Source organism: Gossypium raimondii, chromosome 8 (assembly GCF_025698545.1).
Source record: "Gossypium raimondii isolate GPD5lz chromosome 8, ASM2569854v1, whole genome shotgun sequence".
NCBI lineage: Eukaryota > Viridiplantae > Streptophyta > Magnoliopsida > Malvales > Malvaceae > Gossypium > Gossypium raimondii.
The window spans coordinates 27,736,733-27,808,821 of NC_068572.1; the positions used below are offsets into that span (position 1 = coordinate 27,736,733).

Consider the following 72,089-nt stretch of genomic DNA (forward strand, 5'->3'; position numbering starts at 1 on the left):
TCATCCATGAGTTTTCTAATGTAGCAACTTAGATCTTAGGGTGTCGCGACATTCTACACAATTTAAGGTTACTTGGTTTCATCAATTTTTAATCCCTTAGCTACTCTAACTCTACTCCAACGGAAAAATTTAACCAAATAAAAATATCAAAATGAAAAATATAAATAATATACACTTTTAATAAAGTTTAATAAAAATTTAAGTCTTGCTTCTAGAATCATCCGACATGCCTTTTGAATCCTTCTTTGACTTTAAATTTAAAGCTTGACCACAATGATCATCCAAAATACTCCCACACATGGATTTATCCTTCCATTTGTCCTTCCCTCAAAAGTAAATTGTTTACCTGCACATATGAAAGATTGTTAATACTTCTGATCAAGGTCATTAGTAATGCCGAAATATATTGGTTTAACTGCATGGGAAACATTTACTGGATATATGAAATTCCCCACAACTACGGATGGATTTGAACACTTAAACGGTTCCACATCTCCATTGATTTTCATTATTAATTCCCATTTTTCAACATCGATGGTAGATTTGGATGTGCCTAAAAATGGTATTCCCAGCAGAATTGGAATTTCCAAATCCTCTTCAAAGTTCAGGATAATAAAATCGATTGGGAAAATAAACTGCCTCACTTTGACTAATACCTCTTCTAAGACACCTTTAGGGTGTACCAAGGACCTATCAGCCAACTGTAGTGTCACAGAGGTATCTTTTAACTCTCTTAACCCTAGTTTACCCTAAACTGATATGGGTTTTGGATTTATGCTGGCTCCTAAGTCACTTAAGGCCTTTCAAAAATTAAAGTCCCATATCTCTATAAGAATAGTAAAATTCCTTGGATCTTTAAGTTTATAAGGGATTTTCCTAGTGGTCATTGTACTCCATTCAGCATTGACGTTTATTTTTGCCTTTTACTTATCTTTTTACGCGTAAACATTATTTCCTTTAAAATTTTGGCATATTTAGGCATTTTGTTAATTAACTCAAGTAAATGCAGGTTAAAATTTAAGTACTTAAAAAATATTTAGAAACATTACAAATTATTCATCCTCTTCCTTTTTATCTTCAAGCCTTGATGAAAATGGAATCTTCTCACCATTAGGTTGGTTACCTTACTTCGGTTCATTGTAAGCCACTTCAACCTTGTCTATTTGATCATCATCAACACTTTCTTGATCAGCACTGAGAGTATCCTCCTTCCCATTTTCAATCATTAAGGGGGGTTGGAATGCTCAGGTTTTCCAATACTATACCCGATCAAAGAGTGATGCCGGTTATATGTTCTTTACCTTCCCTCTTAGGATTATTTTCTATCACACCCTAAGTTTTCTTGTCTGCGTTTTGGTTGGTTGAGAAAGTGAGGTTGGTGATGAATCATGTACGAGCTAGTCAAATTCACGAGAATTGACTTATTTTATCTAGCGAAGTTTCTCTTGTGGAATGTTCATTAGGTTCTGCCATTTTACGAATTTTCATTCCACAATTGTTGAGCTTTTTCGTTGTGAACCTACCATCGGCATGTCAATTGTGGTGCATAGGTTTGTTGTTTTCGAATTCACAATCAGTAAGACACGTGAAGGAAATGTGTTAAGACCTATGTAAGAAACGTGCCATTCTGCATGAGACCTGTAGAGCCTCATTAATGGTGTATAATTATTGGAATTATGTTTAATTAGTGGAATCGTGTGTGCATGTAAAATGATTAGATAACTTGTTATAGTCGAATTATGGGCTAATTCCTATATAAATAAGATGACAGCTTAATAGAGAATGACTCTATTTTCCATTCCTCTATTTATCCTTATTCTTTCAAAAGAAACCTAGTGTGTTCTTGACTGTGTGAAGAAGGTTCCAGTTTTCAGCTTGATTAGTAATTGACTTTCTCATGCTAACTGTTGGTAAATTCTTGAGTCCTTCTTTAATTTAATATTAGGGATTGATAAGGTTGTAGGAACCATTTATATAGTGTTCTACTGGTGGTCGGAAGGAAGGAAACTTCCTTCTAGTTAATGTTTGCATGTTTTTAGTCATTGTTTTTACATTAAAGATCAATTGTCTCTGTACTTAATGGAGTGTTTAATTTTATTTATCTAAAGAAATGGGAGAAGGCCTTGGTGCAAAAGGGAAAGAACACGTAGAATAGGAAAAGCTTTTCTTGGTAATCTCTGGTGAGTTCCTTGTGTTCCTGTTAAATCTCAGCTAATTTCATGATATTGTTGTCTTCCAAGTAAGTAAGTTTATTTAAAATCACCTGTGCATGTCTATGTTAACAAAACTAACATGATAAAAATAGTATATGCATGAATGATTGTAAATGGATACTCTTCCTTGGCACACAAGCTTCTTATCCAGATTGGTGGAAGGTGGGAAATGGTGGAAACTGTTGAGATGTGATGGGAGAAATGTATGGAAATTATGATATGATATGAGATTTACCTCAGGTAGGGCATATAAATGCGAACCACGATTGGTGAATGCCCTGGCATGCCAATGCCACCATTTTATATTTTTCCTAAGGTGCTGCTATTGAATCCTGAAGCAGAAGATGAAGAACCTACTATTGCTCCCATGCATAACCAAGAACCAGAGAAAGATAAAGCCAGGAAAGAATTTGTCCATGTTGAATCTGATGATGATAGACTGGATACCACTCAAACTACTACACCTGCAACACAATCCAAGGCCCCTATGACTGCCCAGGAATACGCCGTTCATCAACTGATTGATGAAATTACAAAGTCACCGACAATGATAAGGAAGAGCTTCCCATCAACCATCTTAAGAGAAAAAGATTTAAGAAGGCTGCTGGTAAAATCGTTCAAGCTGATAGTGATGTCCACGATAGGTCGCAATGTTACAAACAAGCTGCAAGGAAATCTACACAAACCAAGTAAAGTAACATTCTTCCTATCCAAGCTTTGATTTTGATAATTTTCATTCATTTTAGTTCATATATGTACTTGCTTTCATGTTGTTTTTATTCATTTAATTCTTTCATGTTCATGCATTGAGGACAATGCATCCCTTAGGTTTAGGGGTGGTTGTGCATATAGACTGCATTGTTAATTGTTCATACAGTCATTTTGCCATAACATATAATTGCTATTCAATTTCCTGATTATGTGAGTATATGGTTATCAATGATGTTCACTGAGGATAATAACTCTGTATGTCATGGTAACATAATATGAATACTCCAATGTTTGAATATGTTGAGTAGGTCAGTAATATTTTGTTTGCTCCATTATATTGTTGACCAGAAAAATGAGTTCAGATATGAGTGTTTGTCTAAAAAAAATCATATATTGTAGGGACACTCCATTGAATTTTTAAGCTAAATTGCTAAGAAGGTAAGTGTTTCCTCTGTCCATCTTTGTAATTAAAAGCTTTTGTTTCATAAGTGATTTATATTCAAATTATGACATGATATAATACATGGCAGTCTAGTGTATGCTCTATTGAGGTTGTCAAGTATAAAAGCATGTGACAATATGAATTCCTTAGAAAAATTTTGTGTTGGAAATTGAATAAGTGTCTAAAAAAACTTAGTTTAGGAGAGAGATAACCTAGGTTTATTCAGAAGAAATCTGTTATAGTTTTCATTGCTAAAATATTTAGGAATTTTTACCTTTAGGAAACATTTTCTGCACATCATTTACTAAACAGGTTACAAGAACTGTAAGCAATTTTTCTTTGTTTCAGTAGAAGATTGCTGAGAATATAGGTACACAGTATGCTCATTATGACTTGGTAGTATAATTGGTGACTAATTGTTTTGGCAATTCCTTGCATTCATGCATATTCATATATTATTTTCTTGAGGATAAGCAATAATTCAGATTTCAGGGTGTGATAACTCTTGAAAAGAGTTATATTTTAGGCCTCTAGATGTAATTAATTATTTGAAATTAAGTAAATACATCTACATTTTTAGGATAATTTTAGAGTATTGCATAACAAAGCTTGGATTGCGCTATATTGGTCATCATTTATTATTTTAGTTACTTGGGGAAGGAAAAGTTGCGGTTGTGGTTGGACACAGCTACAGGTAGATAAAGAGGATGAAGAGAATGCAAAAGAAAATAAGGGAAGTGAAACATTGTCATGGAAAATGGTGAGATTGATTGCCAACACAATTACCATGGTAATTCTAGGAAGATGACTCAGCACTCTATCCACGTCACTTTCAGCTAGCTGGACGTGTACCAGAAAAACCACCCTAAAAAAGAGAAAAGCAAATGTGTGGTTAGAGGGGAAGATCCATCCAATAAAAGAATGAGAGAGAAGAAGAAAAGAGAGGAGAATTAGCGTGAGAAAGAAACGGGTGATAGTAATTTTCTCTCTGCAAAGGAGAACTCCATTGGAGAATTCCAAAGAAACAAAAGGTAGCACCTTAGAAGAGAGCAGAATACAGATGTGAGGAAGAGGAAGAGAAATCTATCTTGGATTCACGAGCAATCGGAAAAACCAAGAGGAGCTGGAGTCTGGAAATAACTTCCTGCAGTTTTGCTTTTATTTTCTAGATTGAAATTTTTGTGATTCAAAATTATTTGAGAAATGTTTACGAATGATTCTATTTTGATGTTTTCTTTTCCACCCATGAACTAAATCTTTTCTGGATTGGAGTTATTTGGGTGAATCTTTTATCATCTTTAATGCCAAGGATTTGAGGTTGTCTATATCACTGTTACATTCGATTTATACCTATTTCAAATACATGCATGCAAGCTCTAGACATAGTTGAATGTATGTTGTGTTCTTAGGTATATCTAATTCTGAAAAGGTTAAGAATACTAGATCTTGAATCGTTTGATGCAAGCGAATACTCGACAGAATATTCGTAGCACTCTAGACATAGATGATACGAGTTGTATAGAGAGGAGCGTGATTGCAGTTATCAATCCTAAGTTCTGTAGACGTACATGAACTTAGATTTTTAGCTTAAGATCTAGCTATCGAAAGAGGCGAGTTACAGTAGCGAATCTTTGGGTAGTAGATTAGACAATATTTTGCCACGATATTATTTTTATATGAACATTTCACCTGAATAATTCCAACCCAATTCGTTCAACAATAGAAATACTCTTGATATTCTCTGTGAATTGCCACATCATTTTATTTGCCATATCAATTCTTCGTCTTTATCATTTAATTCTAATAATTCATTATTCAAGTTTCTTATTGATGTGACCCGGCCTTGTTGATGAATTCGAGTCGTATTGTTGCCCGATCGTTAAAACAGGGAAGAATCGTTTGAGTTTGAATTGAAGTCGGATTTAGGCTAAATAGGGCTTATGGGTGTCAATGGATAGGTTTATGAAAGAAGGTTAATTAATGTATAAGGTTTGGCTATGAAAGAATAGAAAACTTGGTGTTTGAATTTAAAACGGTAACTTGAGAACAAGAATGAACCAACTCTTTGTTAAGGGTTGACCCGAGACTTATAGGTTCTAAAGTTGATTTTGAAAACTAAAATGGAAACCTCGACCCACTATCTAGATCAGATAGGAACCTTGGTATAATTTGGGTTGAACGCCACACGTAAACGTGATAAGTTCGATTGAACAAAAACGGTTGATGCCACTAACTACTTAGATAAGTCAACGAAGTTTTTGGACGAAATTTAAGAGAAGAATCCTCTCTAAATTTTGACAGAAAGTCGATAAAGTTTCAAAAAGTCCTCTACAAAGTAAAAATTCAGCTATTTATAATAATCTCCTAAGCTAGCCGAATGGTCTCTTACAATCCTTAAAGAGTAAGCAAATGAACCACTTAAATGTGCAAAATAGATTCGGCTGAACTTGATAAGCTTCTAGAACTCTCATTGCACCTTGGCCACTTTGATTGATGCATGAAGGAGTTAGATTCGGCCAATGTACATAAATGAGCTCATTTAAGTTGTATCTTTTGCTAAAAAGTGACCAGCCATTAAGAGGGATTCGAATGGCCAAATGAAGTGTGAACACTCGGTTTCAAAGAGTCATTATGTGTGAACATTCCAAACCGAAAAGCCAAGAGTGTGAACTTCATGTGTCAACGGCATTATGCTGGTTCTTGAATCATTTAAAATCAGCTGAACATTCTTCATGCATGTAACGCCACATTCATTGAACCTATGGTTCATGCACCTTGCGTAAATGCTTCCATCCACATTTGGCCAACCTACACAACATGAACAAATGGATTTAGTTAATCATTATTCAGCTGAATCATATTAAAAACATAATTTAGACAACATTAATCCATATAATTATAACAAGACATAATTAATTAAACTAAGTCTAATTAATTCGGTTTGGACAAGACACATTAAAACATGTATTAAGACATATTTATAAGCTGTAGAAAATTAATTTGACTTAATAACATGTAAGAAAAACACAATTAACATGCATAATTAAATTGTCCAGATTTGAGACCAATTAAATAGAAAAAATTAATTGAGTTGTAATAAACTAATTAAATGACTCAAATGATTATTTCAGCTACTATAATAAGGTCTTAATAATAATATGGAGCTGGATCATAAGTGACTTGAGCTGAAATTGAGCTGAGAACGAGCTAAATGAAGCTCCACAAAATAAAAATTGAGCTACGTCCAGCTTGAAAACACGATGAGCCTCGGTTGTAGGCTGAAACAATGGCCATTCCCAAGGGCGGCTCGTATCACTTATTCACTTTGAAATTATTTCTTAATATTTCAGTATAATTAACAAGATTATAATAACGTACTCAATTTCTTACTAGTTTCCGATCCCTATGGAGACAATACTTACTTATCACTTTATTACTTGAATGATGTGTACACTTGCACAATTGCACTAGTTATTTTACACACAACAAGTTTTTGGGGTGTTACATACAAATTCTAAAATGAACGAAAATGCTTCCAACAATTGAACTTGCCACTGGCGGGTTCAAGAGCGAAAGAGCTCACCAAATGCGGAATAGGAATCGACAAGATGGTGAAATATGTCAGAAAAATTTGTAAGGGACTACGCCAAATGAAACCAGCCAAATCTTTATGAATTTGACTAGCTCACATGTGAGTCATCGCCTATCTCACTTAGTCAACCATAAAAAATGTGAATTAAAAATTTTAGGGTGTGACATTTTTTCTAACACGTAGTGTGTAAATAATACTTGGGAGGAAAAGGGTTCAGTTAAACTAGACAGATCACATCTCATCATAAAAAAGGTCTGGATTATGGATTGTGAGCACAAATGATGGACTTAGAGTGGCATGTACATAGAGGTAAACAATTTATTGAAATTGAAAGATAGTGTTATAGGTGCATTGATGTCTTGAAACCAAGTGGAAATGTTTGAGGTAAATCTGGGTAATTGTTTTTAATGAACTTGTGATATTTTAATTGATAATTTGGGATATTTTAAGGTTAAAATATGATTTGGATTGATTGGGAAAGATTTAAGGATGGTTAGACATGTTTTTAAGGTGTTTATGGCTTGATTTTGGTCCCCTGCACCCTTGTATCTATACTAGGTGAAATTGTGTCAGTGCAAGTCCTCTAAAAAGCACAAATGAATAGTTCCAAGGAAGATGTACCAATACATGGGGAGATGTATCGGTACAAGTGCCTTATTTCCCCTATTTCTACTCATTCTATTTCGAACAAGCCCCAAACAACCTTCGATTGCAACCAAACTTTAAAGGAAGCTTAGAAATGGTTCAAAATACCTCAAAATATTCTAATAAAGCTCAAATGAAGTTTTTGATATTTTTTTATAAAGTTTAGTTAAGTTAGTGAAAGGACTGCCCAAATGTGGCATTCTTTGCTCGGGTTATCTATTTGACTCAAGTAAGTGGTGTTACATTTGATATAACAAAATTTAAGATAAATTTTATTGTATTATATTTTCTAAGTCATTTGGTGAAAATATGGTTGAAAATTTTATCAAACATTTTCAAATCAATTTTAAAGTTTGAAAAGTGTTCTTAAGAATATTTTCTAAATGTTTCTAGGCCAAGTGGGGTACTTAGGCCAAAGGGTGCAATACCATTTAGGTAGTATGCCTAGTTTCGTAGGGGTATCAGACCCCTACTGAAAGGTACATCACACTTCTCAAGTGGTACAACACCTTTCCGTCTAGGTACAACACCCTTCTCAAGAGGTACAACACTTTTACTCAAAAAGTACAACACCTTTCCAACTGGGGTGCAATACATATGGCTCAACAGTCAAATTTTGAAGAAAGGTACCAAACCCAAAGCTAGGTATCGATACCTCTTCTTCTTCAAATGCTTTTAAGCTCAAAATTAATGCTTCCAACAACTAGAATTCATCCCCCAATGGCCATAAACGTCTATAAACTCATTCCTTGGTAGAAATACAAGTTAATGACACATTAAGACACAAGAGATGAGCATCCAAGAATAGAAATCAAGAGAAAAGCTCAAATTCTTTATTTCTTCATTTTCTTTTGTACATATCTCTTATGTGTTTATTGTTAGATCTTTTTATCATTCTCATTTTCATTCTTTGAGGAATCTTAACACTTGTAAACACACATCTTTGGAGAGGTCTTCATTGTTTACATATTTTCTTTATATTGTGAAAGATACTTAAGGTTTTCAAGGTATAAAACCTTAAGTAATTTGTAAAGGGTTTTAGTTAAGCCTCATAAAAACTAAAAGGTTTAAGTTAAGCCATAAAAATTAGGGGGAAAGTTCTAACTTAGCCTTATAAAAATGATAGGGATTGTAATGGTTATACATTTTCCTTGAAAGGCAACAATTCAGGTATAATGAATTGGGAAATCATTGGTTGAGGTATACCAAGGTAATGGTGGTAGGAAGTTCAAGCTGGACCATTAAAAATCGAATTGTCTAAGCTTTTCTTCTCCTTTCTCATTATTGAGAAAAGTTTGCAAAGAATTTTAAAATACCAATGCACCCCCCTTTTGGTATTTTTGGGCCTAACAGGAGTGTTGTAGAATGTTTGGTGATAGTCTAGTTGTCATCAACAATCCCCCCTCAATCACGTAAAGCCTCTTTCTATGGATAAAATGTAGGTCAGCCATATTGTCAAATATCAAGATGTAGAAATAACCATTTGTTAATGAGACCCACACAGTATCTCGTAAGTCTTAGATTCTATGAATTTGGCATTGAAATAAACTTAGAGAGAGCTGCATGAAATCATGAATGTGGAAATAAGATAATGGTGCCATTATGCTCCATTTAAGGCAAGATCCTCCTAATTAAATTGTACCATGGGACCTCTTCTATTTCCAACACTATTAAGTGGGTGCAATTTTGCTTCCATTGTATATTGCATGTGAGACTCCTCATCAGATGTTTCATGATCTTTTCAACTTTCTAACTGTTGGAAAAAATTCGGTTTGAAAACGGATTTCTTACATAAAGGAAAATTAAAATTTTGACAACTGACCCGGTTTGTGACATTTATAAAAATAAACCCTAGACCGAAATCATACTTATGTTTCAGATAGACGAATCCTTTTCATTCCTGGCTTTCAACCAAACAATCTTCTCCATTATACTTGTACCACAGACTACTTCGAGTGTAGGCTCGAACTAATTGAATCAAAACACATAATTAGAAATTCTTTTCTTTTATGTGGAAAGAAGAATTCTCTTCTGAAATAAAAATCGACAAAATCATTATTCTGGAAAATATATTTAATTATAACAGAATAAAAGGCTCTATTTTCTGAAAGAATAACGATATCTTAAAGTTGTGTGTATAGCTCTACCGATGTCATCTATTTATAGGAAAATAAAGTAGAACCCTTGTTGAATTGTAGAAGTTTATTTTAACTAGAAAAACAACTTCCTACTTAGAGTAGGAGTAGGGTGGAAGACATCCCCTAGTATTTCTACTACAGTTGTCACCTCTTCATATTCCATGAGGGGATTTTTGTCTTGTCTCACATCGGGTCCAATTATGAGTACTTTCTAGACCTTTAGATCCAGTACTTTATAATCTGATCCAACCCGATTATGTTTTTCTATTTCCCAAAATAAACTTCAATATTTATATTCAATTAGATAATTTTCTCATCCCAATTTGACCCTCGATAAAATTATGATGATTTTACCCCTGGTAAAATTTTTGAGAAAATATATTTAATATTTCACCATTCAACTTGTTCACTATGATTGAATGGTTTATTTTCATTTTCGGGCTTTAAAATAGCTCAAAAACATAAACTCATTCTTCCTATCATTTCTGAGTAATCCATGTTCATTTGCAAATGAATCATTTCTCATTTTCATTTCTATTTCTATTTTGAGAAAACCACATTAATTTCCAAATAATGTCAATTTCTTCATTTCGGAGAAAACGATAATCATTTCAGAATGTTTTCCATTTCTCTATTTCTATTCATTATGTTCATTTCAATTCAAACACACAATTCATTTCTGATTTCAACGAGCAAATGGAGAGACCGATTAGACATATGCAATTGAGTATCAAATGATTTATAATTAAGTTCCAGGTTTTCGCCTATTAATTATAAACTCATTTTGTTACGAAGTCATTCCAATATAGTATCTTGACTGAGCTCTCCTGAACGACATACCATTTCGAAAGCAACTCGATTAGTGCTCATCCAATGACCTTGTCATAAATATGTTACCCTCATAGGATATGCTTAATCTCTTTGAAATAATATTCATTCTTCCAGTATGATCCTATTTTATCTCATGGTAACCATTACATCTTTCTTCATGAAAACTCAATTACCATCAAATAGGAATTCAATCATTCATCACAAAGACAAATGACTTGTGGCCACGTTTACTTTTCATCTATCATGTAATGTTAATGAGAGGATATCATTTAACTATGTTTTGGGCTATGAATTTCATTTTTGTGAATGAATTTACATACTGCAGAAGTCGTACACCTAACGCACCAACTTTCGGTTCCTTATCTATTCGAACTTAGGCTTTACTTACATCAAAGTGTACGAGTCACGCATACTTAGTCCGTCATCCATTTAGGATTTATGTACGCCACAAGTGAATAAACCAAAATGATTTATGATCTATTCTTCTTGGGTCCAGTCCGATGTATTGTTAGTCAACTCAGCTACATCTATGTCTCTATCTTCTGAGAGTCATCCACTCCGATGCCCAAGATTAAGCATCTCCCCAATTGGACTTAATAGATGACATATTAGTCTTTTAATCAAATGGAAGCAAATGTTGCTCACTAGTTGTCTTTCTGTATTATGATTCGACCATGTAATATCACTTAGTATTAGTTAAACATTAGACAACTAGTGAGCAACATTTGCTTCCATTTTTCTTTGCGTGCAAAAACAATGTAAGAAAAATATACAACATATTAATATAATTCATGAATAATTTTATTAACCAATCTGTTCAAAAAATTACAAGTGTACTTAAATGAAAATACTACACTTAGGGTACTAGATCCAACACTAACCAGCTACAATCATGAATAGGGTTTTTAGGCATTTTTGGATTAGAAATGAGCTTGGACTTGAACTAGAAGAGATTTAGAGAAGTTGAAGATGGTGGTCTGTATGCAAGAGAAAGAGATGCAATACACTTTCAATCAGATAAAGAAAAGGGATTGGAACCCTTACGGTTCTTAGTAAATAAAAGAGAAGACATGGGACCCTGAAACAAAAGGTCAAAAGAAAACGAATCAACAATGAACAAAATAGCTCTAGAGATATACTAGATCAACAATCTTGGGAATAAGAAATGTTGAAATGGGATTAGCCTTAAACACACTTTCTAAAATAAAAAAACAATACCTAAAAGTCCTAATCAATAAAAGAAGGAAAGCAAAATGAAAACACACAATTAACATATCCAACAAAAGCAAAACCCCTAATGCAATGAGTAAAACAGGGAAATGAAATAAAGAGAAAAAAAATGTTTTAATAAGGTAGCTAAACGAAATCAAGGAGACAAATCTTAGGAAGGGATAAGAAAGAAAAGGAAAATGATAGTAAAAGGATAAGATCATGATGATAGAGAGGAAAAATCACTAGTCAAAAGGATTAGATAAAGCTCAATGATAATCTCAAAGGAAAGAACTTTCGTGAGAAAAAATTGCTCCTCAAAGTGTTACAATAAATTATTTACTTTGTAGTCTCTCAAAATGCAGTATAATATCTATTTTATTAACATTTATTAGTTTGTATTAATTTGTATCGATGGTATCATATATAAGGATGATAATTTGGATTATGATTCGAATATCCTCTAAATTTTAAAGATTTGAATATATTGTGAATTCGGATATACCGAATATTCGATTTGAATCTACTAGTTACAAAATAAATTATACTAATAATGTTTGAACCCAAGACTTCATACATATATATATATATATATATTCATGCTTTAACCATCCATGCTTGCCTTAAATATTTTATTATAATTTACACAAATTAATAAATCGTAGAAAACATAATAAAATATTTTTCTAAAATTAAATATAATAATTAATAAAAAATAATATAATATTTTTATTAGAAAAGATATCTTCTTTTAGCATATTATTTTCTTAAATCTCATTTAGCTTCTTTTGAGCTATATTCTTTTGTATCCGTAAACCTAATTGAACAATGAGATAGGATCATCGAAACCCTAAAATTGTGTTCATCCATTTTATTATTTGATCAACTCAATTAATTAAATTAGTTTAAACAAAAAGAATTAATATTTATATAATTAAAATAAATATTATAATATGAATTTGTTTTATAATGTAGGATATAACTATATTTAATACATGTTATCTTAAAAAAATAGTATACATACATGTTTAACTATATACAATTAAGTAAATTACGAATGCATAATAACTATTATGCAAGTATAATATTATAATGTGCATTCTTTTGTTAATGATACATAACCTAAACCTTAAATGTGAAGTTAAATTTTCATAGATTATAATACGTACAATTAAGATAGATTATTAATGATATGTATCCCTATATACAACTATGTTATTATAATGTACATTTTATATTAATGATATGTAAGCTTAAACCCTAAACGTGTAACTAACTTTATGGTAGATTATAATATATACAATTAACTTTATGTAATAAAAGGTATATTATTAATGATATGTAACTTTATATAGAATTATGATATTATAATTTATATTTTATATTAATGATACTAATCTTAAACCTCAGGTTAAGTAATTAAGTTATTTCGGATTGTTATGAAACTTTAAATCTATTTGAAATTTTTATGTTTAATTTGCTAGATATATTTAAATTGACGTGAAATTGTTATGTTTAATTTGGTTGAATTGTTATTCAACTATTTTTGTTAATTTACATTTTTATTAAATATAAATATTTTTTCTTAAAATTGATTTTGTTTAATTTTATATTATTTCGTGAAATATCCTACATATAATTGGATTTTTTTTGCATAATGTTAGGAAATTTTAATTTGTTCGAAATTTTAATTCTTATGTTTAAGTTATTATGTATATTTAAATTGTTATGAAATTATTATGTTTAATTTGTTTAGGTTGTCATTTAACTACTTTTGTTAGTTTACATTTATTTATTATTAATTATAAATAAATTTCATTTAAAATAAATTTTTGTTTGATTTTGTATTAATTTGTTTATTTGGATTCAGATTTTTACAATTTAGATATCCAACATATGATTTAAAATGTTAAATTTAAACTTTTTATGAATTCGTATTTGACGAATAATTCAATTTAGATAGTAATACTTGAAATAATTTGTGGATTTGAATTTTTAAATAGGTTTACAAATCTAGATTTGAATAATCTAAAAATTAAAGATATTTAACACTTTGTCATTCCTAATCGTATCATATTGTAATTAACAAATTTTTATTTTTAAAAAAATTAATCAAGCCTAATAAATTTTACAATTTTTAAAAATTGTACATTAAATGAGTCTATTCAACTTTATTAAATAATTTACTATAGTTTTTAATATTTTTATTTGAAATCTTGTATATTGGAAAAAATAATGAAAGAGTTAAGTACATGTTATGAATATCTTACTAAGTGGATGCCCATCATGATCAAGATAAAGTTTTAATGTACTTTAAATTCTAATAGTTATTAGAATTAGATCTTTACTTCTTTTATACTTCTTATGCCTATAAATAGAGACTTTGAAGAAGTATTGTAATCACCCCTTTTGATCAATAAAGTACATCTTCTATTGCTTTTATATTTTCTTTATTCTTTATTCTCTCCATCTCACTTAATTTTATAACACGTTATCAGCATGATCTTGCTCAAAGTGATAGTTCCTTTTATTGACGATCAAATTTATCCTTCGTGATTTTCAATATCTTTGATGGCAAGATGCAAAGTTTTTACAGGAAGTTTCTTTTATTTAATGTTTCATATCTGATTATTATTTTTCATTCTTCTCTCATTATACGTTATCATTGTTTTGATTAACTTATTTTACTTTTTTTTCTTAAGGATGGTGAAAGATTTGATACCATTATCTATATGAAATCGAGAAGTAAGATTCACTCTCAAAGTTTGCTTTTTGATATTTTCTTGGGGATGATTTCTTTTCTTTATTACAAAGGATGTTTATAATCACTACTTCTCATCCATGGTAACGTAAGTCAATCTAATCAACTTCTTTTGAAATTTTTTGATTTCTATTAAAAGTTCAATTTATATAATTCACTATCCGTATCTCTATGAATTTATAAAACCCTTCACGCATTTAGTTATTGGGATTTTTATGTGGAGATAATTTTTTCATTTTAATAGAATTGATTGGTTTAATTTTGATTTTAATTAAGATATATAATTATTGTGGAATGTGAGTAAAAATACTTACTTGTCATGAATTTTAGGATATTCACCTATTCGTGATAATTTCATATCATTGTAAAATTTGATATGAAATTATGTCATAAGAGGTAGAGGTTAGAAAATGTTTATGTTTAAACTTTTATAGTCAAAAAGTTATTTTAATTTGACATTATAATATTTTGTATTTTGTTGTGGTATGATATATAAAATATATATTATCGACCACAATGATTTATTAGTGACATGAATTTATTATTTTTATGTTTAATATATGTTTTATTTATACCTATTCATTTTATTTTTATATGAATAAATAAAATTTTATTTAAAATAAATTAATCATTCATTAAGGTTATATAATAAAATGATTATATGCTCTCGGAGAGCTAATATTGCATGAAACTGTAAAAGCTCCTTAAGACCTAATATTTTACCTCCTTATGATGTAAAATTTTGTAAAATATAATATTATTTTTAGATCAAGAAGATATAAGTTGAATAAAACCTTCATGTGTTTTACATTAAAACCATATATAATAATAACATGAGATACCCATGTATTTGTATTATATATATTCCCGAAAGAATATATTATACTATTTGATTGAAATATCTAATGTGCTCCTATAGTAGTAATATTGTGAAAATGACTTTAATAGTCTTTTGAATGATCTCATACCTTCTAACGACTAAGAAAAATAATAAGTTACTAATGAAAATTATGAAATTCTTCCCACTAATTTTGCTTCATTCCCAAGTGAATGTAGCGGTACATAACAATTACAAAAAATGAAATATTGAGATCATGATTGTTTTTGTAATTGAGGATGTGATTGGAGACTAATCATGACAACATGAATAGATAAATTTTGATTTAAAATCCACACATGTTTTGCAATGGTGATTATGAAATAAAGAATCAATGGAGGCGTTTAGAAGTTTGTCCTAACCAATTTATTGCATTCCCTAAATTGAATGCAAATATAAATAAAATAAAAAATATAATCATGGACCACTAAAAGTAGGAACATAGTAATAAATAAGAGAGCAATTAGAGTTCTCAAGATAACTCTTCAAAGGGTAAAGATAACTTATGTTATCAATGTGATATGAAATATTATTGGCCACATATGTAGCATATGCCCAAATATTTTGTTTCATTAATATTCTTTGAGGAATGATATGAAAATGTAGTAATAAATTCTATCATTAAAGATAGAAAATATTTATCTTATTTCATACTAAAACAAACAAATATTATTCCAATATTTGATAGTACAAAATTAGTCAAAAGCTCTAGAAGAGCTAATATATTAATATCTTGTTATGGTTAATCCATTGGTTTTAAAAGATATTTATAATGGATCTTATATTGAGATTGTGAATGAGGAAAATATTATATTTCATATGAATCACTATTGTTATAAATATCTATTTTGAATGGATGAAAAGAGAGGATTTGGTTATTAATTTATATTTATTTTATAATCTTTGTGATCTTCTTTTGTCATCATCCCCATTAAGGGTTAGAAGCAAAATATTTGTCTATGAAAGATCTATTTATGAGCAATGAAATATGACAATTCTATCTAAAACTCGTTATGGTTGGATGCACTGAAGTTGTAATTTTTTAGATATTTGAAGATTTTGGCATATTCCCTAAACGAATATTGCATATAATTATTTGGACATTATATTTATTTGGTTGAGTTAGTGACATTATAATATTCACATTGATTTAGACATTTTCAGTAGTAAATGTCACAATAGCACTTATATGTGGATACAAAGTAAAAAGAATGATAATAAAATTATTAATTTGTTACAATTTAGTACAATTGAAACACATGTTAAAGTAAACCATAAGTTTACTAATACAAATGCATTTACTACTTGGCGTGACCAGTTAGACCATCCTGGATCATATATGATACGAAAATTAATTAAGAATTCATATGGACATTCATTAAAGAACTAGAAGATTCTTTAATTTCAAAGAATTCTCATATGTTGCTTGTTCTCAATGAAAACTGATTATTAGAAACTCATTAGCTAAAGTTGGGATTTAATGTCTTGCATTTCTGAAACAAATATGGGCCCATTCATCCACCATGTGGATGGTTTTGATATTATATGATTTTGGTAGATGCATCTACAAAATAATCACATATGTGTTATTAATTTGCAACATGTCGTTAGCAAGATTGCTTGTTTAAATAATTAATTTTAGATCATGCAATTATGACAATTCATCTTTCTAATACTGATAAGTTTATATCTTAATCTTTTATTGATTGAGTTTGAAAAACTTTTGTAAAAGTTTGCGCATAATGGTTTAGAGAAATTATTGATTGAACCCCTCCGATTAATGTCTAAACCATTACTTATGAGAACTAAACTTCCTATTTCAACATGAGATTATGTTGATTTACGTGTTGTACGCATCAAGCCAATAAGTTATAAATACTCCACATTACAATTGGTTTTTGATCAAGAGCTAAATATTTCTCATCTTTGAATTTTTGTATGTGCGTATATGCTCCAATTGCTCCACCACAACGCACAAAGATGAGTGAATCATCAATGAAAGTTGAGAATATATATTAATTACAAGTTTCTTTGTATTATTAGATGTTTTGAATGTATTGGAGATTCAATTATGACATTATTTGTGATTATAATTTTGATTCGACAGTTTTTCTGACATTAGGGGGAGAGAAATAATAATTTGTAATGAGTTAGGGGGAGAGTAATTTGAACCAAAAGTTCAACAATGGTAACTCATTACAAGTTAACTATCAGATGTATTTACAACATTAATGAGAATAATCAAATCAATATTTTAATTTGAACCAAAAGTCCCAGTAGGACAATCAATTAGAATAAATAATAATTTGATCGGTTCCAAAGATGAAAATTCTTCTAGATAGTCATATAATGAAGGTGGATGCTCTAGAAGAGACCCAAGACATAACTAATAAGTAAAACTCTAGAAGAGATTTAGGTATCTCAAACTAAATTTTAAAATAATGAAAATAAGATATCTCGATAAGGTATGTCAATTCGAGAAAATGTGGAATCAAATAATAAAAGTGGTCGATAATGATTTTGCATGTAATATTATTATTGAAATAATGAAATAAAAGGAGGATCTTAAATAAATCTATTGAGAAATATAGATATGGAATAAATTGATCAAAATAGAAAAAATCAACTCAAGTACAATTAAATTTGTGGAGGTTTTGAACCAGTAGTCCAAATATCTAAAGGTATAAAGCCAGTGAGGGTGCAAATGAAGTAGTTTTGTAAAAGCGGAATAAAAATATGAATTTTTTGCTAAGTACTCGATATTGATTATGAAAAATATAATATCCTTTTGTAGTAAATGCAATAACCTTTAGACATTATTTTGACAATTCATAAAAGATTTAACTTATGCCTAATGGTTATTGTTACAACCTTTATAAATCACTATATAGTAAAGTTTATATTAAAATCCTTGAAGGATTTAGAATGCTAGAAGCATATTGAAATTCTAGGAAATTATTCATCTATATTGGTAAATTTGACTCGCTTAATAGTAGTTGAAAGAGGTTTATAAAATGATTCAAAATATCTATTTGTAGTTTTATAGAATGATCATGTTTAAAGTTTGCTATGATTATTATTGAAACTCCGAAGAGATCAAAATATATTTCCTAAAATTTTCCTTCACTCATGATTTTCAAAAAATGGTGATATAAATGTTTAGTAATACATTCAAATAGTTATTTGAAAAACTAGTAATCAAGATTTAAACATATAATATGAGAAAGTATATAATGTTTTCATGAAGGAGAGTAAATACGCTATGTACCCTTTTTCCTTAACTGAGGTTTTATCCATTGGATTTTCGTGATAAAGTTTTTAATGAGGTAGCATATTATGCCTATTATAAATTGTGTACTCTTTTTCCTTCATGAGATTTTTATTCCACAAGTTTTTTCTATTAAAATTTTAACAATATATATTATCTATCAATAGACATTCAAAAGTTTTGATCAATAAAGTACATCCTCTATTAGTTTCATATTTTATTGTGAAAATACTAGTCAAAGTAAAATCTCTACAATCTGGTATGGAGGGGAAATTCTGGAATTCCAACCACACAAATCGGCCGTTTTGACTAATTGACCAACGTTCCGTACAGTGCCACGTGTCGAAACTGGCACGTGCTATCCACACTTCTTCGCCTTCAGATTTCCTCCTCTCAGACTCAGTCCTTCATTTCTCGTGCAAAACCCAAAAGGAAAAGCAGCAGGAGGAAGGAGGAGGCTAACCCTAAAATCACTGCATTTTTTAAAAGGGTACCTACCTTCTTTCTTTTTTTAGTTCTCGATTATTCCTCATCACATAAAAATAAAAATTTGTTCGTGATTTCGTTTTCTGCTTCCTGGAAAATTCTTAAAGAAACGAAAATAGTGTGGAAATTTCGTATTTCCTTTATATCCGATTTATTTAAAACCTTTGATTGGTTTCAGCAGTCTTGATGAATCTGAAGATATTTTTTGTTTGGTTCTGGTTTTCAGGTTCCAACTTTCTGAAATCTGTTTCTGTCTGAGTTGAGTCAGCGAATAGATGACGACTTCTATTTTCACAAATCATAAGGCTACACCTATACGCCATGTAATTGCATGCTCCCTCTTTAATCCTTTATATTTAACCTGCATTATCTGAAACGCTTTCCTGTCATCAATTTTTTTTCATTGAATTATTGTCAGTATATAAATAGATTATTTTTAACACTGAATTCTTATTGATTTGCCATGTAAATCCTATCCACAATTATTCCCCAATTCTTTCATGTCTTTGTTAGGTTTTATTTTTATTTTCAATGATGTGCTTTTTGTATTCTTTGGTTAAGCTTGATATGCCTTCTTCTCAGGCCATCCACTCCGCTGATGTATTTAGCCGGAGGAGGAAGTTTTCGCATCTGCCTTGCAAACTTAATGTGAAGCAGTCAGTGGAAACTGTCCAATTATGGGCAAAAATTAAGAACACTCGCACTACCACGACTACAGCTTTTGCTACTCCAAACGAAAATGATGAAGGTGAAAGAAGCGGTTCGCATGCTTGTTCCGGTGAGCAAGTGTTTGTGCGTTTGGAAAATAATTATAGTTCCAATGATCTGGATGAGGAAGCTGCTGGTTCTCTTCCGGAGTCGGGTTCAGGAGTCTTTCAGATGGCCGAGCACTCGGTAAATCTGGCAAGCCTCCTGGACAAATTGAAGGCTTTACATTTGCATGTATTAGCGTCAGAGCAGTGGAATGCATCTAGGCTGAAATTATGTCACAAGTATGTTGGAAAGTTGAAACTATATTTGTTATGTTTGCCTTCTGTAGTACTGCCAGTGCCATCTTAAATGTTTATCTTATTCACAAGGCTAGTTAATATAAAGAAAGTGGAAAATACTTGAAAGCACTTATTGCAATTGTAGACTACTGTATAAAATCTTATTTTCAGGCATTTTTCTAATTTATGGAGACTTTCTTGTTCCAGCAATTACGTGGAGAGTGCAAAAAACTTAATCCATTATTTGGCTTTGAAATGTCTTGACATTGAGCCACTCAAATACGATCTAGCTTTGATCAGTCTGCTGAATTTGGAGATGGTCAATTCATCTGTCCTTGCAAGTCTTACCACATGCATTGAACTGTTGGAGAACCTACAGTTGAACTCTTCAATAACTGGCAAAGATGTTAGTGCCGGAACTTCCACTCAGGGAAAGCTATATCATCAAACGAATGGGAATTTCACAATAAACACGATGAGAATGAAGGCATGTTTGAACCGAGAGTTATTATTGGGACCACTTCAAGGTAGTAGGTGTACACATATCATGACAACCATTGGAGAAGAAGCTCTTGAGTGTGAAACACTAATAGCTGATCTTATAAAGGCTGGGACCTCAATAATTCGAATAAATTGTGCTCATGGAAGTCCTGAAAGCTGGAGTGAGATAATCAGAAGAGTAAAAAGGAGTTCTCAAATGCTGGAGGCCCCATGTCGAATTCTTATGGATTTAGCTGGTCCAAAACTTCGTACAGATAATCTAAAGCCTGGTCCATGTGTTGTAAAAGTATCCGCCAAGAAAAATGCTACTGGAAAGGTGATTTTTCCTGCACAAGTTTGGCTTTCTCATAAAGGAGCTGGTGCTCCTCCTCCTCATCTTTCTCCTGATGCTGTTCTGTTCATAGATGACGAAAACTTTTTTACTGTAGTTAAAGTAGGTGATACTTTGAGGTTCTTTGATGCTAGAGGTAAGAAAAGGATGCTAAAGATTTCCAGAGTCTTTCATGTTTTTTCTGGTACTGGCTTTATGGCGGAGTGTACTAGAACTGCTTATGTTAGTTCTGGAACAGAATTATATATTAAGAGGAAGAAAGACAGATTACCTGTTGGACAAGTAGTAGATGTCCCTCCTAGAGAGTCGTCTATCAGACTAAGAGTTGGAGATTTACTAATTATTTCACGGGATAGTACATGTGGCGAGGATAATTCCTATGGGCACGCAAGTGGTGCTTATAGAATAACATGTTCATCGGGCTATCTCTTTGATGCAGTCAAACCTGGAGAGCGCATAGCTTTTGATGATGGAAAGATTTGGGGAGTCATAAAGGGAACTACTATTTCAGAGATTGTTGTCTCAATCACTCATGCTGGCCTAAGAGGGACTAAACTTGGATCCCAGAAGTCCATCAACATCCCAGACAGCAATATTAGGTTCAAAGGTGTAACTTCAAAGGATCTAGTGGATCTTGAATTCGTTAAGTCTCATGCAGACATGGTGGGTGTTTCATTTATTAGAGATACTCGTGATATTATAGTGCTTCGCCAAGAACTGGAGGAAAGGAAACTTCAAAACCTGGGGATTGTTTTAAAAATTGAAACAAAAAGTGGGTTTGAAAAGTTGCCCCTCTTGCTTTTGGAAGCAATGAAATCTTCAAATCCTTTAGGGGTTATGATTGCCAGGGGAGATCTTGCTGTGGAGTGCGGGTGGGAAAGATTGGCTGATATACAAGAAGAGATATTATCTTTTTGTAGTGCTGCTCACATACCAGTTATTTGGGCAACTCAGGTCCTCGAATCACTCGTCAAATCCCGAGTTCCTACCAGAGCTGAGATTACTGATGCTGCAAGTGGAAGGAAGTAAGTGATCAATTTGTATTTCCCTATCTATTTCCATATGTTGTCAGTGATATTTATTTAATGCTTGATAATATGTTTGAGCTATGTAAGCACTTTCAGTAGTTAGGCAGCCAGCTTTACATGCATTTTAAGTGCCCTTAAAGCAATTTCATTTATTAACCTCTTCCGACTGTTATACCGGCATAGCATTCCACGAATACATTTCCTTCTGTTCTGTACTCTTCTCCAAATCTGAAAGCCACTTTGATTTCTGATAGCCAATGGATTTCCCTCCACCACACCCATCTTCCCTCTCTTTGTTTCACTTTCTCCATTCTCCTGGTGGAAGGTGTTTAGATGATCAAATGCATGGAACATGGCTTGATTAAAAGCTCCTCTTATTTTTCCAGGGCAAGCTGCGTTATGTTGAACAAAGGGCGACACATTGTAGAAGCTATTTCAACTCTAGATAATATCCTGAACTCGAACTCAAGACAGATGAAAGCTGAAGTTAAGTCACTTGTTCCATCCAGCCATCTTGTTTAGGAAAGTCCGAGTTCTTGCATTTAGTGGAATACTGTTATTGTATAGTTTGCAGCACTATCTGATTTGGAACACCTGAAAGTTCCTTTTTTCTGTCATGGACCTAAAAAGTAGTATATTTTTTTTGGGCTATGTCAATATTCTTAGCATCAGTAACATGCAACCAACTAGAACCTTAAAATTGGTACTGTAGGTTATATCATTTAACGGTCTTATATTATTATATTAATTATCATTTATATTCTAAATACAGCCAGTATCAACACAATGCCGATCACAGTATCTGAAAAACACGTACATGTTTTTAGACAACCTAATGTTTCTCTTCCTCATGGATGGCCATGGTGATGTATCTTAGAAGTTGCATAGTTCCATAATGTTATTGGAAACTAAGAAAAGAATATTTACAAAAATAAGAAAAGAATATATTGATAAAAATTACTTGCGCTTCATCTCTAGGGTTAGCTTGTTTATATATAAGTTTACATAATTTAAATAATAATATCAAATCTAATCCTATCCTAGAATTAATCTTAAGAATCTATAACACTCTTTTAAAGTTAAAAGCATACATATCGATCATATCCAACTTGTTATATAGATATTCAACCTAATCCTCACTCAATGTCTTTGTAAACAAAACAACAAGATGTTTACATGTCTTCAACAAGTTCTTTCATGATAAACTAGATTTGAGCAATGCGTAAAGCAGCTTGATTATTGTACAAAAGCGGGTTTTTACAAAATTATTATAAAAAAATAAAAATAACCAAAATATTATAACTTTTTTATTTACCAAAATATTATAATTTTTTTTTATTTACCAAAATATACCACAAAAAAAAAAAAAAGAAAAAAAACACGACAACAACTGATCAAAGCCAATCACATTAAGCGCACCAAAAGTGCCAAAGAGACTGGCGGCACCAATGATGCCAAAAGACTAAAATGTAACTATCTGCAGTTTCAAGGACCTGACGTGCAAATTTATCATTTTAAATTTTGAAAGTGAATTGCTGCTGCTGTGCGTGCGTGTGGGGCGCACTAAAATTGAAATGTGACTAATTGCCTTCTAAGCCCTCCTTATTTATTATTTTCTTTTTATTCCCCTTCAACTCACTTTTTTATTTAATAAACAAGCCCTCAACCTATTTTTGTAGTTAAATAAGCTCTTAATCTATGATTTTTACTCATAAAAGCCATTTATTTTATTATTAAAGTAAATATATTTTACCTAAAGTAAAGCTATTTAAAAAGTATAAACTAATTCACATTTTATGTATTCTTTTGGTAATTTGATGAGAATAGTTTATTTAAAAATTTACTAAATTTGATGAGAATAGTTTGTAATTATAATTTATTTTTCTACTTGGGTTACATTTATGGGTGATCAGTTTTTATTATTATACGGTTTTCAATAAGGCATGCCCGGTATTTCTATTAATTTTTTAATTAAATCTAATATTAGTTAAGTGATAATTAAGATACTTAGAATTCTAATTAAGTAATAACTCTATTTTAATTTAATAAACTATTCTCATTTAATAATTCTATTTTAATTTAATAAACTATTCTCATTTAATAACTCTATTTTAATTTAAAAAATTAAGTAAACTATTTTAATTTAATTTTTTAAAATTAAAATAGAGTTATTAAATGAGAGAATTCTAATTAAGTAATAACTCTATTTTAATTTAATAAAATATTCTCATTTAATAACTCTATTTTAATTTAATAAACTATTCTCATTTAATAACTCTATTTTAATTTTAAAAAATTAAATTAAAATAGATTTTAAAAAATTAAATTAAAATAGTTTACACAATTTTTAAATTAAAATAGAGTTATTAAATGAGAATAGTTTATTAAAATACCGTACATGCCTTATTGAAAACCGAAGTAATAATAAAACCGATCACCCATAAATGTAACCCGAGTAGAAAAATAAATTATAATTATAAACTATTCTCATCAAATTTAGTAAATTTTTAAATAAACTATTCTCATCAAATTACCAAAATAATACATAAAATGTGAATTAGTTTATACTTTTTAAATAGCTTTACTTTAGGTAAAATATATTTACTTTAATAATAAAATAAATGGCTTTTATGAGTAAAAATCATAGATTAAGAGCTTATTTAACTACAAAAATAGGTTGAGGGCTTGTTTATTAAATAAAAAAGTGAGTTGAAGGGGAATAAAAAGAAAATAATAAATAAGGAGGGCTTAGAAGGTAATTAGCCACATTTCAATTTTAGTGCACCTCACACGCACAGCAGTAGCAATTCACTTTCAAATTTTAAAATGGTAAATTTGCATGTCAGGTCCTTGAAATTACAGATAATTACATTTTAGTCCTTTGGCACCATTGGTGCTACCAATCTCTTTGGCACCTTTGGTGCCGCTAATATGATTGGCCTGATCAGGCTGTTGTCAGGGTTTTTTTTTCTGTTTTTTTTGTATATTTTGGTAAATAAAAAATTTATAATATTTATAAAAAAAATTATAATATTTTGGTTATTTTTTATTTTTTAATAATAATTTTGTAAAAAAACCCTACAAAAGCGTTTTTGGTGATGGATACTCCAATAAAATTTTAGTTAACAAATTTCGTATCCACATAATTTCATACATGGATTGTGTCATAATCCTGTATTTTGATTCAACACTTGATTGGGATGCAACATTTTGCTTCTTTTTCACCAACAAAAACACAAAATCTAGTAGTAGACCTATCTATCTTGGATTCAACCCAATCGACATATGCAAAACATTTAGTAGGAGTATGCCCATGATTGTTGTATAATATGCCACGCTCTAGAGCTTCTTACAAGTAACATAAGATCTGCTCTGACACCACTCAATGTTCGACTGTGGGTGAAGACATAAATTGGCTAAGAATATTCACAAGAAATGCCACATTCACATGAGTTACAGTAAGGTAGTTTAATTTCCCAACTAGCTTATTATATTTTAGGACCATCAAAATGATCATATTCCTCTTTCGTAAGATACACATTGGGAACCATTGGAGTACTATAAGGTTTAGCTGCTAATTTTCCAATTTTTACTAGTAGATGAAGAACATACTTTCTTTTAGACAAAAAAAAATTATCTTCTTGCATCTTGTTACTTCTACCACCCAAAAGTACTTCAACTTACCTAAGTTATTCGTATGAAATCTAGTATGAAAAAAAATCTTGATAGAAGAGATCCTTACAAACATCATTTCATGTAATAATGATATCATCAACATATACTAAAAAAAGAATAGCACCAACTTCAGATCTTTTGTAAAACATCGTATGATCACAATTGCTTTTCTTTAGTCCAAACTGTTGAATTGTCTTACTAACTTTTCGAATTAGGCACGAGGGCTTTGCTTCAACCCCTAAAGGTATTTCTTCAGAACACATACCTTCCCATACTCCCCTTAAGTAAGAACCTAAGTGGCTTCTCCATATAGATTTCTTCTTAAATATCCCCTTGATGAAAGACATTCTTAATATCTAATTGGTGTTAAGACCAATTATGAGAAACAACTTGTGAAAATAATAGAAGAACAGAGGTGAGTTTGGCCACAAGAGAGAAAGTTTCTGAATAATCCACCTCATAATTCTGAGCATATCCTTGTGCAACTAATTTAACTTTAAGCTTAGCCCCTGAGTTAACTAGATTAACCTTAACGGTGAATACCTATTTGCAATTAACAACCTTTTTACCAACAAGTAAATCACTAAACTCCAAGTACCATTCTCATCTAATGCATGTATTTCTCCAACATTACATCATGTCACATCTCGAAATTGGGTTTAGGAGCTTCGAGGGTATTTTTGGAATTATGGCTCGAAATGTGTTAAAAAATTCAAAATGTGGTAACTCAAAAATACCTTCGTCTATGGCTTTTTAAAAATTAAACCAATTTAAGAAAATAATGTGGAAAAGACATTTAATTTTAAAAGGGGGACTGTTTTGTAAAAGGGTGTAAATGTGAAAGAGGCCCAAAGGTAAATATACCAAAGTTTTAAAAATACCCTATTTTCCCCTCCACCTACAGGAAACTCACGACATTCATTCTCCCCTCACCCTATTTGCCATCCCTTGAAATCTCCAAATACCATTCATCAATTTTGATCTCTATTACTCTAATCCTTTGTAGTTTTATCATCTTTCTAACATTAAACCCTCTTTAAAAACTAAGAATTACACTAAAAACACCTTTAATTCCATTATTATTCAACTTGTGGATTTTCTAAGATTTTTCATTAATCGTTTGTTTTTCCCTCAACCAAGATAATGTTTCATTTTCCTAATATTTTTTTATGTAGTTTATCCATTTGAATCAAGTTTTAATCTATTGAATCAAAGATTTTGTGTAGAAGTCAAAATTAGAGTCGTTAATGGCAAAATTTGGGATTTTGGACAAAATTACAGTTTCTACATGATTTTCAATTTATTTTGATGTGATTAAAAATTTTTTAAACTTGCTTTAAAGTTTTGTTGAAAGATTTGAAAGTTTTGTTGAGTTTTTATAAAAATGGGCATGGATGTCGAAATTTTCGGAACCATTAACTTGTGGAATTTTGACTGTCTTAAAGGTTGAGAATTATTCTTGAATGAGTAATTAGGTGTTTAGAATCAGTTTTAAGTGATGGGATTGAATGTGAAATAAGGAATTTGAGTCTCGGCTATGCTAGTCGAAAATTTTAGATCTAAGAGGAACTAGCCTTAGACCTTCATTTTTGTTTGTTTAATTTGTCTTATAGCTACTAATTAATTGTGTATATTGTGTGGTGAATATGTGTGAAGTTTCAGAATCATTGGGATCTTCTTCGAGTAAAGCGAAAGGTAAGGAAAAACTAGTTTAAGCTTTCGAAAAATAGGAGAAAGCGTGAACGGTGAGTGTTTTGGAATCGCTGCTTGTAGACACAATTCATAGTGTTAAACGAGAGCTTAGGAGTAGCCTAAACCCCTATCCTAAGCTCTGAGTGTAAGTTTTCTTACTCCTCACATTTATCTTGCCAAATTGTGACTATGTGTTATGGATTGAGTAAAATGATGTGTTAACGTGACACGTGATATATGCGTATGTTAGCTCTTACGAAATGCATCAGTTATTGGATACATCTTTAGCACCTCATATAAAAATTATCATGGAGGGCAAGACTTCAGATTTTGCTTTTAATTCTGAGGGAGTTTTGTGCTATCGTGGGAGATATTGTGTACCTTCAGATTTAGAGTTGAGACAGTCTATTCTGAGGGAAACGTATAACAGTCCTTACCTATGCATCCCGAAGAAAGTAAGATGTATCGGGATCTTTGTGAGCAGTATTGGTGGCCGGGACTTAAGCGTGATGTGACTGATTTTGAGGCAAGATACTTGACATGCCAACAAGTCAAGGCTGAGCACCAATTTCCTTCTGGTTCGCTCCAACCTATTCAGATTCCTCAGTGGAAATGGGAGTGTGTCACCATGGATTTTGTTAGTGGGCTACCTTTGACGCATTCTAAGAAATACTCCATTAGGGAGATTGTTGACCTGTTAACTAAGTCTGCCCATTTTCTACTAGTGCGTACTGACTACTTGTTACCGAAGTTGGCGAAGTTGTATATCTCTGAAATTGTGAGACTTTATGGGGTACCAATTTCTATCATTTCTAGTCAGGATTCTTGTTTCACGTCTCAATTTTGATATAAACTACATAAGGCACTTGGTACAAGGTTGAAATTTAGTACAACTTTTCATCTGCAGTTTGATAGGCAGTCTGAAAGAGTTATCCAGAGTCTCGAGGATATGTTGAGAGGTTGCGTGATTGATTTTCGAGGTAGTTGGGAGGAACATTTGCCGCTTGCTAAATTCACGTGTAATAATAGCTTCCAGTCAAGTATTTAGATGGCTCATTATGAAGCTCTTTAGAAACACAAGTGTAGGACAGCTCTGTGTTGGACGGAATTTGGGGAGAAGAAAGTGTTAGGACTAGATTTAGTGTAAAAAAAAGAATACTATGAAGATTATCTGGGATCATTTAAGAGTAGTATCGGAGTGACAAAAGTCTTATTTTGACTTGAAGAGGAAAGATATAGAGTTCAATGTTGGTGATCGAGTCTTCCTTAAGGTTTCACCTTGGAAGAAAGACTTGAGTTTTGGCCGCAAGGGGAAATTAAGTCTGAGGTTCATTGGACTCTATCGCATCGTTAAGAAAGTTGGACCAGTGGCATATAAAATAGAGTTACCTCCAAAGTTGGATCATATCCTTGATGTTTTTCACGTGTCCATGTTGATACGTTATCGATCTGACCCTTCTCATATAGTTCTAGTTGAGGAGATTAAAGTTCATTCAGATTTGTTATTTGGTGAGAAACTGATATAGATCTTGATCATGAGGTCAAGTTTTTGCGGAGGAAATAGATTCAACTTGTAAAGGTTTTGTGGAGGAATCATGACTCTAATGAGGCCACTTGGGAGCCAGAAGATTCAATGCTACAACAATATCCTTACCTTTTCCCATCAAGTAAAATTTAAGGACAAAATTTATTTTTAAGGAGGGTAGAGTTGTCACATCACACATTTTTATTATTAGCGGCACAAAAATTGAAACAAGGAAGTGAAGTACTATAGTGGTTTAATGCTCATTAGCTATCCTAGTGGTACTAAGTTCAAGTCCCCTTGATTATGCCTTTTTATTTAATTTTTTTACACAAAAACCCATGTGATTATTAAGCTTGTTGTCCACCTCATAGCTTCCATGAATAGGAGGATTCCTTTCCTCAATTATGGGTTAAACTTACCATAAGTTGAGGGAGCATGATCCCTCTTTTTACTCCATGTCCCACTCTCTTGCCATTTCATCTCAACCTTGCCATAGAAGAGGTTCATTGAACCTAGACCAACTTGACCAACCTCTCCTCTCACTCACCCATCTCTCATTGTCATCCCTTCCACCCCCTCTCTTATTTCTCTTTTTCCTATTCTATTTTCACCTATTTTCTCTTTTTTTTTTTTTTGCAAAACCACCACCCTTTCTCTTTTCATATTTTCTTCCTTCCTCCACCATGACCGAAGCCTTCACCACCGACCACTACATCTCGTAGCCACAGTTCCTCTTCTTCCTCTTTCTCTTCCCCATTGTCGCCCATTGTTGCTGTGACCACCACCACAAGCCATCGTAAATTCTTTTCTCTTCTATCCCTTTTTCCTTTCATCGTAATATTTCACCTTTTTTTTTGAACCTCCACCATTTTTTCTACACCCTTTGCCGTACCGTCGCTTCACATGTCACTGGATCGCCGCCGCCACCAGTGGTTGAGTTTCTCTTCTTTTTCTCCTCATTTCTTTAACATTCTTTTTATTTTGATTAATATTATAACCTCTCTATTTTAATAATTCTTTTAAATCACCCAACTCTACGGTCTCGTATCTATTTTGATCCATTAACCATCTCGAATTGATTGAGTGTGTAAGATTTGATTATTTGATCATCAACTTCTCCTCTTAGTGTTTTCCTCTCTTAGATGAATGGTATAGTGGTCATAGAATTTATTTTTATTTCATGTGTTAAAACTACTCTTTATATTCTTTAAAAGGCTGAATGATAATAATAGGAGAGATCCTTAACTTTCGATCGGAGATCATCAATTCGAATGTCAAAACCATGGGATAAGTGTTATGGTAAGGCTTTTAGTGACCAATTTATTAGTAATAAAACATCTTTGACGAATCCTAACCTATATTCGTTTTTGTGTGTTAGATACGCCTTTCGGGTTTAGATCTAAGTGAAAGCACTATTAGGGGATTATGACATTTTGGATCTACGAAAAAGGTGGGGGTTCAATACCATTTATATTAAATATAATATTGTGATAAACAAAGTATGTTAATATGAAAATTGAGATTAAACGCAAGTACAATGAGTACTTCAAAGGAGGGTTGAAAAACTCATCGAAAAAGATTACCAAGTAAGTAAACCTAACCAAACGATTCTATGAAAGCATGATATATGTTGTGATGGTAACCGTGATTGTGATATATGTGTAAATCTCATCATTATGATATGTGATACATGGCATGTGTGATACTTTTGATGATCTAAAGCATGTGATATTTATATATGTGTTTGTGTACATTTGAGATCCATGATCTACTGTGAAAAACATGTTAAAACATGTTAAAGTGGTTACAAGTGATCAATATGTGATATGTGATTATAACAGCATGTTTACATGCCTAAGTGTAAAAGTGAATAATATGTCTTAAAAAGTGAAATTGCCATATCACATGCTTGGGGTAGGTTTGTGAAAGGTGGAAGTAAGTGCCGGCTTATCTGCAAATTAGTGGTGGCTTGTCCACAAATGGTGTTTCGGATGGACAAGTTCTAAGGAACTCGGTATTGGTCTGTAGTGAAGATGGGTAGGAGATTTTAAAAAATGTGCTTCGTTTTAAAGTATGCATCGACATGTTCATGCATAAGTTTCAGTGTTAGAACTTGTGGTTATTATGATGATTGATAAGTTAAGATTGATATTTTGATTTGTATGTAATTTTATTTGTGTTGATCTCACACTGGCCTTTTTAAAGCTCACCCACTTTACATATGTGTTTCAAATAATCCTTGTGGTTAAGACTTGGATGCGGTCGTCAGTGATGCTCTCAGAAATTGTTTTATAAAAATATAGATATTTTTACACTTGAGACTTTTATGGACTTTATTACTATTTGGGATTTTTATTTTTTGGTAAAGTATAGAACTGTGTCATGGGATTTTTAAACTCTGGACATTTGGATTGAATAAATTGTATTTTTTTAATAAAACTATTTTCCCTAAATTCAATATATCAAATTTGAATTTAGTAGAATCACTAGGTTGATTTCCAAATAATAATGAATGATTTTTTATCAAGTTTTCAAAATTATCTTCATCATTTTTTAAAAAGAAATAATAGCACGTGTTTTCAAAAATGATCTAACGCATTTCAACTAAATGTTTTCACCATATCTATGGCTCCTGTAATTGCTTAGATCAGGTCGTAGTGTCTAGGCCCGATTTGAGGGGTTACATTTAGTAGTATCAGAGTCCGATTCAAAACTCGAACTATAGGTATAGTTTTTTTGAAAAACTTCATGCATTATAAAAAGGTATTTTAGGAACAAACATGTCTCATGTTAAAATTGTTGTAAAAAAAATCTGAGACTCTTGAAGCCTATCCGAGGTAAGTCTTCTTTAGATTTGAAACTATAGATAGGAAATGATAGATAGTGAGATAAGTGTAAAATGAAATAAACTTTGATTAAAAAAATATTCAAGTTATAACATAAAAACTAACCTTTATTGACAGAAAATTCATAAAACATAAAATGTGTACTCGCGGAGTTAGAACTCGGGGAATGAGAGCTCGCGAAGAGCAGGGTTAAGGAACCTGAATCAACTCATCCACATCTTATGTGCAAACTCTTGAGCCAACAGCGGAAAATGTTGAACGTGCACCCACTATTGAGGAGAGTCAACATGAGCCTGCGAACATGCTTCGAATGTTAAAGCGAGTGGTGGGTGCTCAGACTGGGGCCAATAGTCATAGTACTATAGCTAAGAGGCTTCATTCGAGTAGAGTCAAACTATTTAGGGGTGTTGCGCAAATGACCCCTACTGTAGCTAAATACTTGCTAAAGGCTACAAAGAGAAATTTAGATGATATGGAGTGTACCCCAGAGCAGAAGCTTAAGGGGACTGTGTCACTACTACGAGATGAGGCCTATCGCTGGTGGCAGGCCATTGTGAGCGGTACTCAAGCTGGTCGACTGACGTAGGAGTATTTTCTAGATGCCTTCCAGAAGAAATATGTAGGCATGAGGTACGTTGAGGCCAGAAGACTGGAATTTATTGAGCTCAGGCAGGGTAGCATGTCCTTGACTGAATACGAGGTTGAGTTCTAAGGCTTAGCCATTATGCTCTGGGTATGGTTACGACTGAGCAGGATAAGTGTGCCCGATTTGAGTTTGGGCTGAGATCTGAGTTGATGATGCAAGTGGCCTTGCTTCAAGAAAGGGGTTTTAAAGCTTTTGTGGAAAAAACAAAAATCTGTGAGGAAGTCAGAAGCATAGAGCGAGAAAGGAAGGAACAGGCGAGAATTCCTGCAAAGAGAGAATTAGGCCCTAATGTGCAGGCTCCGCGTCCAATTAAGCGAGCCAAAGAAGATCGACCTCGCTAGAACTTCGTTGTAGTGGAAGGCATAATTTAGAACTATGCCACTTGTGGCAAGAGGCATTTAGGTGATACTTGGAAGAGAATGGGTGTATGTCTAAAGTGCGAGTCACTGAATCATAACATCTGAGATTGTCCATAACTTAATAAATAGATGCAAGTAGTGGGGCAAAATCGAGCCCCAAACTAGAGAGCTGGACAGCAGCTCAAAAGACCTCAGGGTTAGAATAGAGGCAGAAATGCTAGGAAGAGGCAGTGAGCACTGGGTCAGGGTGCTAATTGGGGCAGATGCGAGGTAACCAAGACTTCTGTATACGACTAGATACAGATAAGATTGTGATGCAACAGATGTGATAGTAGGTACTTTTACAGTTAATGTTATTCTATACTTTGCATTAATTGATATAGGTTCTACCCTATCGTATGTGTCTTGTGTGATGGCTGATAAGCTGGGAATTCGGGTAGTGGAGACTGTAAGTGATATAACTATCCTTAGTCCCTTAGGGAAATCTATGCATGTGAACAAGATATATAGGAGATGTCCGTTGCAAGTCCAAGGTGAGGTATTTCCTACTAATCTAATGGAATTGCCTTTTGGAGAATTTGATCTCATATTGGGCATGGATTGGTTAACTGAGCATCGGGTTAGTCTTGATTGTATACGACAAGGGTTACCTTGAAGACTCCAAATGGAAATGAAATAATTATGATCGAGGAGCATTGGAACTACTTATAAAATGTGATATCTACCTTAGTAGCTGATAATTTGATTCGTAAAGGATGTGAGGCCTATCTAGTGTATATCTTGGATACGAAGGTGGATGGTGCAGTGTTGGAGAATATTCGTGTAGTGAAAGAGTTTCTAGACGTATTTCCAGAAGAGTTTCCTGGTTTACCTCCAAAATGTGAGGTCAAGTTTGGAACTGAGTTGTTTCTTGGGACAGCACCGGTATCTATTACACCTTATCGCATGACACCTAAAGAGCTTAAAGAGCTCAAAGTGAAGTTGCAAGATTTACTTGATCGTGGCTTTATAAGGCTAAGTGTATCACCGTGGGGAGCTCCAGTGCTATTTGAGAAGAAGAAGGATAGGTTGATGAGGCTTTGTATCAAATACCGTAAGTTGAACAAACTGTCTGTGAAGAATAAATACCCTTTGTCGAGGATCGATGACCTTTTTGATCAATTTAGGGGTGCCACAATTTTCTCCAAGATTGATTTGAGGTCAGGTTACTATCAGTTGCAAGTGAGAGAGGTTGATATACCTAAAACTACTTTCAGAACTCGGTATAGGCACTATGAAATTCTAGTGATGCCCTTTGAACTTACAAATACTCCCGCTGCTTTCATGAATCTCATGAACAAATTCTTTCAGCCTTATCTCGATCAGCTTGTTGTTGTCTTAATTGATGACGTTATGATATACTCCAAGTCTGAGTTGGAGTATGATGAACACTTAAGGTTAGTTCTTCAAACCTTATGGAGAAAAAGTTGTATGTAAAGCTAACTAAGTGTGAGTTTTGGCTCCGAGAAGTGATGTTTTTGGGACATGTGGTATCTGCTGAAGGTATCCATGTTGACCCCAAGAAGATCGAGGCTGTTCTGTATTGGAAGCAGCGTAAGAATGTTAGTGATATTCAGAGTTTCTCGGAGTTGTTAGGTATAATCGGAGGTTCGTTGAAAGATTTTTGTTGATTGCGGCATTGATGATAAAGCTATTGAGAAATAGTGTGCCGCTACCCTTTAGTTTCACCTATGGGCCTCCACCCTTGTTCACTATTAAGGGTTTCCTCCTTTGGCTTTTTGTAAGATTTTTCCCTAGGGTAAATCCAACAACCCAAGATATCTTCTCCTCTTTTTTAGATTTTCTTTTTGGTTTAAAATCCCTTCCTTTAGGGTAGGTGGTTATCAGCCCTTGATCTCATGATCTATTTTCTTTTTTTTTTAGACAGATTTTCTGGTACAAGTAGAGTTGGGCTAAAACTATTATGTGTTTAGTGTTGACTCAGTATTCCTGGAATTGCCACGACATTCGTGTTGGAAAACTGTCCAACCTTTTGCCACGATAAACCTTCATTCCTTTATTTCTTTCTCCTCATCCTACACCTGCCAATTACAACCAAACAAATTCTTCCTGTAAACAAGTAAAAGTAACATATAATAACATTTAAGCACAGTCCAATCTTCTTAATGTAATGCAATGAAAATTACGAATGGAATATCCTAAAATGCAATTAAATTTACTTATGTACAGGCAATATAACTCTTTTCAAGAGTTATCACAACCCTAAACCTGAGTTATTGCTTGTCCTCAAGCAAGATATGCATGAATGCATGAATGTAAGAATTGTCATAGCAACATAATCATCTTTGCATTGTGAGACCCTTAAGAGAGCATTTTGTACTTCAGTTCTCAGCAATCTTCTATGTCTAAAAATTTGATTAAGTTTCATAAGCTTATTTAGCAAAGGCAGTGCAAAAAGTATTGCCTTAAAAGAAAGAAAAACCTTACGTATTCATGCAATTTTCACTATAGCAAGTACCTCTTAATTTACTTAGTTCATCTTTTAACTAACTCAGTTTTCCTTTTTTTTATTCTCTAGCCTTACACATACTCAAACACATACATATCTATTTATTATGCCTATTTTTTACAAGGGTATTTAGCTGGTCATATGATTCTTTGACTCGACAGTTACAATGGAGCATACACTAAATTGTCAAATACTCAACCATGTCACAACTTGAATACTAACTCATGAAGCTAAGGTTTTTAGCTGAAAAGATGGATGGTGGAAACAACTACCCCCTTAGCTACTCAGCCTATTACTATAGTGGAGTGCCTCTATACTACTTATTATTGTTGTTGTTATTGTTTTACACACTCTTACTCAAACTTGTTTTTCTAATAAACAACACAATGGAGCAAACAAAATGTTGCTGACCTACTCAGCAGTTCCAATCATTGGAGTATTTATGGCATTTTTTAGATTTTTTCCCTTGAATTCTCTTAAACATTGCCACTTTATTCATTGTTAATTATCGGCATTGTAATGAATTTAGCTTCAAGGATCTTTAAGTTTATCAAAAGAAACTTATTATAGATCAAATGTAATTGGAATTAGGACATCCTAATTTTAGGGATCAATTTACAAGAAAACTATCCTCAGCTAACGTCACCTAATACACTGTCACAACTTTCTAAGTTTGTAGAAGAATTAAGTTCCTCATTGAACATCACAGACAAAAATATACTCATCATAGTCTAAAATTTTCTTTTTTGACAGTTATGTGTACTATGGCAAAATGAATGGAAAATGAACAAAAATACTAAAACACGCATGCTCAACTAAATATATAATGCAGTCTAGATGCACAATACGTCCCCAAACCTAAGGATGTATTGTCCTCAATGCATGTATAAGTATGAATAATGAATAAAGGGAGAAAAACTTCCTGAGCTTGGAACTGAATGGTAGTACTTTAATTACGGCTAGTGGTCTTTCATGCACTCATCTTATAACGCATCGGCCTTTTAAGTAAATTGAGTGGTACATCCCCCTCTTCATTATCAAATCTAGTGAGTTCATCAATAATCCGATCGACCTCACGATCTTGTTCAATCATCGGTTCAGTAGAATGAGGTGGAACAATCGCAGTGCTGTCCACTGGTGGTGCAACTCAGGGATTTGATTCCTTTTCATCCTTACTATCAGTCTCAATTGTGATAGACTCTGCTTTCTCTAGTTCTTCCTCTGGTTCTTTGGGTGCATTCTTTTTATTGTCAAGATTTGTCTCAACGGGCTCTGTGTTACAAACCCCTTCCCCACCTATAGTTTACTAAACAAATGAAATGAAGTAACTAAAAGAATTTTAAATCGAAAAAATGAAATAAAAATGAAAAGAACTTTCAAGATGTTGAAGTTAAACATCTCGAATATCAATGGACTATTTGTCTCACTCTACATGACACCCTAGTAGTGTTTCAAGCGTTGTCCATTAACTTTAAATATGTCCCCCATTTTCATGTCCTTGACATCAACAACTCCATGCGGATATACATGAGCTACCAAGCATTGTTAATCAAAATTGAAAGTTCTATTTTGCTCGAGCAAATAGCACAAGGGTCTCTGCTCAAATGAATCTTTAGCACTATCAGAATTGCTGTGGAAAAATCTCGTGACCTCTTCCTCCATTGTTGCTCCTACCAAGTCAATCGCATCGCATTCTTCATTCTCATCAACACATTTCGGCGCATTAAATACATTGAATATGACCTACTGATCATTTATCCTCACGGTTAGTTCACCTTTCTGCGCATCGAATAAAGTTCTACCTGTAGCAAGAAAAGGTCTTCCAAGAATAATTGATACATCTTTGTCAGTTTTACATTCTAAAACATGGGATAGTGAAAATCCTTGGGTCCTTCAACTTTGGAGGTAATTTATTCATCAACAGTGTTGTACACCTTTCAGTGTGAAAAATAGTTTCAAATTCTCCCAATTTGCGCTTCTTTGACAGTATATCCTTCATAAATTTCATGTAATTGGGCATTTGCTCCAAAGCTTCTACTAGCGGTAAATTTGTATGGAGTTGCTTCAAAACCTCCAAAAATCTTTTGATCTAAATATCCTACTTGGAATTGTGAAATATTGAGGAAAAGGTAAAGGTGGTCACCCTTTCAGGTTTCTGATATAATTTTTTTTCCGTGGCATTCCTATTGACAACATTATCTTATTCTACTGCAACATTCTGTTGTTTACTTTTTCAAGTATAATGTGCTTTCCAGATGGCTCTGGGATCTTTACATGGTTGAGTCTCACCTCCTTTCCTGTGGTATCTTGAACAACATCATCCAACTGAGTCCCACTTCTGAGAGTGATAGTTTTGCACTGCTCATTCCCTTGTGTTCTCAAAATCTCGGTATCGCTTGGCAATGCTCCTTATGGGCTTGAATTTAAAGCATTTGCTATTTGTCCCATTTGATTCTCAAGATCTCATAGGGATGCAGCTTGACTCTCAATTACGACATCATTCTTGGTCATAAATTCTTTCAGCAAGTCTTCAATAGATGGTGATGATGATGATGACTGACCCTTTTGGACATTTTGCCTCGGCATAAGTTGATTATAACCAGGTGGTGCACTGATGTCATTCTTTCTTGCAGCATTGTTAAAATTCCTCGTACTGTGATTATTCCAACCAAATTTTGGATGTTGCTTTCACCCTAGATTATGGATGTTGGAATAGGGATTATTATTCCAATTGAAATTACCCATGCAACACACAGATGCTGGATTTGATGGGTATTCAACAAACACATGGTCTTCACCGCAATAAACACACGATTCCTCAACTACAGTTGGCCTCTTCATTGTTTTGATCATATTAGTTAAAGATGATACCTGGTCATTCGATAAAGTGATTGCATCAAGTTCCATGGTACCAGCAGCTTTCTTACCCGTCCAAACTCTTGTGGTAGGATATTCATAATCATTGTTGGCAATCTTTTCTAAAATCCTATATGATTCATTATAAGATTTATCCAACAAAGTACCAATGGTGGAGTCATCAACTACCATCCTCATATGCGCATTCATTCCATTATAAAATATCTCCATTTGAGTCTAGTGTTGGAATCCATGCATCGGACATTTCTGAAGTAATTCTTTAAATTGTTTCCAAGCTTCATATAGTGTTTCATCCTCTGATTGCCGAAAGGATGTGATGTCATTTCTAAGCTTGGCATTCATGTTTGGTGGATTGTACCGTAGCAAAAACCTTTGGAAAAGATCATTCCATGATGCCACTATTCCTAACGGCAAAACATTCAGTCATCCTCTCGTACAATCTTTTAAAGAATATGGAAACAGTTTAAGTCGCAGAGCATCTTCAAGAACACCCTATTGTCTAAATGAGTCACAAACCTCTAGAAAAAGTCTTAAATGCAGTCTTGGATCTTCAATGGGCAGTCCACCAAACTATCCTACATTTTGTAACATCTGAAACATTACAGGTTTCAACTCAAATTGCTGAGCTTATATTTGCGGTCTGACTATCCCTAGATTCAATTCGTCAAAAATTGGAACAACATGCTCTGAAATTGGTCTATCGCAATCATCCATCACCTTATGAATAGGAAGATTAGCATCCTGACTATTCAGATTATCATTGAGACTAGGATCATTCCCGTTTCTAGCAATTTTTCGTAGTTCTTTCTGCCTTTTTCGTAAACTTCTCTCAATCTCTAGGTTAAAAGGATACTCTTTGTTAGCAGGATTGCCTCTTCTTACGCACTGATGGCAAACTTGTAGAAATTAAATATAACTAAGTGAAATAAACTAATGGAATTAAGTAAAATAACCAAACCAAATTACCCCAAATTTTCGATCCCCGGCAATAACGCCAAAAACTTGTTGCGTGTGAATATGATTGCGAATTGTGTAAGTATACACGTCAGATCAAGTAATAAAATGATAAGTGAGATCGTCTCCACAAGGATCAGATTACGTATACAAATGATCAAGTTATTATAATAAAGTTAGATTAATGTTATAGAAAAATAATGATAAGAATGCAGTGGTAAACAAAAGGAATATTAATGTGAACAAAATGTGTAATTGATGAATAATTGAAAATGCCATGGCAATGCAAAAGTAAAAATGCAATGGTAATTATGAAAATGATTATATGAAAAATATGTATCTGAACAAATATACAACTAAGGATACGATGGCAAAGATACTACGACAAGGGATAAGGGATATACGATGTTGATATGAAAGGTTGGAATTTCTAAGGATCTACCCATACTGTCAGAAATGCCTCGACAAAATCGTAATCAACCTACTGCTGAGAAGAGTTCTAAAGTGGTCTGCTTCTTTCGAGAGCAAAAACCTCAAGTTACCTTGCCCGTGTCTATAGACCTTTAATACGGTACCTTGCACTATTTCTTTCTATATGAATGCTGCTCTATGTCTAGATTCTACTACAAGTATCTATCGAGTACTTACTCATATCATTCAATTTTAGTCTAACTAATCCAACCTTTTTAGAATTAAATTAGTTTATGGGCATACTGCACAATCGTCTATGTCTAGGGATTGTACTCATACAATTTAGAAATAAAAACAATTGAATGAAATAATAAATTAACTCAGATCTATGCTCCAACCATTAAAGAAAATAAAGGTTTCATCATGTAATCCCAACCCTATGAGATTTAGCTCATGGGTTGGCAAATAAAATTAAAAAACAAAATATCATTCAACATTATTTTCATTAAATCAATTCATGAAGAAATAGTTAAGAAATAACATAAGAACGATAGGAAGACAACTTTTGTGTGTCCAGTTTACACTCCAATGACACAGTGTCCTATGGTGGCTGAGAGGGACTACCTTCGTCATCCTCTTTTTGTCTCTACTCAACCACTACCCTCTAGTTTCGCCTATGGATCTCCACCCTTGTTCACCATTAAGGGTTTCCTCCTTTGGCGTTTTATAAGATTTTTTCCTAGGGTAAATCCAACAACCCAAGATATCTTCTCCTCTTTTTTAGATTTTATTTTTGGTTTAAAATCCCTTCCTTTAGGGTAGGTGGTTATCAGCCCATGATCTCATGATTTTTTTTCTTATTTTTTAGGTAGATCTTTTGGTACAAGTAGAGTTGGGCTAAAACTGTTATGCGGTGAGTGTTGACTCGGTCTTCTGGGAATTTCCATGGCATTCGTATTGGCAAACTGTCAAACATTTTTCCAATGAAAACCTTTATTCCTTTATTTCTTTCTTCGAGTCCTGCACCTACCAATTACTACCCAACAAATCCTTCCTGCAAACAAGTAAAAGTAACATATAATAACATTTAAGCATAGTCTAATCTTCTTAATGTAATGCAATGAAAATTACGAATGGAATGTCGTAAAATGCAACTAAATTTACTTAAGTACAGATAATTAGCTAGGTCTAAAGGCATGAAATTTAACTCTTTTCAAGAGTTATCAATTGAACGATTAAGTACCATCCGGGTAAAGCTAATGACATGGTCGCGCATTGAGTAGAAAAGCAATGAGTGAGTTAAAAGCAATGTTTGCAACGCTGAGTTTGTTTGAAGATGGAGGTTTACTTGCGAAATTACAAGTACGACCTACTCTGTTGGAAGAGATTAAGTTAAAATAGTTATTGGATACATCTTTAGCACCTCATGTAAAACTTATCAGGAGGGCAAGACTTTAAATTTTTCTTTTAATTCTGAGGGAGTTTTGTGCTATCGTGGGAGATATTGTGTACCTTCAGATTTAGAGTTGAGATAGTCTATTTTGAGGGAAACGCATAGCAGGCCTTATGCTATGCATCCTGGAGGGAATCTGATGTTTCGGGATTTTTGTGAGCAGTATTGGTGGCTAGGACTTAAGCATGATGTGACTAATTTTTTGGCAAGATGCTTGACATGCCAACAAGTCAAGCCCGAGAACCAATTTCCTTCTGATTTGCTCCAACCTATTCAGGTTCATCAGTGGAAATGGAAGCGTGTCACCATGGACTTTGTTAGTGGGCATTAGTGGGCAACCTTTGACACCTTCTAAGAAAGACTCAATCTGGGTGATTGTTGACTAATTGACTAAGTCTGCCCATTTTCTACCAGTGCGTACCAACTATTCATTACCGAAGTTGACGAAGTTGTATATCTCTGAACTTATGAGACTTCAAGGGGTACCAGCTTTTATCATTTCTAATCAGGATCCTTGTTTCACGTCTCGATTTTTTAAAAACTACATGAAGTATTTGGTATGAGGTTGAACTTCAGTACAACTTTTCATCTGCAGTCTGATGAGCAGTCTGAAAGAGTTATCCAGATTCTCGAGGATATGTCGAGAGGTTACGTGATTTATTTTTGAGGCAATTCGGCGGAACATCTGCCACTTGCTAAATTCGCGTATAATAATAGCTTCTAGTCGAGCATTCAAATGGCTCCTTATGAAGATCTTTATAGACGCAAGTGTAGGACACCACTGTATTGATCAAAATTGGGGGAGAAGAAAGTGTTAGGATCGAATTTAGTTCAAGAAACAGATAATATTGTGAAGATTATCCAAGATAGTTTAATAGCAATATCAAATCGATATAAGTCTTATTCTGACTTGAAGAGGAAGGATATAGAGTTCAGTGTTGGTGATCGAGTTTTCCTTAAGGTTTCGCCTTGCAAAATAGCGTTAAGGTTTGGTTGCAAGCGAAAATTGAGTCCAAGGTTCATTGGACCCTATTGCATCGTTAAGAGAGTTGGACCAGTGGCATATCAGCTAGAGTTACCTCCAGAGTTGGATTGTATCCACGACGTTTTTCACGTGTCCATGTTGAGACGATACGGATCTAACCCTTCTCATATAATTTCGATTGAGGAGATTGAGGTTCGTTCAAATTTGTCATTTTATGAGGAACTGGTACAAATTCTTGATCTCGAGGTCAAGGTTTTGCAGAGGAAGCAGTTTCCACTCGTGAAGGTTTTTTGGAGGAATCACGGCTCTAATGAGGCCATTTGGGAGCTGGAAGATTCAATGTGACAACAATATCCTCACCTTTTCCCATTAGGTAAATTTTGAGGATGAAATTTTTTTAAGGGGGGTAGAGTTGTCACATCCTACATTTTTATTAGTAGTGGCACAAAAATTGAAACAAGGAAGTGAAGTAGTGTAGTGGTTTAATGCTCCTTAGCTATCCTAGTGGTCCTAAGTTCAAGCCCCCTTGTTCACTCCTTTTTATTTAATTTTTTACACAAAAACCCATGTGATTATTAAGCTTGATGTCCACCCCATAGCTTCCATGAATAGGAGGATTCATTTCCTCCATTATGGGTCAAACTTACCATAAGTTGAGGGAGCATGATCCCCATTTTTAGTCCATGTCTCCATCTCTTGCCATTTCATCTCACCCTTGCCATAGAAGAGGTTCATTGAACCTATACCAAGTTGACCAACATTTCCTCTCACTCACCCACCTCTCATTGCCGTCCCCTCCCCCTCTCTCGTATTTCTCTATTTTTCCTCTTCTATTCTCACCTATTTTCTCGCCTTTTGCAAAACCATCACCCTTTCTATTTTTATTTTTGCTTTCTTCCTCCACTAATATCGAACCCTTCACCACCGACCACCGTACCTCGTAGCAACCGTTCTTCCTCCACCTCCTTCTCTTTCCCATCGTAGCTCATCGCCGCCATGAACACCACCACAAGCCACCATAGATTCTTTTCTCCTCCATCCCTCTTCATTTCATCACAATATTTCACCTTTGTTTTGTCGAACCTCCACCATTTTTTTTACTACACCCTTTGTCAGACCACCACTTCACTTGTCACCGGACCACCACAGCCACTACCACCGCTGTCGTTGCAGGTGGTTGAGTTTCTCTTTTTTACCATTCTTTTCATTTTGATTAATCTTATACCCTCTTTGTTTTAATAATTCTTTTAGATCACCCAGCTCTTCGATATCGTGTCTATATCAATCCACTGACCATCCCGAATTGATTGAATGTGTAAGAGTGGGTTATTTGATCATCAACTTCCCCTCTTAGTGTTTTCCTCTCTTAGACGAATGGTATAATGGTCATAGAAGTTATTTTTATTTCAGGTGTTAACACTACTCTTTATATTCTTTGAAGTGTCGAACGATAATAATAGGAGAGATCCTTAACTTTGGATCGTAGATCATCAATTGACTGTGAAAATCGTGGGGTAAGTGTTGTGTTAAGATTTTTAGTGACTTATTTATTATTAATAAAATACCTTTAACGGATCCTAACCAATATACGTTATTGTGTGTAAGATACATCTTTCAGGTTTAGATCCAACTAAAATTACTACTAGGGATTGTGGCATTTTGGATCTACGAAGAAGGTGTGTGTTCAATACCATTTAGATTAAATATAATGTTGCGATAAATAAAGTATGTTAATATGAAAATTGAGATTAAATGCAAGTACAATGAGTACTTCAAAGTAGGGTTGAAAAACTCATCGAAAAGGACTACCAAGTAAGTAAACCTAACCAAACAATTCTATGAAAGTATGATATATGTTGTGATGGTAGCTGTGATTGTGATATATGTGCAAATCTCATCCTTATGATATGTGATACATGGCATGTTTGATACCTTTGATGATCTAAAGCATGTGATATTTATATATGTGTATGTGTAAATTTGAGATCCATGATCTAATGTGAAAAGCATGTTAAAACATGTTAAAGTGATTATAAGTGATCAATATGTGATATGTGATTATAAGAGCATGTTTACATGCCTAAGTGTAAAAGTGAATAATATGTGTTAAAAGGTGAAATTGCCATATCACATGCTTGGGGTGGGTTTATGAAATGTGGAAGTAACTGACAGTTTATCTGCAAATCAGTGTTGGCTTGTCCACAAATAGTGTTTCAGATGGACGAGTTCTAGGGAGCTCGGTATTGGTGTGTTACGGAGATGGGTAGGAGATTGTAAAAAATGTGCATCGTTTTAAAGTATGCATCAACATGTTCATGCATAAGTTTCAGTGTTAGAACTTGTGGTTATTGTGATGATTGATAAGTTAAGATTGATATTTTGATTTGTATGTAATTTTATTTGTGTTGATCTCACATTGGGCCTTTTAAAGCTCACCCACTTTACTTATGTGTTTTAGATAATCCTCATGGTTAAGACTCAAATGCGATCGTCGGTGATGCTCTCGGAAATAGTTTTACATAAATATGGATTTTTATTACACTTGGGACTTTTATGGACTTTATTACTATTTGGGATTTTATTTTATGTTAGACTATAGAACTGTGTCATTGTATTTTTAAACTCTGAACATTTAGACATTTTGCTTGGATTGAATAAACTGGATTTTTTTCCAAATAAAACTGTTTTCACAAAATTCAATATATCAAATATGAATTTAAAAGAATCTCTAAGCTAATTTCCAAATGATAATGAAGGATTTTTTTATCAAGTTTCCAAACTTATCCTCATTGTTTTTAAAAGAAATAATAGCACGTGTTTTCAAAAATGAATGAATGCGCTTCAACTAAATGTTTTTGCTATATCTATGGCCATGTAATTGCTTAGATTGGGCCGTAACATCTAGGCCCGGTTTGAGGGGTTAAACTTCTTACCCCTTCCACTATGCTTTTATCTTTTTCTTTATTTATGTTTTGTTTCATAATTTAGTTAATTAATTTAAAATTTTATAACACATATATACATACTTTTTTTCACCTATTGTCCACTTGTGAATTGAGAAGGTATAATTGCCTTCTGAATCCTTGCATCTTCTTTCTAATTAAAATTCTCTAACAATTAAACTTTTATCGGCTTTACGATTTAGTCCCTATACCTTAATGAGTCACTAATTTGGTAAAATTGTCTAACCAAAATTCAATTAATCTATAGTATAACTTCCATAAATATTTAATAAAATATTCACAAGTTCAGTTTAAGAAGATGAGGTCCCAAAATTGCATTTTTTTGATACCACTAACTTTTGGGCCGTTACAATTCTCTCCTCGTTAAGAAATTTCGTCTCCAAAATTCACTTGAAAAGAGATGAGGATACTAGGATTTCAACATTTCTTCTGGTTTCCAAGTTGCTTCCTCCACACTATGATTGCAAAAAAAAATTTCACAAGTGGGACATATTTATTTCTTAGCTCTTTCACTTCACGAACTAAAATTTTAACTAGTTTTTCCTCAAAAGACCAAACAGGCTAAATTTCTAATTCTTCCATCAGAATAATCTGAGATGGATAAGATCGATATCTCTCAAGCATCGACACATGAAATACATCATGTATTCGATATGCCACTGGTCTGACCCTTTTTATAATCTTATAAGATCCGATAAATCTAAGGCTCAACTTTCCTTTATTCCCGAATAGCAGAACTTTCATCCATGGAGAAACTTTCAGAAATACTTTATCGCCCACCAAGTGCTCAATATCTTTGCATTTCATATCTGCGTACGATTTTTGCCTATCAAATTGTAACACCTTAAAATAGAGCCTAGGATTTTTATGGGTAATTTAGGAATTTTAGCCTTAGAGTGTTCGAAATTTTGTGACAAGGTTTATCGATAATTTTTTTACTATGGTTTTAAGGAAATTAAATCAATTTCTAAAAATGAGTTTTAAATATCTTTAATTTTGAAAATAGGACTAATTTGTAAAAGATTCAAAACTTGGAGTTTTTAATAGGCAATGCAATTAGAATCTATTTTCAAATCCAACCTAAAACCCCCATTTTATAGCTCTATTTTCACGTTAGTCTTCTCCATCTTCATGCTTTAGTCGTCCCTTACTCCCAAAACTCCTCTCTTCCACTTTTTGTTCTTCAAACCTTAATTTAATTGATTTCCATCATTCCCAAAGCATTAAATCTTTATAAACCTTCTAGAAAACAACTTAAAAATCCATAGATTTCATCATCTTCTTCGCGTGAGGATTTTTTAGGTTTTTGACAAAAGTCTATTTTTCTTTCAACTAAGGTAACCATTCATTTTTCTATTAGTTTTAATGTTATTTAGTCTTTAAAACTATTTTTTATCCATTAAATTGCATATGTTGAATAAAATTCAAAATTGGCTCGTTAATGGTGAATTTTGAGATTTTGAGTAAAACATGGTTTTAAAGTATTTTTCAATTAGTTTTGACATGATTAAGAGGTTTTAAGATTATTTTGAAGTTTTAATAAAGATTTCTTGAGTTTTAATGAATTTTTGGAAAATAACCAAAAATATGTTGAAAAAGTCAGCACCATGAATTGAGTAGTTTTGTATAGTTTAAAGGTTTAGAATAAGTCGTAGGTGAATTATAAGATGAATGGAAGTTGCTTTAGGCGAAAATAGTGAGTATTGAATGAGATATTCGAATTTTAAGTTTTCTATGTTGAAGGTTTAAGTCAAAAGAGATCCTAGCTTAGGCTTGTGCTTTTGGATTGTTTGATGTGAGTCTTTGGCTGAATATTGATTGTGTTGTTTTGTGATTTACTTTGTTGAAGTGTTGGAATCGATAGGAGCTTCTTCAAGCAAGGCAAAAGGCAAGGAAAAGCTAGTTTAAGCTTTCAGCTTTTCGGCAAAAGCATAATCGGTGAGTGTTTAGAAATGTTGCTAGTAGACACGATTCATAGTGTTAATTGGGAGCTCAAGAATAGGCTAAATCCCTATCCTAAGTTCCGAGTGTAAGTTTTCTATTTCCCTTGTTTTATTCTTGGTAAATTATGTGATTATGAGAATATTTATGGATTGATTATTATGATGTGATATTGTGATATGAGACATGTGTGATGACTATTGTGAATTGTATTGTGTTGTGGACATATTAAATATGCTGAACAATAGTGATGATGTTATGTTAGCAATATAAATGTGCAGTGAAAGTGTGCAAAAATTGGTAAGTATGTATGTGTTGAATTATGGAATGTAATGCTAATGTAACAGATTATGTATGTGATAAACTGATTTTAATGCACTTATATGTGGATAGATACGTGATGGCTCAATGAACATTATTATGGCACTTTAAGTGAAATTAAATGTGAATTTGATAAACAGAGATGATGTGCATTAAATAAGTAATTAAAAATGTGTAATTATGAATATTTTGGCCTTGTGTTCTCTTTAAACCGTTGGATATAATTGGCATGCCATAGGATTGTGAGTACTCACATATATGTGTTTTGTGATTTGGGCGTTGAGGCCCTGGGACATGTTGGAGAGATAAGGTAATGTGAGCTAAGCTCCATTCAACGGGACATGTTTGGTGTGTTGGAGAGTGTTAGCTCTATGCTTCACTTTTGGGATATGTTCGACTCTATGAGCCATTTGGTGTGTTGGAGATCTGTGTATCCAATGTGTGGTGATAGATCCCACTTTTATGTTTCATATCCTCAAGTGTCAAATTATCTTAAAATGTATATATGTGTAATGTGGTGTATGCCTAAATGAGTATGTGGTTACTATACAAATTATCGTTTAAATGTGATCTTATTTATAACAATTCACCCAGAATAATTCCAACCCAAAGAAAATTAGTTCATGGGTTGAACATTAGAATTCATAACCAAAAAAAAAAGAGAAAGTTTAGATTTTAAAAATAAAAACTATTTTTTTAGTCATTTTAAAGGAAATTTTAAATTTTAAACAAAGTTTTGATTGTTTTTTTTTACCTATTTCAAAATAAAAGCTTTGATCTTTAAGAAAAATAATGTTTTTATAAAGGAGAAAGTTTAGATTTTAAAATAAAAATTTAGTTTTAGTCATTTTAAAGGAAAAGTTGGAATTTTTAAAACAAAGTTTTGATCTTTTCAACTATTTCAAAATAAAGCTTTAATTTTTAAGAAAAGTAGTCATTTTTTTTAAAGAAAACTTTGATTTTGCAAATAAAAATAAAAAAATTTCTGACCACCGTATGCAACGCCTCCACCACTAGAGGCCGGAGAGCCGTTGGGCTCTCCAGTGGTGGAGCCATGGCCAACATAGAAGAAGGAAGAGAAAGACGAAGAGGTTTTTTTTTTAAAAGAAATGAGGTTAAAATGAAAGAATGAATAGATTTTTTTTTCATTTATAGGTGCCAAAAATGGGTAATTTATTCTCACCCACTTACTTTTTAAATTTACAAAAAAAACCCTTTTTTGTAGCACCGCCCTCACTCTATGGCCTATTTACACCCGTAATCCTTTTGTTTATTCAACCATTCACTTTAATCCGAAATTTATAACTTAAAAGTAAATTAATTGCTACATCAGTCCTCTATTTTCCATATTTTTTATATTTTAGTCTCAAAATCAAGTTATGCCATTTTGTTTCCATCTTTAATAAATTATTTATACTTATATCTTCCCTTTCATTTGCATTTATACCTTGTATATTTAATGTCAATTAAGCACTTTATTTTAATGTTTTATATTTATTCACACTTGTAAAATTTTATTTATTCTTATTTCGTCTTTATTTATTTTCGTGTCTATTTATATTTATGTTTTTTTACACATTCCCTTACATACATTTTAATATTATTTATTTATGTTACTTTGATTCTTTTATTATATTATGAATAAGGTGTATTATTGTTATTATTATCATCATCATGTCAATGTCTTATTTATTTCATTTATTTAAGTTTTCTTCTTATTATTGCCCTTTTGAAAGAGTTTTAACTTTCCATTAACTTTAGCCAATTTAATTAATTTTCCTATTTTATTACTATTCATTTTAAAAGAGAAAACTTTAGGTCATTTTTCCATCCTATAAATATTGACATGAAGTTAGTTGAGTAGGTGTTACATTTTAATGAAACCATAAGGTTTTCACATTTGAATTTAGGTTAGTCTTTAAGATTTTGTTTACCATTTACCTTAGAAAAATTATAAATAATATGTAGGGTTTTTTAAGGGTTTAAACTAATTTTAAATATCGATAGGATTCCTCCTTAGAATCTTAAATTAATATGTAAAGATTCTTTAGGAATTTGTTTAAGATTAAAACTAAAGATTTTGTAGGTGAATTGTAAATCATGAGTAGGTCTTTCTAAGTATTTTATTTTATTTTAGAAACCTTTTAAGAAAACTAATAAATTTTATTTAAGATATATTATTTTAGGATTTTAACGAATTTAAACATTAGATCAAGAAATTTAAAGTAAGATAAATCATAAACCCGGCATAGGATACTTTAGTAAGATCTTGATAGGTTCAATGTTATTAATTAGATCTTTTAAAATAATAATAATAAAATATTGAATAAGTTGTAGATAGATTTTAATATTTCTCTTAATTTATTGGTAATTTCTAGGTTTTTTAGAATTCTAAAATAGAATTAATTTTAGGAATTGAAGGTATTTTACTAGAATTATTTAAGTATCCTTTAGGATTCCTTTAAAATTAAAAATCTCTAATTTAAGTTTTAAAATTATATAAGTTTAGTGAAAACATCTTAATCGAGTTACAAGTAAACCGGAGAAATTTTCTTTAGAGTTTTAATTTAAGATTTCCTTAAGATTTTAGCCTAGATTAAGACATTAATATGCTTAAATAAAAAAAAACCTAGCTCCTAAGACCCCGTAGGACTATCCCCGGATAGGCGTTGTGGGGGTGTTATAACCTTCCCCACATGTAATTGAACTCCTGAACCCGAAATTTGGTGATGAGATCGAGTCTAGACTTTTAGGATTTTTCGTAGTATTAATTCTAGACTTTTAGACGATAGGTGGCTAACCAACCTAGCCCTAATTGGTTAGTGACGACTCTACATTAATTTAGGCCCTCCGTGTTTAGCTTTGCTTACTAGGCCCCCGTACTCTTATGTAGGCAACATTATGACAGTACTGGGGACTCCACTAGGGACGTTAGTGAGTCGATTTACTTAGGTTTGAGAGCTAGGTTTTTTAGCATTTGTGCATATTAGATTTATTTATTCGTGCATTAATTTATTTACTTGTCTAATGTCATTTTAAATTGTTGAATATGTGTTAAATATTGATTTATTTCTCCATTTCATTTACTTATCATATTTTGATATGTATGCCAATGTGTTTGTTTATTCTTTTATCGATGAAATTGATTAATGTGTATGTCGACTCTACCATCGGGGGCGACTATAATTTTCATTCATGATTGTATCTTGCTTTCAATCCTATGCCCGGGCCCATCCCGTTCAGGAGGAGTGGCCTTAGAAAACATATGGCAATCATGGAACGGGGCTAAGAAAACGTGCTTCTGGGACAAGTATGGCAATGTAGCATAGCTTCTGTTCGTTAAACCAAATGATGCCCTATTGAAGGCCATGGTACATTTTTGGGACCCACTAATAGGTGTTTTAAGTTCAATGAAGTGGATATGGTATCGACTATCGAGGATATATTCGCTATGACTTTAGATATTCGCTCAAGATATATTGGACGCGGAACGTCGATTTCTGGGAACCCTTAGCCAATCTGATGGGATTACCTGTAGATACGGTGAAAGCAAGATTAAAAGATAAAAATGGCGCCTGCATTTCCTGGTCTGACATTAAGGATGCTATGGGAAAGGCCAGCGGTGATAAACATTTGGCACTGTTTGCATTGTCGTATACGGGTTGATTGTGTTCCCAAAAGCTCTGGGATATGTGAGTGTGGAGCTAGCTAATTTTTTATTTCAGATTGAAAAAGGGGGTTAATCCTACTCCAACAATCTTAGCTGAAACCATCATTTCACTCAATTCCATCAGAAAGAAAGGAGACGGACGTTTCTTAGAATGCACACAGTTGTTGTTTGTATGGATGAAAAGCCATTTTAGGTGCCTCTATAAGCATTTTTGTCAGGTGTTTGTTCCTTCGACCAGGCCTATAGAGGAATTTCTGAAAAGCAAGTGGCCTCCAAATCAATCGATTGAGGAGTGAGTTCAAAACCTTAGTACATTGACATACCAAAAAATAGAATGGAGGGCTCCATGGATGATTCGGAGCATGGTACTCATCGGGTGCGGTGGTCATTTGTAGGTTCCCTTAATTCACATATGAGGAGCCATTAGTTATTCTTCATTGATGGTACTGATGGTTCTAAGTCAATACGGGTATGATCAATGCATATCTGCTACAGCTGGTTTAAACAAGGTGGAAGCTTTGGTTCAGGAACCGGGATTTTGGGAGAAATTGGAAAAGATACGAATCAAGCGGGATCAAACCTTGAGCTTGCAATCAGGAACCTTTTTCAACCATTCCCCTTTGGAAATGTATATCTAGTGGCGCCTAAAAAGAAGCAAAATCTCTGTGTCAGCGCAATTCAAGAGAAAGAGGAAGGTCCCAAATGACGTAGCCGAGCTAACAAAAAATATATGTGATTTAGAGATACGTTTGAGGGGGAGAGATGAAGAGGTCAGACGGCAACAAGAGCAGCATCAAGCATATGTAAAATAAAAGGAGGAAGAAATTAAGAGACAACAACAGCAACACCGGTCAAACATGAAGAGAAGAGAGGAATAACTAAAAATATAGTTAGAACGACGTCAACGAGAAAGATATGACTTGTTCGATCAGATTCAGAGGTTTGAGGTAGATATGAGTCTGCAGGCTAATGAACTTCAGAAAGCATGAGAACAAGAGCGAACTTGGAGGAGGGTGTCTAATGAGAAAACTACTGAAATGGAGGTGCTAGAGGGGGAAATTTGACGTCTGACCAAAGAATTACAGACAAAAGAAGAGCAAAAAAAGAGGTCACGGAAGAATATATGGAGCATGCGGAGCGATTTATTGCAATGGAACAAATGGCAGTAAGTCGACAAGAGGTGTTTGCAACAATGCACAGGGAAGGTCAGGTTTTCGCTCAGCAAGCCAAAGACATATGTGAACAGATTGAAGAACTCAAAAAAAAAATCTACCCTTTTTGCGACTAGGGACGAGCCTGCAATGAAACTTCTGACGGTGGCTTAGGCACATTACAAAAAGTTCATCAAGCTCATGAAGAGGAAGAAGAAGAACGGCGAGTAGAGATTTGCCCTATGACAATAGGATCGACTAGGATTTTCTTTAAGTATGAATGAAAAATGAAAAAAAAATTGTAAGCTGAACATTTTTTGAACCTTCTATGAAAGAAAATGATTATATTCAAGTATATTTACAATAATGTGCCCCAATTTCAATCATTCATTCATTCATCCATTCATTCACTTATTTACTAATTTGTTTATTCAGAAACATTATTTAAAAGAATAAAAAGAACATTTTTTATGACAAATCCAAATAACTCTGGAAATAAATTTCATTTGAAAAAGGACCAAGGATAACTCACCGATATAACACCCACTCAAAATCCAAGAAGATGACGAAAGAAGAATTAACACGCATGGCCAAACTAGAAAGGATGATGGAAATGATGACTACAATGGTCAAAGGCAAGGCCAAGGTAGATGAAGGAAGTGGCACTTTGGACAATCCAATCCCTCTTTATGGTGATATAGGGGTATATCGCGAAGATTTATCGCTTCAAGCGCCAGGTGTGACCATTCAGATCCCAAGAGTAAACGAGTTGCCTCCAAGCGAGGAGCTGAGAAAAGTGGATAAGGGAAAGTCGATTATGGATGAAGAAGCTCATAAATTTAACCTAATTGAGGAATGTTTAAAAGCCATCGAAGGATTAGACACCTTCATATCTTTAGAAGCAGAAGGCTTATGTCTGGTACCCGATGTGGTCGTCCCAGAAAAATTCAAAGTTCTTGACTTTGAAAACTTCAATGGTAGTAGTTGCCCCATTACTCACATCGCCATGTATTGTAGGAAAATGGCTGCTTACTCCAAAGATGAGAAACTGCTAATGCACATATTTCAAGACAATTTGACTGGATCTGTGGCTCCCTGGTATGTAATGTTGGACAGGAGCAGGATTCAAACTTGGGGAGAGCTCGCACAGGCATTTATTGCTCCATACAAACACATTGTAGACATAGCCCCAGGCTGCCTAACTCCGCAAAACATGGAAAAGATGTCAAATGAGAGTTTTAAGGAATACGCACAACGGTGGAGGGACCTGGCATCACAAGTATAGCCCTCCCGCTCATGGAAAAGAAGACCATTGTTCTATTCATTCGTTCGCTAAAAGGCATATACTACGACATGATGGTAGGAAATGCCCCTAAGACCTTTGCGGACATGGTATTATCTGAAGAAATAATAGATAATGCATTGAAGTCAGGCAAAATAGATGACCCTTTAAACGCAAAGAGAGGTGTCGTTGGGAAGAAAAAGGAAGCAGAAACACAAACAATCGCAGGAATAGATAGCCATACTCTTACTTTCCATACCCAATCCCAATACCTCTACATCCCCAATACCCAGCTATAAATGCTACCAATACTTCACTATTTATGTACATCCACCTGCACCCGTTAGAAATCCCCCCATGTTAACTATGCCAACCCGGTCCCCACAGACCCAAGCTCCATTAATGCCACCATAGGAAAGGCTTCTGTTTGATCCAATCCCCATCTCCTACGAAGAATTTTTTTTGATTCTAGTGGAAAAGCATCTCCTTGTATCCGCACACAAGAAACCAATGCAACCGCCATTTCCAAAGTAGTATGATGTCAATGCTCGACGTGAGTATCACTTTGGCAATCCAGGTCATACCATTGAGAACTGCTTAGTGTTAAAATATAAGATGCAAGATCTTATAAGGGTAGGAAAGATAACTTTCCAATGAGAGAATACACCAGATATTAACACGAATCCGTTACCCAACCACAATCGAACAGTTAATGCTATAACTGAAGAAAAGAGCCTTCAAAGGAGAAAAGTGGAATAAATTACAACCCCACTCGAACAAATCTTCGACATCTTGAGGAAGTCAAATCTAATTCACGCCGAGCCACCCAGGTCTGTAATGGGAATTGATATGGATCAAATCTAATAATTCCACCAAGGAGCTTGAGGACACTCTATCCAAGTTTGCCCAACGTTTAGAGAACATATATAGTCTCTTGGATTCTTTTCGGCTAGAGATACGGGAGGGTGTTAAGTCCAATGAGCACGTTAGATGCGAAACTTATAACTATCATATATAGAAATAAAACCCCTATTAAAAAAAATCTACCTCAAAGGTCGTACAGGATGATTTGTTGATCATCAAGGTTCTTGGCCCTTTTAAGTATGGAGATGACCAACAAGTTCCTTGGAGATATGATTATGAGGTGGTTGGATATGACGCCTCCAACGTCTCAAGGCTTCGTGGCATAACTCGAAGCAGACGTTGTTACAAGCCAAACACAGTGGGGAAAGAACCCCGTGGTATGGAAGTGATTTTAGAAAATTAACCAGAAATTGATGACAAAGAAGTTGATAAGGAAACAAGGGAGGACCAAAAGGGAGAAGTCGAGAATGATGAAGTTAACAAATTTTTGCATCTGATAAAGCATAGAGAGTACAGCGTAGTCGAGTAGTTGAACAAAACACCAGTAAGAATTTCTTTATTGTCACTACTTTTGAACTCGGAGCCACACGTGTAGGTTCCTATACGAGTTCTAAAACAAGCTTATATCGTTCACAACGTGTCAGTAGATAATGTTAGTCACTTAACAGGTAGCATTTTGGCCCCAAATTATATATCTTTCAATGATGATGAAATACCCCCGAATGGAAGAGGAGGTACCAAGGCACTACACATCTTAGTAAAGTGTAAAGCCTATTCCGTGGCTAGGGTTCTGATCGATAATGGGTCATCGATCAATGTCTTTCCTTTGTAAACATTGTCTAAGTTGCCCGAGGACACCTCATACATGGTATCGAGCCCTTTAGTGGTGAGAGCTTTTGATGGCACCAAAAGAAGCGTGATTGGCAAAATAGAGATTCCCTTGTTGGTAGGAGTTTTTAATTTCTTTATTCTCTTTCAGATGATGGATATAACACATTCTTACAGTATGTTTTTGGGACGCCCCTAGATTCATTTGACTAGGGTGGTACCATCGTCCTTGCACCAAAGATTGAAATTTGTAGTTGATCAGAATTTATGCATCATGCGAGGCAAAGAGGATCTATTGGTAGCTAGCTTGCCAAATTCTCCTTTTATAGAAGTGGATGATGATGCAATAAAGAGTTCTTTCCAGACCTTTGAGGTGGCCACTGTGTCTTACGTGGCAGAGGGAATGCGAGCCCCTAAGCCTCATGTACCACAAACAACGAACATGTTATTTGCCCAGACAGTAGAAAAGGGTTGCCAAATTCACTTAGGTTTGGGAAAAGACCTATAAGGTATCTTAGAACTTGTTTTTGTTCCCACTCAGAAGGATACAAGAGAGTTGGGATATAAGCCCACGAGGGAGGATATCGAGAGGATGTGTAAAGAGCGAAGAGCAAATAGGTTGACCCACATGGCTGGAAAGAAGGTGGTGGAACCTCCTTTGATTTGTCCTCCACTATCTAAGACCTTTTACTCAGTAGGATTCGAGCACCGGGAAAGGACCCCGGTCAAGTTAATGATTAATAGAGATGTAGTGGATCTAAACATGATTGGCGATAGGGTGCCGATTTCAAGAGACTGGGTTTGCTACGACCCTTCTGCCTTGGACAACTGGTAGCTCATACCATTACCTGCTATCCTTGAATCCTTCGAGATGTAATCATTTTTAAAAAATTTTATATCACAGTTTAATATCATTTAGTTAATTTAATTTCCTTCAAAAATCCATGTAAAATTGTTTTCTCTTTAATAAAATCAGATTTGGATCATGTCCCTAGTCACTTTTATTCATTCAATCGTTTTCATTCATAAACCAATATAGATACTCATAATTATTTTAGGGATATACCTCATGAATTGATAAATGATCCAAATGACATCTTTGAATCAAATTCTCATAATTATGCTCACTATAACGATCATGAGACAGAAGAGGAGAAAGTTGTACTATATGAGTTTTTGATGCTAGTAGAACAAGAAAGAAGCTTATAGAACCCCACTTAGAGGGAACAGATTTGATCAATCTGGGTGATGATGAAGTAAGAAATGAAATTAGGATTGGAACCACTCTCATGCTAGAACAAATTCAATTGTTGAAAGATCTATTTGTTGAGTTCTTAGATGTGTTTACATGGTTATACCAAGATATGCCAAGTTTGGACACCAATATCATGGAACAGCGGCTACCTTTGAAATCAGATTGCAAGCCCGTATACCAGAAGTTAAGAAGGATGAAACTTGAGATGCTGTTGAAGATTAAAGAAGAGGTCAAAAAACAATTTGATGCGGGAAAAGTATGACGTATTGAATAATTGAGAGATTATATCATCAATATGTGAAATGCTCACATTGTTGTTGTAAATGTCTTGATAAGAAACCGTATTACATTAATTATATTTTTTTCCTTAATTGTAAACTGAGGTAAGAGTTTTGTTTATGTACTTATGAACTTACTAAGTTGTATAAGCTTACTCTGTTTCATTTCTTATTTTCTGTAGTTGACGTTTTGTGAAACTAAGAAATCAGATCAATTTTTAAGGTTCACACGATCAAGCTTTAGTCTTAGTAGACTTTAACTCGTTTATTCTGGTTTTGTGGCTTTTATATAGGCGATCTTTGGGTTGTTGGTTTGAAGTTATAAGTTGAAGTTTTAATATGTTATAATGGTTGCCTTGTATCAGGTTGAATTTAAAGATTCTTATGGTATGCTTATATAGTATGTGATGAATATACTTGATCTTGGTTCATGAAATAGTTGGGAAATGGTAAATCTTGAATGAAATGCATGGTATATGTGTTGTTGATAGTTGTGATATATGCATTTATTGGTTTAAGTTGTTTCATTGATATAGTAAGCTTTGAATATGTATATAGGTAATTGTATGTTTGAAATATATAGATATGGTCAACTTTGGTAAAAGCTAGGTATGTTTAAGGTTGATAGAAATGTATGGTTTCGAATGCACTTATGGTAAATGAAAATTGGTGTTTTTATATATATACTAATATGAATGGTTAGGTTGTGTATTTTGAATTGGTTGTGATGGTAGCATAATGGTACATTGGTTAGACATTTAGGATGGACAATTTAAGTTGTGTTTTAGAATATTTCGATTGATTTGAAATGGTTGAAGAATGATTTAATGGTTGCTTGTAGAGTAAAAGAACTTACGATTTTGTAACTTGTTTGAAAAGGCACTTATAAGTACACACAGTCGTATGCCTTAATTAGGCATTTGGCACGACCATGTGGTATGTACGATTTAGGTGACAATTGGTTCACATGGCCACAATTAGTTACACGGCCTGGTAGCTAGTCGTGCGACCCTAAAGTACACGACATCAATCTGTTACACAGTTTAGGGACACAACTATCTGGTTTAGCTCCATACGACCTCAGCCTATCGCATAGCCTGATCACATGGTCGTGTGACCCCATTTACATTTTTACCATACTTTTTTTGAAATGTTTTAAATTAGTCCTTATTTTGTTCCTGAATTGTTTTAAAGCTTCCGTAAGCTTGATTAAGCTATGATAATGAATGAATAACATGTTTTTGACTATATGATTGATGATTAAAGTTCATTTAGAGAAATTTGAATTGATATAGCATGATTCTATTCTATTATGTACGGTAGAATCTTGTAACCCTAATTCAGTGTTAGATACGGGTAAAGGGTGTCATGTTTAGTAGTATTAGAGCTACGATTAAGTCGATTCTAGGATTAATGTAGAGCGGATTGAGTCTAGAATATACATGCCACAAATACCTGTGATAATGTGATACTTTTGATCCGATTTGACATTATTTTCTTATTAATTTAAAAGATGTTGGCTAAGTCTGACAGTGCTGTTATCAATGAAGTTGAAAGTAATGTCCCGGCTCTCGAGCAAATGTCCAGTAATAAAATGAGAAATGCCTTCTATGGTATGATATGTAACATTACGCCCGGTGTAGTCTAGGGAATTTGAGTATTGTTTATGAAGACATGCTTATAGAATAAATTTTAAGCAAATAAAATTTTAAGAACTTGTTGAGTGATTGAGAACTATGAGTATGCCCATGGACGAAGTCCGTGTTAAGGCGAGCCTAGTGGTTGACGAAGCTCTTTTACAGAGTGTAAACCACCCCAACTGATAGACGTTAGTGGATCTTTCTTAGTATTGTTAGCCTTATTATTTCTTAGTTGAACTAAAAACTATGCAAGATAACAGAGCTCGTTAAAGTTATTATGAACCTTTAATTTAGCCAGGTTAGGATCTAAATTAAGCACGCGGTTTTCAACTATTGTGTCCATTAGCCGTCGTCTGGTTAGGATCACTCAGCTAAATATATTGCATTCAATCACGTATGAATAAAATTCATACTTGAGTTTAATTGAAACATGATCAACTGAGACACAAACACTATAAACATGATTTAAACAAACTTTATTGAATTGATGCAATCATCCTAGCTAAACATATTTAAGCTACCATTGTTGATGACAATATAGCAAAGCACATTGCAAACATGATTAAAATCAAAGTAACAAGTAAAAGAAGAATAAACTCTATTGAATTAGCAGTCTCACGAACTTTGATTAAAGATGTTTTCCTCTGATCCTCGTGTTGCTCCTTTGTTAATGGCTCCTCAAGGTGGTCGTCCAAGAGATGATCTTATCAAGGTTTTGTTGGCTAAGACAAGAAAGAACTATGGGATGTTATGTGTGGGAATGAAGAGAGTAAATGAGAGAATGGAAGAATGATATGAAATGAGATATGAGAGATTAAGTAAAGGATGAGAGATATGTGAGACGAGAGTAGGTATTTATACTTGATGTTGGTGAGAGATTTTACTAAAAATAGTGAAAAATATCCCCCTTTACTAATTTACTTGGCCGACAACACATTGGGGAAAAGGGTGGATGATGGTTGCTTGATTCAAGCATGAAATCATGCTAGAATCAATCAAGGGTTGGACGGTTTCAAAGAAAAACTCCATGGGATATTTTTTGATTTAATTTCAACTGTAGGGACCTCCAATAAATATCCCAAAACTAATTTTTGGGCAGCCAACATGCTTGTGTCAAATTGGTCTTGTCTTCCCCTTGTCTGGATGGTTTTGTGACCCATTAAATAATTAGACCTGTCCACCATGTAACATCATTTTTAATTGGGTCAAAGTAACATCTCCATGACCCAATTTGCATGGTTTTGTCATCTAAGTAAGGTAGAATTGCTCATGTTCATGCAACAATTATAATAAGATGCATATTATATCAACTTCATGTTAATACAATAAAGCACATATTTGCATTTTTTATAAATTCATGCCCATCATCGAAATATAAACAAAATTCACCTAATTAATTAACAAATACTCTGAATTAATATTATTTTTAAGTTAAAAGGTGTTATAAACTGCTAAAAAACCCTATATAAATTAGAGTTTACAACCGTCTCAACATCGAAACATGGAAAACATTGTGAATCTTTTCAAGTCCAGGTGGTAGAGCTAATCTGTAAGCTACCAGACCGATTCTTTTATAATCTCATACGACCCAATGAACCTCAGACTCAATTTCCCTTTTCTACCAAACTAGAGCACTTTCTTCCATGGTGAAACCCTCAGAAATACTTGATTGTCGACTGCAAACTCTATATTTTTCCTTTTCAAGTCTACGTATGATTTCTGTCGATCTGACGCTGCTTTCAAACAATCATGAATTACCCTGACCATGTCTTCAGTTTCACGAATCCAATTAGTACCAACTAACTTAGATTCACTCAAATCTGACCAGTAAAGCGGTGTCTTACATTTTCTCCTATATATAGCCTCAAAAGGTGTCATTTTAATGCTAGATTGATAATTTTTATTATAAGCAAATTTTGCCAACGGTAAATACCTTTCCCAGCTACCTTCAAACTCGAGTATGCAGCATAATAACATATCTTCCAAAATCTGTATTACCCATTCTAATTGCCCATTTGTCTGCGAATGATACGCTGTACTAAAATTAAGTTTAGTGCCCAAGGCCTCGTGAAGTTTACCCTAAAATCTCGAGGTGAATCTTAGGTCTATATTAGAAATAATGGACAACGACACTCTGTGCAATCTGACTATCTCTGTCACATATAACTCTACTAACTTTTCAAGTGAATGGTCAGTTCTGACTAGAATGAAATGAGCTAACTTTGTCAATCTATCAACAATGACCCAGATTGAGTCCTTCTTTCTCAATGTCACAGGTTGTCTCAATACAAAATCTATCGTAACTCGCTCTCATTTCCACTCAGGAATTGGGGCAGGTTATAGTAATCCAGATGTTCAGCTTTTACCTGCTCGCAAACCAGGCATTTAGTTAAAACTTAGAAATCTCACGTTTTATACTTGGCCACCAATACATCCGCTTCAGGTCATTAAACATCTTAGTACTACCCGGATGAATTGAGTATGTACTACTGTGAGCCTCTGATAAAATATCTTGTTTTAGCTCTAGATTATTTGGAACACACAACTTGTTACGGAAATACATCATACCATCAGCATCTACAGTAAATCCAGTAGTCGGATCATTCTATATCTACTCTCGTTTATCTAACAACTTCCGGCCATCATCTTTTAACTCATGAATCCGCTGAAGAAATAACGGTCTATCCCTCAATTTAGCTAAAATAAAACCATCACCCTCCAATATCAAATACACATTCAATTCTCTCAAGGAAAATAATGACTTCCGACTTAATGCATCTGCAACAACATTAGCTTTCCTGGAATGATAATCAATCACAAGATCATAATCTTTTAGTAGCTCTAGCCACCGTCGCTTTCTCAAATTCAACTCTTTTTGAATCATCAGGTATTTTAGACTTTTATGATTTGTAAATATGTGACATATTTTACCATAAAGGTAGGGACACCAAATCTTTAGAGCAAAAATAATAGCAATTAACTCTAAGTCGTAAGTCGAGTAGTTCCTCTCATGTAGCTTTAACTAACGAGAAGTAGAAGCTATTACTTTCCCGACTTGCATTAATACACAACCCAATCCGCTGAATGATGCATCACTATATACAACAAATTCTTTCTCAGGTTTAGGTTGTGTCAATGTTAGAGCTTTTGTCAACATTTTTTTTAACTGATCAAAACTCCACGGGCACCCATCTGACCAAACAAAACGAACATTCTTCTGTAGCAACTTAGTCATCGGTGAAGCTATTCTAGAGAAGTTTTTAACAAAGCGACGATAATAACCTGCTAACCCTAGAAAACTTCGTACCTCTGAAACATTTTTCAAAGCTTTCCAGTTAACAATGACAGATATCTTGCTCAGATCAACACGTATCCCAACTGCAAAAACCACGTGTCCAAGAAATCCAACCTCTCGAAGCCAGAACTCACATTTGTTGAATTTTGCATACAATTGTTTCTCGCGTAGAATCTGTAATACAATTTTCAAATGTTGAGCATGCTCAGATTCTATTCTAGAGTAAATCAATATATCATCAAAAAGTTCAACCACAAATCTATCCAACTGAGGCTGAAGAACCCGATTCATCAAATCTATGAAAGCAGCAGGAGCATTAGTTAATCCGAAAGGCATTACGAAAAATTCATAGTGGTCATATCGGGTTCAGAAAGTAGTCTTTGGTACATCACATTCTTTTACTCACATCTGGTAATATCCCGATCTGAGATCTATCTTAGAAAACACGATTGCATCATTCAACTTATCGAACAACTCATCAATACAAGGAAAAGGATATTTATTCTTTATCGTCACTTTATTCAGCTCCCTGTAATCAATGCATAATCTCAATGAACTATCTTTCTTTTAAACAAACAACACTGGTGCACCCCATGGAGATACACTCAGTCGGATAAAGCCTCTATCTAACAATTCTCACAATTGTGCTTTAGGTTCTTTCAACTCGGCCGGTGCCATCCTATACGGTGGAATGGATATTGGTGTAGTCCTGGGTATTAGATCGATAACAAAATCAACTTCACGTTCTGGTGGCAATCGCAGTAACTCTTCAGGAAATACATTTGTAAATTCATTTACAATAGGTACTTGATCCAGCTTCGACCCAGAATCCTAAGTATCTAGTATATAAGCCAAAAATGCCTCACAACCCTTACAAATCATTTTCTGCGCAAAAATAACTGAAACAACTCTTGTAAAACTATTTGCTCTATCAGACTCAACTGTAATCAGTTCGCCCGCCGGACATCTCAAACCAACCCGTTTCAGTTTGTAGTTTACCACAGCATCATGTAATGTCAACCAGTCCATTTCCAAAATTATATCAAATTCATGATAGGGTAGCAAAATTAAATCAACGGGAAATACACAGCCTTGAATTCTTAGTGGACACTTATAATATATTAAATTAACTATTACACTTTGACCCAATGGATTTGTAGCTTAAACATCAAATTTGGTTGACTCAACAGGTAAATTTTTATCCGGAGCCAAAGAAGTGAAAAGATATGAATGTGTCGACCGAAGGTCAATCAAAGCATATACAGTAACATCAAAAAAATAGAATATACCAATAAGGACTTTAGGCGCGGCAACCTCTTCGCTGGCTCGAATAGTATAAGTCTGTGCAGGTGTTCTGATTTCAAATCTAACCGCTGTATCTTTAGTGCCACTGCGGTTCACCCTTGTATTGCTACTCTGACCAGGACATTTTCTCTTTTGTGGCATGGTCACAGGTTTTTCATTCCAAACATCAATCTCTCCCACCATTTTCGAACAATTGTGTACAAAATGATCAGTTGACCTGCACCTAAAACAAGCACCCACTTTGGCCCTGCACTTACTAGTATGTGGTTTACCACAGTGTTCGCACACCGGTCTTGGAGTTTTATGGACATTGGCCATACTATCGAGAGGTTTATTCTGGATCTTGGAATCATGCTGTCTCAATTTATTTCTGTTCGAAAACTCGGATGACGCAGTGATACGGTTATCATCTTCCTTTGCTTTCTTCGGTGGTGGTGCAAAAAATGACCTAGGAAAGTTTCTTTTGCTGAATTCTCGGGCCTTATTTTTTATCTGCCTCTTATGATTATAAATTTCTTCCATTTTCTAAGCTCGATCAGATAAAACTACAAACAGTCATATCTCAGTCCCACCGATCATCATCTTGATTTCATTGTTTAACCCATCTTCAAAACAGATACACATTTCTTCCTCATTCGGCACAATTTCTCGAGCATACTTACTAGGATGCTCAAATTCTCTCTCATACTCAGCTACTGATTTGTTTCCCTATTTTAATTCTAGGAATTTTTTCTTTTTCTGGCCCAGGTATCTTTTGCTGACATATTTCTTCTTAAATTTTATTTTGAAGAATTCCCAGTTGATGTTATCTCTCGATACTACTGCTGTTAACATTGACCACCAATTGTAAGCTTCATCTTTCAGTAATGATATAGCACGCCTGAGATAATCATCAGGAGAACAGGTCATTTCATTGAAAAACTCGTTGAACATTCTCCAACCAATACTCAAGTTTAGCCAGATCATCTTCAATTCTGCCCCGAAATTCTTCAACACCATATTTTCTAACCTTGCTAACCGAAGCCTGTCAACTCATTTCAACCATCGGAGGAGATGGAGGTATCACAGGAGGTACAATAGGGGGTGGAGGTTGTTAAGCCACGGGATTATTTCTCATAAACTTAGTGAGCCACTAACCTATTAAACTGAAAAACATACTCTTAACCTCATTTTCAGACATTTATGGAATCAGTATACTATGACTTGCACCAGAATCAGTAGTTGAAATACTACTATTAACTTCATTAGTTTCATCATGATCAGAATCAAATGACATCTTTAAAATCTACAAGAAAACAGGGGTTAGATCGGATCAATCAATATCACACTATCACAAGTTTATATGGCATGTAATTTTTAGACTTCAATCACACTACTTTTAGTCCGAGAATAGACTAAACTGTGACTCTGATAACACTAAATGTAACACCCATAACTCATACCCGTCGTCGAATTAGGGTTACGACATATTACAGTACAATTCAAAAGAAGCAATAACCGATAGCAACAAGTCTATCAAATTAATTAACAGAATTCATAAATAATTAAGATTAAAATAAATCATACATCTATGGGTCTTAAATCGAGCCTAGGAGGCCTTAAAATAGTTTAGGAACAATCAGGGACCAATTTGAATCAAATCAGAAGATTTGGGACAAAAATAAAAAAATTCAAAACAGGGGTCACACGGTCGCGCGTCTTGGGCATGTGACAAGGCCCTAATCGTGTTGCTCAAGACATGGTCGTGTGGCTATCCTACACGCCCGTGTACGACCTCAAATGCCCGTGTAACTCTCTTAGGTCACACGGCCGTAAGAATGAAATACATATATTATAAAAAAAATTAGTTGATATTCAATATAATATGTTAGAAAAGTATAAAAACATGGATGAGTCAAATCCAAAATGATTTAAGAACCTATTTATCTATACTATATATAAAGTGGTTGACTCAGTTAGTTTCATGAATCAACTCAACTCCAACTCAATTGTAAAATTATTAAAATACCCTTACTTTAAAGGATAATTAATACTATTATAAGAGTATTTTCATCTTTTCATACTTTTACATAATCTTTAAATAAAACTTAAAAAATATTATTTAATAATAAAAATAAGATCTACAAATTTTTATAAAAAGCACTTATCACTCCACTATCATTTGTTAATATATTTTTAAAAATATTTTATGCACCCACTATGAGTGTGATAAAATGTAATTACAAAATAAGCGTCTAAAATTATCCTTTATAAATAGCCACGGTTTGAAATTCAGATTTAAATTCCAAAATCCTTCCCAAATTGTAGTTTAAATTTTTTTTTAAAATGATGCATCGATCCTATGAAAACTACTTTTTGGCCTTTATTCATTGGATAGAATAGAGGATAAACCCTTTCTTTAATATCGTCTCTAAAATATCCTTGACTCGAAACCATCTGGGTAGATTTAATCTTGAAAACCCTTTGGATCAAAACTTCTTATATGTATTTTATATGTACAGTGCAAAATAGTTGTCCCAAACATAGGTACTTCAGTCAATTTAAAATATAACATTATGTAATAACTGCTAAAACAAATTGGACATTACTGAAAACCAAGGAACAAAACAAGGAAAATTTGAAGAGAGAGATATATACATCATATACAGACCTCATACTCAACAATTGGCAACTTTCCGCCAAGATTCGTACATTTCCTATTAAGTGGAGGGTTGAGAGTTCCTAATCTACTCACACAAACTTTTACATAAAATAAACCTGCCTATTGTTCTTCAGCAGTAAAATCAGGCTCTGCAGGCTTCTGAAGTAGCATAGGTGGAACCCTCTCCAGCACTCTTGTTTTACGGCTACGGTTTTGCCGTAAAGCACGTAGTGCATTGGCAGCAAACCGTGAGGCATAAATGGTTGCACCCAGACTTGGTGAACTCCCACTCGCATTGGCTAAAGCGTCTTGCAATCTGTCCTCCTCTTCTCTAAGAGATTCTTCAAGTTTCTTTTTGCTGTAGCGGCGCCAAGCAGCTTGTATAAAACAAGCTGCCCAAGTCCTCCACTGCTGTGAATAAAACCTAAAAGTGTGGCGCAGCTGCTTACTGTGAAGCCGGCGGAATTGAGAAGCAACAAACTTCAAGTCATCAGCCACCAGAGCAAAAGCTTCAACTTCTGTAAGAGCTCGGACAGTTCTAGTTGAGATAGGGAGATTTGACGAAGAATGGGGATCTAGTGCCCAGGTGAGAAGTTCCTCTCCACAAAAATCCCCTGCCCCAATGTATTCAGAATTAAAGAAGCCAGTTCTTCCACCATTTGTTGTCATGGTCAACAATTTGCCCCTCATGATGAAGAGCATCTCATCAACTGGGTCTCCCTCCCGAACAATATAGCTCTCCTCTGTGTAGAGAACCGGCTTGAGACGATCACACATTGCATCCAGTAATTGCTCATCCATTTTTTCAAACATTGGCACCTTAAACGTCAAAGGAAATGAATGAAATAACCAAAATTAGTGATTGGCCGTGAAAATGCAAGTCAAATATTAACATGCATCATATTACCCCCGAAAAGCATGCAACCTGTTTAAAACAATGGTCAAGACGTCAAGGCACTCACTCTCATGAGCAGAGCCAAGCAAAGATGGCGCTTTATATCCCTTCTTAGGTCCTTGGGGAGATTACAAAGTAAATTCTCTTCATCAACTCCTCTAGTTTCTTGCCATTTGTATTGTTCATATCGCCTAATTCGTTCCCTCAGATTCTCAGGTAGTAAGCGATGGGACATCCATTGTTCTGCATCACGCCTTTTTACTCTCATCTCCTCCAACCTGGTAGTTGTGGACTGCAAATATGTCTGTTTCACAGAAAATTGACTCATTATAACCTATAATTCTGGGTCCTTATGGAAGAGTGAAGTTGAAGCATTCACATCACTAAACATCCAAAAGTTGTTTGATATCTCCTATTGATTTGTAGTAGAAAGCCACTGGAAAAAATTGCACTGGTAACAGCACAAGACATGTACTTCCTATTTATCGCACATAAACATTATATTTGAAAGAGATACAGGGAGAGGCAAAATACTTGGACATTATAAAATCTGAAATCAACCAAAAGGCTTCAGCCATTTTAAACAGATTACATATCTCAGAAGAAGGGTTAGAGGATCCAAAGGCACAATCCAGTAAATAGCATGCAGAGCAGAAGATTTTGAATGATAGAAACTAATTCTTCAGAAACAGCCTTCAGAAAACAAGAATTGCCAACAAAATATTATGTCCTAGTAGATACTAGAAACCAGTCTCACTGCTACAAAACAAACATCTTGACATAAAAATTCAAAAGATTACAGATACTTGGTACGAACCTGCATATTTCCAATGAGAAATGAAAACAGAACCAAGCCCGAGATTGAAATGAAAACTGCAAAGCAGATTTCAAAGACATAGGTACTAGTTTCAAGGTTCTGACCCAGAGAACTGCAAAAACAATATGCAAAAGGATATCAGACGGTACTGTCTGATTTCAATGGCAATATGCTAACAAAATAGAGAGAGAGAGAAAACAAGGAAATAATCCATGAATCTATACCAAAATTAAAATAAGCCCATTTCGACTGAAGATGGACAGAGACTCAACAAGCCTAAGTAAATCACCACAAGAGCTATGAACCACGCTTTTCAATTATGAATTAATCTCATTTCACCACCACCTCAAACCTTAGCACTAATCCTAACATTGTTTCCCATCTGCCTCAAGAAAGTAACGAAAATGTATTTAACACTTTTATAGAAGAGGAGATGCTTACATAGAAACTTTTGGAATCATCACAACATATAAGGTTCATCACATTATATGCTCTATGTAGACTGCATGCATATTTCTGCAAACCACCCCCACATAGCGAAGACTGTTAATAGAAATGAAAGACCATTTATTTTTATTATGATTCTGAGAGGTCATGACTTATAAGTTAACCAGACAACTAAATTACATAGGGTTTTTCTTTATTGGCCATTAATTTGATAGTTAAAGAGCAAATACTTTCAGGAAATAGAATTTTTAGAGTAATTAGATTCATAAATCTTGTAGATCCAATATGAACACAATAAAACAAAAGACAAAACAAATAACAATTGCAAATTAGGGAGATTAATGATTTATATCAAATGTTAAAATTAGTGTCAAAGAAATCAAAAGCTGCTTGCCAATAAGCATATTAGAGTTTGGTGTATATATATGTCAAAGATTTATCCGAATATTGCTGAAATACAGCCCATCTAGTAAAAAGAAACAAGCAATGACCAGTAAATACGTGATGGAAAAAGGAAAATAAATGAAAAGCATCTTATTTAGCACACCTTAGATTCTGCAGGCCCCACCAGAAACAGTAAAAGAATTTCTCTGGAAAATTTTCTGACTCCACAACACCAGATTGAAGGGCATTGAGGAAAATCCCAAAATTGAAAAGAGTCGTGTTGGGTGTTTGTATCGGGCATGACTGATTTAGAAACATGCTAAAAGAAGAATCACCATCACAGTAAAATGAACGGGGGTTACATTTAGTATTATTCCTACAGGCGTCTTTCCAGCATGTGTATTCCCTTTCAATAGAAAACAAGTACCAAAAAGCCCCAAAAACCTACAAGAAAAGCTAGTCATTTGACCATTATAAAATATAACAGAAGAATGAATTAGTCTTCAAGTCATAATAAGATATATATATTAAATATAACTATCCAGGGCTTACAAATATGAAGTTAACTAGATTTCAGATTTACCAAATGAAACTGAGATAATAACCCCCAGACAACATTTTACCCCACTGTTAGTTCTAGAGCAAAAATCAGCATCCAAAGAGGATGTCAGTGTTTGTAAAATATAAGTGATCAACTTTAAAACATAAATGCATTACGCAGGAAAAAACAAATATATATACATATGTTTCCAGTGGGGTGTCAATTTCAACGCACCATTATTTAAAAACAAGTTAAACTTTTCAGTGTAGCCAATAATTTGTTGTAAGAATTACAGGGACATTAAAGATGAAGAAAAATTGAAAACAATTCAAAACTTGTTTATCACGATTATAATAACCATTCAATGCCTACTCATTATGCACGGACTTGATCAAAAGTTAGAGTAACCCTTCATGTTTCACAATATATGCTGAACGCTTCCACCCATTTCAATCAAACGTTAATCAGCAAATAGGTATGACATGAATACCCCACCAAAATCAACATGGTAAGATACCTGCTCTTCTTTTTAAAAAAAGAAATGAAATGTCTAGAGTCCTACAAGCAATAAACCATTCAAGAGCATCCATAAACGAAATTGTAAGAAAAGATACAAACCTATTGTTAAAACTTACATGGCTTGCTAGCATGTAAAGAAAAAGATTGAACGCAGCTCCAGCCCATGCAGTTTCAGTTAGTATGCCAGAAGTCCTTGTAATTTCCTTATACAGTGGATATATTCGAAAAACTCTTGGAAGATATTGGAAGAGAACAATAAATGTCAACAAGTTCTTTGTATTCAACGACTTCAACCCTCTCATTTGGGGTATGATAATTAAAATCACCACCTGGACAAAAGCATAGCAAGTTAAAACCAAGATAATAGTATGGAACTAAATAATCATGAATTTATGACTGAGTAAAACACTGCACATACTAGTACAGCAGTCAGGACTACATGCATTAGTAGATGAAAAAAAGGTTTCTATAACAATGGACTGTGAGCCTGTGATGAAACAACATATTTCCATTGAAGATGCAAAAACATAGCTAGTTACAGCAATTAAACTCATCCTTTGGACAACCTGATAACTAGCACTTGGTATGACAGATTATAGAATGGTTCAACAACTCAGGGTTCTATGGAATTTCTCAGTACTATTCACAATTCAAAGTGCATAACGAGAAGTTCATGCTCACCCTATAAATCAAAAAGATTCATCCACACATTTCATTTAACTTTTAAGGCCTAAATAGAGTATGACCTGCGACACATAAACCAGTTAAACCCAAAAGGAAGAACATTTTCATGTGCCTGTAATGTTTTCTTACCTGTGGAAGGGGAAGAACTGCTAGAACATCGATTACAAAGTATGATTTCAGATACCTCTTTGCTATTGCCAATGAATCTTCAACTAAAACGCCTCTTCCAAATACACGAGAAGAAGGCGCAATGAACCCAGTACGAAATTGAAAAATAATATGGATTATATAAAAGATATCTGTGAATGAGCGCAGCACACCGGCTGTGATCTCCATCTTTTCATCCAAAACAAGGCACTTCTTATCATCATTTATCACTGGGACATAAAAGAATAAAGGATCAATTGAGACTGCTATGATACAAGATAATAAAAATATCTTGTTCCACCTTTGAAGAAACGGCCCCTGTGGATCAAGAACTTTCTTACTAGACCCAAACCCACGGTTAAAAGAACAAGATTTAAATGATCTTCTAATCCCTTTAAACCTTTCAGAACCAGATTCAACCCCTCTTTGTAACTTTTCTGAAAAGGAATTTATTGTGAATCTAATTTTCCCCGAATTTATCCAATTATTATCAGAATAACGTCCTTCAGTGCTTCGCCCTGAATTCCAGTCCTGGAACCTGGAAGACATCATTTAAGCGAAGTAATCAGTCTAGCATTTCATGTTCTGGAAAAAAGAAAGAAAAGGAGCTGAAAGTAGTAAGAGAAAATCAACCCCTTGACTAATTGCACAATATAATTGCTGTCATGTGAGAAATGAGGCATCAATAGTTACTAGGATTTCGGATATTAGAAAACATAGGATGTTGAATTTTGAAGGCGGTGTCAATGACAGTAACTACAGCCAATGAGAATTAATGATAGTATCATCGGGTAATGCAAAGGGTTGACGGCAACCTCACTTGCAAAATAGCATATCTAGTGTTATCTTAATGGCTTCCAGAATCAAGCACAGCATCCACTAAGAATACATATCATCATTCCCCATAACAAAATCAAAGGACGAAGTCGAACGTACTAACCTCACAAGCTTTTCTGGTGGATAATTCATAACTATAGCTTCCTGAATGATAACACCAGGCCACCCCTAAAAAAAGAATGATCAGCTCTGAAATCTTATTGCCGCACAGCACGGATCCTGAAAAGGGAAGAAATTAAAAGAAACACCGAGTTAGAACATTCAAATCTCAATTGCATGCCAGACATACATAGTTAGAAACAAGGTCAGCGGCGAAAGAATATACTACGGCACAAACATTGAAGATGTCAAAACCACAGACATCAAAGACAACTGGAAAACAAGACATCAAATTAGTTATAGCCAATCACTTAAAATACTGAAAAAAAAAAAAAAAGAAATTAGTTAACTACTCTACCTTCACATGAGGAATTACTAGAACATAACCTCGTTAATCGTTGTACAATCATAATAATTAGTGCCAAAAGAAAAAGGATAAAGTCAAATATGGCGTTTATAATAAAGTTGCAGACGAGCCACTAACTCAAATGACTAAAAACCAAAAATATCTTAATAATTCGATATCGTACTTGACACTAATATCAACACATAAAATAGGGAATAACAAGTAATTACATGATTATTAGAGTAAAAAACAAATAAATAAATAAAGAAGACGGTAAAAAGCAAGCAACTTTATTGAAAAATCAGTTATCAAAGCATTTAATCCTGTTTGCGAAAATAAGGAGCACTAAATTGTCAGGAAAATTTAATTTAAAAAATTCCTCTATAAAATAGCAGATTAAACTACAAATCAAATTTATTAAAAGAGTATAGGAGAGAAGGAAAAAGGAAACATACAAAAAGAGTATAGGAGAGAAGGAAAAAGGAAACATACAAGGATTAGGAAGGAAATCTGAGCGTGATAGAAAAGAATTATTGTTATTGAAACTAAAAGTTGCTTCTTTACTTTCTTCTTCAAAGAGGAAAAAAGGGTAGGGAAGTGGAAGAAATTTCCTGGAAATATCTAGGTAGGGTAGGGTCTCATATTTTTTTATAAAATATAAAATTCCAAAAATAAAGACGCGAAGGACTTAAAGTTCCCAAGAAATTGCTGTGAATTGGAGTGGGTCCCACTGGGGAAACTATTCACTCTTTTGTTGGTGAACTATCAGTCAGTCAGTCAGTCCGGTTCGCTATTCTCCACTTTCATTTTCCGATGCGAGAGTTTCACTCACTCTACCCTTCAACTCATCAGATTATTCTTACAGGTGTTCCCCTGCTCAAAATTGCGATTACTCCGTGTAATTCCGCTAATTTTGATATTTAATTTTGGATAAAATACCAATAAAAATATTTTTTTAAAATTACGGAAATAGGCCTATTAAAAA

General features: G+C 33.8%; 2 protein-coding genes and 1 non-coding gene across 9 annotated transcripts; 2 read left to right on the forward strand and 1 right to left on the reverse strand.

Annotated features, from left to right (window-relative positions):
* Positions 1-19,010: 19,010 nt before the first annotated feature.
* Positions 19,011-22,673, forward strand: LOC105791124 (plastidial pyruvate kinase 4, chloroplastic). The gene is made up of 5 exons (XM_012619041.2): positions 19,011-19,177; positions 19,400-19,496; positions 19,756-20,165; positions 20,370-22,019; positions 22,409-22,673. The coding sequence occupies exons 2-5, from the start codon at positions 19,449-19,451 to the stop codon at positions 22,542-22,544; spliced, it is 2,244 nt and encodes a 747-aa protein (XP_012474495.1). The 5' UTR covers positions 19,011-19,177; positions 19,400-19,448; the 3' UTR covers positions 22,545-22,673.
* A 15,704-nt stretch (positions 22,674-38,377) lies between these two features.
* On the forward strand, positions 38,378-38,484 carry LOC128032205 (small nucleolar RNA R71). The gene has a single exon (XR_008188333.1). It is a non-coding gene; the product is annotated as a small nucleolar RNA R71 (small nucleolar RNA).
* A 26,816-nt stretch (positions 38,485-65,300) lies between these two features.
* LOC105791125 (cyclic nucleotide-gated ion channel 1) lies at positions 65,301-71,746 on the reverse strand. Of its 7 annotated transcripts, none has more exons than XM_012619042.2 (8): positions 71,597-71,746; positions 70,763-70,878; positions 69,805-70,360; positions 69,108-69,320; positions 68,095-68,375; positions 67,101-67,212; positions 66,351-66,587; positions 65,301-66,207 (listed from the first exon to the last, which is right to left on the reverse strand). In XM_012619042.2, the coding sequence occupies exons 2-8, from the start codon at positions 70,789-70,791 to the stop codon at positions 65,509-65,511; spliced, it is 2,127 nt and encodes a 708-aa protein (XP_012474496.1). In that variant the 5' UTR covers positions 70,792-70,878; positions 71,597-71,746; the 3' UTR covers positions 65,301-65,508. The 7 variants fall into 7 exon arrangements, with proteins under 7 accessions (XP_012474496.1, XP_012474498.1, XP_012474499.1 ...); XM_012619044.2 differs by lacking the exon at positions 71,597-71,746 and adding an exon at positions 71,560-71,578; XM_012619045.2 differs by lacking the exon at positions 71,597-71,746 and adding an exon at positions 71,117-71,263.
* Positions 71,747-72,089: the final 343 nt, after the last annotated feature.

Coding starts and splice junctions, on each gene's coding strand:
- LOC105791124 (XM_012619041.2), top strand. CDS start 19,449: ATGACGACTTCTATTTTCACAAATCATAAGGCTACACCTATACGCCAT. Junction 19,497..19,755: donor AGGCTACACCTATACGCCAT/GTAATTGCATGC, acceptor CCTTCTTCTCAG/GCCATCCACTCCGCTGATGT. Junction 22,020..22,408: donor GATGCTGCAAGTGGAAGGAA/GTAAGTGATCAA, acceptor TTATTTTTCCAG/GGCAAGCTGCGTTATGTTGA.
- LOC105791125 (XM_012619042.2), bottom strand. CDS start 70,791: ATGAATTATCCACCAGAAAAGCTTGTGAG. Junction 70,361..70,762: donor CCACCAGAAAAGCTTGTGAG/GTTAGTACGTTC, acceptor GATGTCTTCCAG/GTTCCAGGACTGGAATTCAG. Junction 68,376..69,107: donor TTTACATGCTAGCAAGCCAT/GTAAGTTTTAAC, acceptor CTTTTCTTGTAG/GTTTTTGGGGCTTTTTGGTA.